Source organism: Polistes canadensis, unplaced genomic scaffold, assembly GCF_001313835.1.
Source record: "Polistes canadensis isolate GaletaPanama2010 unplaced genomic scaffold, ASM131383v1 scaffold_19, whole genome shotgun sequence".
In the NCBI taxonomy this organism is placed as follows: domain Eukaryota; kingdom Metazoa; phylum Arthropoda; class Insecta; order Hymenoptera; family Vespidae; genus Polistes; species Polistes canadensis.
This window is the reverse complement of record NW_014569566.1, coordinates 621,194-688,211: the sequence shown is the minus strand read 5'-3', so window position 1 is coordinate 688,211 and position 67,018 is coordinate 621,194. Positions and strand designations below refer to the sequence as shown.

General features: G+C 29.8%; 11 protein-coding genes across 18 annotated transcripts; 5 read left to right on the top strand and 6 right to left on the bottom strand.

The window, feature by feature from the left end:
• Nucleotides 1-18,329: 18,329 nt before the first annotated feature.
• LOC106793874 (origin recognition complex subunit 2) lies at nucleotides 18,330-22,975 on the bottom strand. Its single transcript, XM_014761150.1, has 11 exons — nucleotides 22,777-22,975; nucleotides 22,576-22,662; nucleotides 22,289-22,501; nucleotides 21,891-22,138; nucleotides 21,586-21,800; nucleotides 21,375-21,507; nucleotides 21,048-21,288; nucleotides 20,739-20,972; nucleotides 19,669-20,657; nucleotides 18,562-18,655; nucleotides 18,330-18,431 (listed from the first exon to the last, which is right to left on the bottom strand). Exons 1-9 carry the CDS (start codon nucleotides 22,859-22,861, stop codon nucleotides 20,458-20,460), a joined length of 1,656 nt encoding a protein of 551 aa, XP_014616636.1. The 5' UTR covers nucleotides 22,862-22,975; the 3' UTR covers nucleotides 18,330-18,431; nucleotides 18,562-18,655; nucleotides 19,669-20,457.
• Nucleotides 22,976-23,069: 94 nt separating this feature from the next.
• LOC106793855 (zinc finger protein 470-like) lies at nucleotides 23,070-25,756 on the top strand. Of its 2 annotated transcripts, XM_014761106.1 has the most exons (6): nucleotides 23,070-23,467; nucleotides 23,572-23,915; nucleotides 23,993-24,133; nucleotides 24,218-24,295; nucleotides 24,376-24,440; nucleotides 24,560-25,756. In XM_014761106.1, the coding sequence occupies exons 2-6, from the start codon at nucleotides 23,577-23,579 to the stop codon at nucleotides 25,566-25,568; spliced, it is 1,632 nt and encodes a 543-aa protein (XP_014616592.1). In that variant the 5' UTR covers nucleotides 23,070-23,467; nucleotides 23,572-23,576; the 3' UTR covers nucleotides 25,569-25,756. The 2 variants fall into 2 exon arrangements, with proteins under 2 accessions (XP_014616592.1, XP_014616593.1); XM_014761107.1 differs by lacking the exon at nucleotides 23,070-23,467 and having other exon boundaries at nucleotides 23,555-23,915.
• Nucleotides 25,757-25,862: 106 nt separating this feature from the next.
• On the bottom strand, nucleotides 25,863-31,162 carry LOC106793857. Of its 3 annotated transcripts, none has more exons than XM_014761115.1 (3): nucleotides 30,908-31,162; nucleotides 30,439-30,830; nucleotides 25,863-25,876 (listed from the first exon to the last, which is right to left on the bottom strand). In XM_014761115.1, the coding sequence occupies exons 1-2, from the start codon at nucleotides 31,073-31,075 to the stop codon at nucleotides 30,453-30,455; spliced, it is 546 nt and encodes a 181-aa protein (XP_014616601.1). In that variant the 5' UTR covers nucleotides 31,076-31,162; the 3' UTR covers nucleotides 25,863-25,876; nucleotides 30,439-30,452. The 3 variants fall into 3 exon arrangements, with proteins under 3 accessions (XP_014616601.1, XP_014616600.1, XP_014616599.1); XM_014761114.1 differs by lacking the exon at nucleotides 25,863-25,876 and adding an exon at nucleotides 30,193-30,267; XM_014761113.1 differs by lacking the exon at nucleotides 25,863-25,876 and having other exon boundaries at nucleotides 30,384-30,830.
• On the top strand, nucleotides 26,238-30,416 carry LOC106793856. Of its 4 annotated transcripts, none has more exons than XM_014761112.1 (8): nucleotides 26,238-26,710; nucleotides 28,139-28,573; nucleotides 28,654-28,790; nucleotides 28,898-29,119; nucleotides 29,206-29,393; nucleotides 29,500-29,686; nucleotides 29,746-29,827; nucleotides 29,905-30,416. In XM_014761112.1, exons 2-8 carry the CDS (start codon nucleotides 28,308-28,310, stop codon nucleotides 30,101-30,103), a joined length of 1,281 nt encoding a protein of 426 aa, XP_014616598.1. In that variant the 5' UTR covers nucleotides 26,238-26,710; nucleotides 28,139-28,307; the 3' UTR covers nucleotides 30,104-30,416. The 4 variants fall into 4 exon arrangements, with proteins under 4 accessions (XP_014616598.1, XP_014616597.1, XP_014616595.1 ...); XM_014761111.1 differs by having other exon boundaries at nucleotides 26,238-27,384; XM_014761109.1 differs by having other exon boundaries at nucleotides 26,238-27,407.
• Nucleotides 31,163-31,411: 249 nt separating the features above from the next.
• Nucleotides 31,412-35,140, top strand: LOC106793869 (centaurin-gamma-1A). Its single transcript, XM_014761143.1, has 13 exons — nucleotides 31,412-31,827; nucleotides 31,914-32,146; nucleotides 32,236-32,377; nucleotides 32,481-32,612; nucleotides 32,709-32,866; nucleotides 33,071-33,210; nucleotides 33,296-33,494; nucleotides 33,577-33,679; nucleotides 33,760-33,987; nucleotides 34,054-34,171; nucleotides 34,323-34,535; nucleotides 34,636-34,780; nucleotides 34,891-35,140. The coding sequence occupies exons 1-13, from the start codon at nucleotides 31,662-31,664 to the stop codon at nucleotides 35,065-35,067; spliced, it is 2,154 nt and encodes a 717-aa protein (XP_014616629.1). The 5' UTR covers nucleotides 31,412-31,661; the 3' UTR covers nucleotides 35,068-35,140.
• Nucleotides 35,141-36,004: 864 nt separating this feature from the next.
• On the bottom strand, nucleotides 36,005-40,500 carry LOC106793861 (probable cytochrome P450 6a14). 2 transcript variants are annotated; one of them, XM_014761123.1, is made up of 7 exons: nucleotides 40,417-40,500; nucleotides 39,273-39,403; nucleotides 38,373-38,768; nucleotides 37,408-37,933; nucleotides 37,053-37,274; nucleotides 36,697-36,948; nucleotides 36,005-36,586 (listed from the first exon to the last, which is right to left on the bottom strand). In XM_014761123.1, exons 3-7 carry the CDS (start codon nucleotides 38,712-38,714, stop codon nucleotides 36,408-36,410), a joined length of 1,521 nt encoding a protein of 506 aa, XP_014616609.1. In that variant the 5' UTR covers nucleotides 38,715-38,768; nucleotides 39,273-39,403; nucleotides 40,417-40,500; the 3' UTR covers nucleotides 36,005-36,407. The 2 variants fall into 2 exon arrangements, with proteins under 2 accessions (XP_014616609.1, XP_014616608.1); XM_014761122.1 differs by having other exon boundaries at nucleotides 36,295-36,586; nucleotides 39,319-39,403.
• On the bottom strand, nucleotides 40,426-43,662 carry LOC106793862. Its single transcript, XM_014761124.1, has 8 exons — nucleotides 43,604-43,662; nucleotides 42,594-42,776; nucleotides 42,234-42,495; nucleotides 41,719-41,841; nucleotides 41,471-41,632; nucleotides 41,224-41,376; nucleotides 40,874-41,055; nucleotides 40,426-40,762 (listed from the first exon to the last, which is right to left on the bottom strand). Exons 1-8 carry the CDS (start codon nucleotides 43,609-43,611, stop codon nucleotides 40,597-40,599), a joined length of 1,239 nt encoding a protein of 412 aa, XP_014616610.1. The 5' UTR covers nucleotides 43,612-43,662; the 3' UTR covers nucleotides 40,426-40,596.
• Nucleotides 43,663-43,985: 323 nt separating this feature from the next.
• LOC106793865 (TM2 domain-containing protein almondex) lies at nucleotides 43,986-45,908 on the top strand. Its single transcript, XM_014761128.1, has 6 exons — nucleotides 43,986-44,276; nucleotides 44,365-44,432; nucleotides 44,539-44,682; nucleotides 44,769-44,890; nucleotides 44,965-45,108; nucleotides 45,426-45,908. The coding sequence occupies exons 1-6, from the start codon at nucleotides 44,180-44,182 to the stop codon at nucleotides 45,559-45,561; spliced, it is 711 nt and encodes a 236-aa protein (XP_014616614.1). The 5' UTR covers nucleotides 43,986-44,179; the 3' UTR covers nucleotides 45,562-45,908.
• LOC106793864 lies at nucleotides 45,664-47,266 on the bottom strand. The gene is made up of 4 exons (XM_014761126.1): nucleotides 46,542-47,266; nucleotides 46,168-46,469; nucleotides 45,961-46,078; nucleotides 45,664-45,879 (listed from the first exon to the last, which is right to left on the bottom strand). Exons 1-4 carry the CDS (start codon nucleotides 46,839-46,841, stop codon nucleotides 45,793-45,795), a joined length of 807 nt encoding a protein of 268 aa, XP_014616612.1. The 5' UTR covers nucleotides 46,842-47,266; the 3' UTR covers nucleotides 45,664-45,792.
• A 541-nt stretch (nucleotides 47,267-47,807) lies between these two features.
• On the top strand, nucleotides 47,808-50,743 carry LOC106793863 (von Willebrand factor A domain-containing protein 9). The gene is made up of 7 exons (XM_014761125.1): nucleotides 47,808-47,986; nucleotides 48,144-48,388; nucleotides 48,478-48,802; nucleotides 48,888-49,099; nucleotides 49,233-49,490; nucleotides 49,560-49,889; nucleotides 49,963-50,743. Exons 2-7 carry the CDS (start codon nucleotides 48,209-48,211, stop codon nucleotides 50,188-50,190), a joined length of 1,533 nt encoding a protein of 510 aa, XP_014616611.1. The 5' UTR covers nucleotides 47,808-47,986; nucleotides 48,144-48,208; the 3' UTR covers nucleotides 50,191-50,743.
• LOC106793866 (pyroglutamyl-peptidase 1) lies at nucleotides 50,210-51,830 on the bottom strand. Its single transcript, XM_014761129.1, has 3 exons — nucleotides 51,626-51,830; nucleotides 50,804-51,237; nucleotides 50,210-50,724 (listed from the first exon to the last, which is right to left on the bottom strand). The coding sequence occupies exons 2-3, from the start codon at nucleotides 51,029-51,031 to the stop codon at nucleotides 50,335-50,337; spliced, it is 618 nt and encodes a 205-aa protein (XP_014616615.1). The 5' UTR covers nucleotides 51,032-51,237; nucleotides 51,626-51,830; the 3' UTR covers nucleotides 50,210-50,334.
• Nucleotides 51,831-67,018: the final 15,188 nt, after the last annotated feature.

Sequence of the window (67,018 nt, the reverse complement as noted above, 5' to 3'; positions counted from 1 at the left end):
TTTTTTTTTTTTCAAACTTCGTATAAACACATAAACACGCACGCTTAAAACGCAATGTATTATAATCCCATAGTCGAAAAATTTATCTTTAAATTACGCATATTCTTTTACCACACATAGTACAAAAATACATATACATATATATATATATATATATTTTTATTTACGAATACTCTTCCTTTTCCGTTTTATCGTTCAGTCTTATCTCTATAATTCTTGAATACGTTAAAAAAACGGAAGCCACTATAAGACCACCGCAAAATAAAATATAACTAAAAATAAATAAATTTAAATACGAAGAAAATAAAATCTGCAAAAATCAACTTTGATTCGATTCACGAATCGAATATACGATTTAACCATAACAATAATAATAATAATAATAATAATAGAAAAAAAACGGGATTATTAAAGAACAACGATGCGCGTATGATGTGTATAATAGAACATCGGCAACTTCAACGTCAACGTCAGCATCAGCAACAGCAACAGCATCAGCAAGAATAGCAACAGCAGCATCAAGTGCATCGCTACCATTCGCTGGGCGTGGAAATTCGAACGAGGATAATGGAAAAGCGCGATAATGAGCACGGCGAAGGAGGACGAGAGAGAGAGAGAGAGAGAGAGAGAGAGAGAGAGGAAAGGAATGTTATGTGCGACGTTACAACGAAAAGAGAGAGAGAGAGAGGTCAGGAGGAAAGAAGAAAAAGAGAGGCAACACTTCTCAAGTGATGCGACCCTGTTTCTAAACAGTGCACTTCTGTGTTTGCACGCCTGACAAATACCTCCAACGTCATCGTTCGTTTTCAGATCGTTTGTAAACTTTATTACACATATATATACACATATAAGTGTATGTGTACATGTAAAATAGAGATATACACAAAACGTCATATGTGAAAATAAGAAAAAAAAGAATAAAAAATAGTCGATGGTTCCTAACACATATATATACACATATAAGTGTATATGTACGTGTAAAATAGAGATATACACAAAACGTCATATGTGAAAATAAGAAAAAATAAATAAATAAATAGTCGATGGTTCCTAACACCTCTCTCTCACTCTCTTACTCTCTCTCCCTAACTCTCTTTCTCTTTCTAACTGTCTTTGTAAAACCCATGAAGATATAAAACGAAATTAGCAAGCAATCTATCTATGTCATCCTCTCTTAAGTCCCCGTCGTGAGTTTAGATTGAAAATAGAAGGGAAAAGGAGAGAAAGAGAGAGAGAAAGAGAGAGGGAAAGGTGCTTTAGAGATGGTAGACGGCGGGGGGGGGGAGGGGAGAGAGAGAGAAGGAAAATGATTACAAGAAGAAACTTATTCACCGTGTATAACCTTAAAGAAAGAAAGAGAGACATATCAACTTCCGGGGGGAGAGGGGGCATGGAAAAAGGGGAAAGTGAAGATCCACGTGCGTCTTCAAAATGGAAAGGGGGAGAAGAGGTTGAGGGGGTGGGAGTGAAAGATATAGAAGAGACAGAAGGGGAGGGGGAAGAAACGAAGGAGAAAATATACTTCAGAGGAGAACTACGAACTTTATATCCGACGACAACGATGATGATAACGATGATGATGACGATGATGATGACGATGACGATGATGATAATGATGAGAGGTTTCTCGTAGTGCACGCGAGAATGGCAGCACGTTGTACGAACTCCGATTTGTCCGGTTTGTGTCGGTCGTGTGTTGGTCGTCAGAGAGGTGAGAGAGGTGCCGAAAGTGGAGAACCTGAAGAAGGTGGTAGTGTACTAGTAGTGGTGGAAGATAAAGAAAGAGGTGGAGATGGTGGTAGGGAAGGGGAAGGTGGTAGTGGGGGAGGAGAATGGAAAAGAGTGTAAGAGAGGGCAAAGAGAGGGCAAAGAGAGGGCAGGTAGGCGCGTGCCACTTAAAACCACCGCGAGAAACGCGGTCGTAGCCTCGGCACGTTGTATTTCTCTCTCTCTCTCTCTCTTTCTTTATTTCTTTGTGTGTGTGTGTGTGTGTGTGTGTGTGTGTGAGACTCGTTCACCGAGCCTCTTCTCAAACGTCATTTAACGAGCAATCGTTTTTCTTTTTTTTTTTGTTACTACTTCGTTTTCTTCGTAAGTTTATATTCGTTCATACGACGATAAGTTAACCCCTTTCGAGAGAAGAATGAAAAAAAAAAATTGATTTGACGTTTGGAGACATTTGTAATAAAACTAGGACAAATTTGCAAAATATATATTCCCTTCTCAAACTTTTTTTCTTTCCTTTCGTTTCCTTCATAACACCGTTATATTGGGAAAAATATGTATGTATATATATATATATATTGAAATTTGTGATGATTTCTTCGATTTAACAGAGATAAAATGAATTTTGTTTGATGGTAATAGGTAAATGTAATCAACGAGTAAATTACCTATCGAAACTTATTCGATTTCGTTTCGATGTCATCCAACAAAACGAGGACAAATTCTCGTTCATGTATATGTATGTATATATATATGTGCAGTATGTACGATAAAGTAACCCCTTTCGAAGCTCCTTCGATTTAGTTTCGATAGATAGTAAACTTGGTGTGTATATATATGTATATATATCAAGCAGGTAGGTGTCTCTCCAACAAAACGAGGACAAATTCAAATTTTTGGATTCAACACAAAATAAAAGTTAAAGTAAAGAAATGAAGAAGAATAAGAAGAAGAAGAAGAAAAAGAAGAAGAGGAAGAAAGAAAAAAAAAAGAATTCCAATTTCTCTACTACTTGATTTCATTTGTGTCCTCGTTTACGAGAAATTCGAACATGGGAAATTTGAAAAAGATATGGCTCAAAAAAAAAAAAAAAAGATCTCAGAACAAATCTTTTCTAACACGTTCTCTCGTGGGAATATTTCGAATGCATAAACACACCACACACATACATCTATATGTATCATACTTTTAGAATAACTCTGATTCGTTCGTTTTCCTATTTGGAAGGAAAAAAAAAACAACGTACGAACGTAGATAGAGAAAAAAAAGAAAAATAAAAGATGACGAGAAAAAAAAAAAAAAAAATTTAAGAAGAAAAAAAAAAAAAAAAAAAAAAAAAAAAAAAAAAAAAAAAAAAAAAAAAAAAAAAGGCAAGTCGGTTATATATTTAATGTTCGAGAACGGGGCGCGCTTGTTTCACGAGCTACCGATGCTTTGCCCCCAAAACCCTCATACCTCGATAAGCCACTAGAAAGATATCTCCTTTTCCGCGGTTTTCTCTAATTGAACTAGTTTCCTTAGACCTACCCGTCGGTAGTTGTCAGAATCAGAATCGTCGTCGTTATTCTCGTTGGTAGAAAAATTTTTCAAGATCTTCCCTCCCGTTTTTCTTACGACCTCCTACGACGATCCACGATTCAAATCATTTCTTCTTCTTCTTCCGTGTTCTTTTAATACAATAATATTATTTTAATCTTTTCAGAAAAATGCATTTCAAATACATTAGTACTATTTTATTTTCATATTTTTAATAATAACATTTAAACGATTTCCTTTTTCCTTTTCTCTCTCTCTCTCTCTTTGGTTTCATTATTTTCTTCTTTTTACTCTTTCGAACTAAAATATATTTGGATTACATTTTTACGTAAGTAATATTTGTAATATTATTATTATTATTTTTTTATTTGTTTAATAAAACAAAATATTACTACTTTATTATTCTACGTTTATCGCGAAGAATTTCATTTAATTCGTATAATTGTTTGTTTAAATAAATATTTAAAATCTAATTGGAAAATAATAAAAATGATACAACAGATATAAATTGTGCGTAACGAGAATAAAACGGGAAAGTAAATAACGTAGACCGTATTCGAATCGCTATCATCTCTGCCAACGGAAAATAGCAAAAGCAACAAAGTAACAAACGGAGCAGTCCAACATGACGAGGAGGAGGAGGAGGAGGTGGAGGGGGAGTTGGACGACGATCACAGTCGGCGAAAGTGTTTTCCGGAGTGAAAGCGTGCTCTCCACGAAAGCTTCCACGAACGACCACAAAGAAGATTAACCGGTGGATGGATGGGCAAAGAATGTGATATATCTTCTCTACCTCCTCAACCTTTCCCCCCCCCTCAACCATCACCACCACCACCACCACAACCACCACCACCTCCAGGTTCTTCACCAAGACGTCTTTGTCGGAACAATCGGATCCAGGGCTGAGATAATTCGTTGCGATTGGAAAGTTTGATCCTTCAGAACGAAAGAGAAATAGAAATAGAAACAAACAAACAAGCGAACGGTAAAATGGCATACGAATTTTTATAGGGGTTGAGAAAAGAGAAGAAGAAGAAGAAGAAGAAAAACTTTCACGAAGATTTCGAAATGAAGATGCACAGTATATTATTTTGTTATTTTTTTAAATGACCTTTTTCAAAGAAACATTCAGAAAGTGCATTAGGAAACATCGGGTAGTAGAGTAAAAAACAAAGATTGAAAAATAGGGCTAAGTAAAAAAAAAAAGAAAAAAAAAACTTATGTGTGTACTTATGTATACTTCTCTAACGTACCAAAACGAACATAACCTCAATAACCTTAAAAATAACTTCAATTAATAATTAATATTCTACATTTGTCGAAAATACGATAATATGATAAAATAAAATGAAGATATTAAATACCATTGATAATTGTTTTAATTAATACATACAATCTAATTGATTTATTTACGAAATTACTTCGTGCCGTAAATTTGAAATCGTTTTGCGCGCGCATCGTAAATATCGACGACAACTTCGTGGTGTTGATTTTTCGGTCGCATCTAAATTCACTTATCCAAAAACGCGCCAAAAGAAGTATAACTTCGCAAAAAAAAAAACAAGAAAAATGGAGAAAATATAAGACTTTAAAGTATCTAAGAAAAAGATCGAATCAATTGAATTACCGATGAAACGTAATCGGACCTTTGGTGTTTGCGTTCATTCGTTCGATAAATCTTTTTCGAAGACGAGAGAAAAAAAAGAGAACAGAACAGAACAGAAGAAAAGAAAAGAAAAGAGAAGAGAGCCCCGCCAAAGTTGTCCTACATTCGGAGTAACATCGAGATACCCCTGCCCCCTTCACCACCCTCCTGTCCCCTTTGCTCAGAAAACGGTTTGCCCCCTCTTCTTCTTTTTCTTCTTCTTCTTCTTCTTCTTCTTTTACCACGGTTCCTTCTGGCCCTGGTTATATTTAGTCGATATTTCATCCGTTTCACACCGAACCCGGTCGAATGAAACTGATCATTAAAAGCCAGGTCGAAAAAAAGATGATGATGATGATGATGATGAAGAAAAAGAAGCAGACCTTGAAAAACTATGCGCGAATAAGCGCCATTTTTACCACCACCCACCCCCTCCCTATTTTGACCTTTTGTTCTTTTTTTTTTTTTTCGAAACATTTTCTTTACCAATATCTATTCGAAACTCCCCCCTCTCTCGCTCACGTCTAACAAATATTTTTCTAACAACGTTTACATCAACGCTGACAACGAAATGAAAAATTCTAAAACGAGAACGTGTAAATCGTAAATTTGGAAAGTTGAAAATATAAGTCAATTAATTAATGATATTTGTTTTATGGATTATATTAATCATTTTGATTTGAATTATAATAGTCGTTAAATTTGTGAATAATTTTTGATTATTTTTAGAGTTAATCTATTTCCAAAATTATTGATATATATGGTTAAATATATATATATATGAAGTTAAAAGAAATGTGAGGATGATTTGAAAGGTTTTTTTGATACCAAAGTATTTGTTATTTTTTTCTTTTTCTATAAGTTCACGTACGGTATATCTTATGATTAATTATTTTGTACGAATTATGCAATTTTTCGTATACTCGAACATATTGTTTCTAATTATAAAATATTGTTAGAACTTATACATTCTTGTGTGTGTGTGTGCGCGCGCATGTTTTTGCGTGATATTCATTAGCGGTAATCTATTAAGTTTTAATAAGCCGATTGAAATGATGAATGAGTTAGACGTAAGATGGATTAAAGTTAAACATATGCTATAATATAAAAAAGAAATATAAAAAGAAAAAGAAAATAATATAAAATGACTGTGTGTGTATGCAGATATTATTATAAATATAATCAATAAATTAGGATAGAATCAATCGCATTGAAATATAATAATAATAATAATTTATTAGATAAATATGTTCATCAATAATAATAATTTATTAGATATCAATAAAGCCGATTTAGATGATTAATGTGTTAAATGCAAAGTGGATTAGAATAGTAACTAAACGCAATATTTGATATTATATACAAAAATTCAAAATAAATGATTAATATCAACGTGTGATAATCAATCTGATTGTTTCATATATGTTATTTAAAAATATTACGAGTATTATTTGGAATAATCAAATTGAGGTAAAATAAATCGTTGAAATATCATATGTATGCATGTATGTATGCATGTATGTATATGTATATATTGTGTTCGTTAATAATAATTTAATAAATTAGTAATAAACCAATTGAGAGATGATCAAAGCATTATATGAACAAGCGAAGATACGCTCAAGGTAAATTAAAGTAGGTAAACAGCCTATCGGTGACCCGTCACCTGTGTGTTCTCGTTCTATCGAGAGCAACTCGCCTATTTTCGAATAGAAGGAAAATAAAAGAGAACATAGATAACGTCTCTTTAACGTCAGTATCCGATCGTAAACTTTGTATTCTTATCGAGAGAAATCCAAGAAGGTATCCTCATTCTCCTTAAACACACACATCGACAAAAATCTATAATAATATTTTATCATAAGATGAGAACAAAAAAAATCAGATTATAAATGATAAAAAAAAATTGGTAGGCATCAAACACAAGATATACATATATATAACAATTAAATAAGCTGACTTAAAAAGAAAAGAAAAGAAAAAAATTGTTTCATATAATTTAATTCCACGATTGTGATTTATTATTTGATATATATATATATCTGTTTATTTATTTAAAATATTACTTAACAGCGTTGAACTTTTTTACAGAATTTTTTTAACAAGCCAATTAACTAATCAATCAAGTCTTTTATATATATATATATATATATAATATTATATATATATATCGTATATATATATATATATATATACGAGCAATAAAATTAATGAATATACTTATAAATTGATATATAAACCCAATAAAACGTATTGCTAATTATATTTGTTGACATTACCAAAGTGTAACAACACCATCGAAGAAGAAAGTATATATATAAAACGATCGATCGATCGATTAGAAATCGGAGCGTTTCTAATGATAATGATCGCGAATCGATTAAATAAAATGCATGCACCTTTTTCGAAAGTAAGCTAATTGTAAGTAAAGTAAAGTTGGTCTGTTCAAAGGAAAAATGGGGTGGTGGTGGTAGTGGTAGTGGGATGTTCGTGTGAGGTGGGGGTGGGGATAAATGAATAGAAGATAAAATACAACAACGATATCGATAGAAAGAAAAGGAAAAAAAAAAAGAAAATAATCGATAGGAAGAAGAGTGGTAACAAGTAAGCAACAAAACGTGGGCGCAGCACGTTCACTCAATGTAATGAGGAAGTGTTTCTTCTTGCGAAGAGTTACAAGTGGAGTAGGTTAGGTAGATAGTGTAGTAAGTCGTTACACATGCACCACCTCTCTATGTAATTCGCAATTGAATGCAACTGGGCATGTGTATCGTTTCTTCGACCGACATAAGCGCAGGTGTAAACATCAGAATATCTTTCAACTGATGAGATTACAAGAAAAAAAAAGAAAAAAAAAAGGTAATTACAAAAAATCAATATCAACAAAAAAGAAGAAGAAGAAGAGAAAGAGAAAGAAACAAATTGCATCCATTACTGCAGTTTGTAGCAAGGAGACCACCGCCGACCGGGTTGAATAATTCGTTCCGATTGTTTTTTTTTTTCTTTTTCTTTTTACAGTATCGTACGAAAAAAAAATCAAAAAGAAGAGAAAGACACGATAGGTGGTTGTGTGCTTATTTTCGCAATCTAATTTGAGAGAAGAGACTTTTTTTTGTAATATTTAAATATATAAAAGTATCTATCAATGTATTTTGTATTGAAAGAAAATTAATTGTTATTACAGAAAAATGAGATTTATAATATATTTTTTTTTCTTTCGACACATAAGAAAAAAAATACTCTTCCGAGTATTTTATAATAAGAAAATGCAATCACGTGGTGTGGATGATTCTTATATTATCGGGCAAGCCAATATAAAATCTAAAGTCCAAGCGAGATAAATTCAATGTCATATACGTGACGGTAATTATAAAAAAAAGTGAGCTAAGCAAAAGAAAAAAAAAAAAATCAGGTTATCATCAAATAAAAGAAAAATCATTAAAAATAATTCACATTTGTATTATTACCTTCGTATAATCGATTTCGAATAAAAATATTTGAAAATAAATACGCTTACATTAATGATAATTATATTGTATCCGGATTAAATCGAAGATTTTCGATGTGAAATCATTTTTTATATACAGAGATATTATTATTATTATTGTATATAGTACATACGTATATGTGTATATGTGTATGTGTACATTTCGAACGAAATCAAGGAGATACACAACGGATCTTCGAAAGAAGAAGCATAAGTCGCACAAGGCACATTTCGTAAGGCCCCGATTCGACCTCCTTTCCTCGATAACCAACCGCGAGTTCGTTTTTGTAATTCGGTTAGAAAAGCAATCGCGTGTTGCACAACTAATTTTAGAAATTATATTAGGAACAACCACGAAATACTATAAAAAGAAAATAGTATCATCGAGAATACGACACGATCGTGATATCACACATTCATATTTTCCTTCATTATATCATATGAACTATGTTAAGGATTAATAACACATCGCGTAACACGAGAATTATGTGAATAATTAATGCTATATTAATAAATCAATTATAAACGCAATTGATTAATATTTATCTGAATTATATAAAAAAAAAACTATTGAATAAATTATAAGAATATTATATTGATTAAACGATGCCCTCCTACCCCCTCTCGAAATAATATAGTTATCAATTAATTTATTAACAATTAAATACGCTGACTTAAAAAGAAAAAAATTGTTTCATATAATTTAATTCCACGATTGTGATTTATTATTTGATATTATTCAAAATGAAGAGAGAGAAAAAAAAAACATGATAATACAAAAACATTGTTACTACTCTTTCGTTGTTACTTTTAATTGACGATAATATTGATAAAAGTATAATAATAATAATAATAAGAAGAAGAAATACAGTTCGATGTTGAATAGAGTAGTAGTTGGTTGTTATTTTTATTTACGATGAGCTTTTTTTTCTTCCGAAAGTCGAGTGAAAGTGGACGCGAGAAAACGAAACATCGTTGTTGTGTCGTCGTCAACGACATATGTACATACGTACTACCATACTTACTTACACGTACGAGGCCTTCTACGTTATTTCTCGACCTCGTTACTGTTCAATTCATTTTTATGGACTTATCCACTGACACAGTTACGAATATCTCTGTATATCACGGACCATTGGGATATACATAAACGCGATTTATACGAACCCATGTGCAAGCAACAACGACAACGATGCTCCGAATAGATACTTCGATCATCACACATGTTCACATATGTTTACATATATATATATATGTATGTGTATGTATATGCATTTACGTCCATTCTATCATATGCTTATAGAAAATATTTGAGAAATAACCGAGAGATAAAGGTATACCAAATATATTAATAGATTGTTCGAAAATTAATTTCGTATATTAGACAAATGACATTTATATTCTATAAAACCATTAAATCATCTAAACATTTGAGCACAACGACATTTCAAAGAAGTAATTTAAAAAAGAACCCTTTTTTTCTCCATGTTTCGATTCGTAAAGTATAAAACAAATTGTTTATTATGTATAGAATATTTCAAATTAAGGGCTGTTATTTTATGATTGAATAAAGGAAAATAAATATAAGACATATATGTGGTATTCATTAATTTTGTTCAAATATATATATATCTCAATATTACGATTAAATCTAAAAGAGCATTAATTTTTTTATTTTATTGACAAATATCCTTGTGTATCATTGAATTTACATAAATATTTGAAACTTAAACTCGATGGTTTATATATCCTTGCTATTACTATACCTCACGTACATACAATAAATATTTATATACGAGAAACGATATAGCTGTATAGAGTTGTTACAGTATCGAAAAGTTTCGAGGTCGTGTTATTCGAGCCAAACAATATTAAACTTAACGTACATATAATTTTAATGGAATAGTAACATTAATCATAGTCATTAGAATAATATCATTCAATGGGAGGAGGAGGAGGAAAAGGAGGAGGAGGAGGAGGATCATATTGCGGCACTCCTTAGAAAGGAACAAAGTCTTTTCTTGGGATTCGAAAGCATGCTGATGCTTCCTCGAATACAAAGGAAAGTGAGAGAAGAAAGTTATTCAAACGTAGGTGGACACACAATGGATATATGGAAACGGTTCGGGAATATAAAAAAAAAGAAAAAGAAAAGAAATAAAATGTGTCGAAAGGATAAAGAAAGAAAGAAAATTGACAAATGTTAAAAAAACATTTCGGAAGATTTCGAAAGAATTTAATGAAGCTTCAACGATACCGATGCGATATCAAAAGGTAACCTCGAAATTGGAGACGCGTTAGTAAGATTCGTCGTGCCTGATGCTGATGCTGCTGCTGCTGCTTCGTAAGTAAAAGAGAGAGAGAGAGAGAGAGAGAGAAAGGGGGGGGGGATGGGAAGGGAAGGGACGTTACACATATTTGAGGTCAGGAGATATAAATAAATGCTAATATCAACAGGCGGTGGCCAGTTTGATATCCAAAGCCCCGTTTCGTAAAATGCATACGCTCGTACATAAATAAATACATACATGCATACATACATATATACATATATACATACATAGATAGATACGATAGATATCATAGAGAAGTATGGTAGTAGTAGTAGTAGTAATAATAATAGTAGTAGTAGTAGTGTGGTGGTGGTGGGATACATGTGAGAAAGAAATTTTCTGCACACCTTTAACTTGCTAACTCTTTTCTAGCTTGAACAAAAAAAAAAAGAAAAATACGAAGCCTCCTCAGGCAAGTTACTCGGGTCACCGTACGATGCTTCCAAGATAAGAAATACTCTGATATCCAAAAGAGCTTTCTAGATCGTATAGGACCTATCCTCTTTTCGAATATTCGACCGACGTCTGGTTGGCCTCCTCCTCCTCCTCCTCCTCCTCTACGAGATCTTATCAACTTTCAAATTTCCTCTAACGTTCATACTTTAGCGATATATAAATATTTGATAAGAAAATAGGAAAAAAAAAAAAAAAAAAAAAAAAAAAAAAAAATTTTTTCTTATCTCGCGTGTCAATGGGAAAAATAATAATAATAATAAAAGAAGTGCGAGACAAAAGTTAATTCGAAATGCTTCTTAAACGTTTTCGTATTCGAATTAATATGGAAAAAAAAAAAAAACAAAGAAAAAACAAAACAAAAAAGAATAAGTTCGATATTATATTTCCCATTTAAAAGAAAATGATAAAATAATGCGATAAGTTAATCGATATGCGTATGTGCATATATATGAGAGTATATGTGATTCGTTAACATAAAAATTATATTATTATCACGTAGAGTTCAACATACAAGCAAACGATCATTCCCTAACAGTTCGTTCGTTCGTTCGTACGTTCGTTCTCTTTCGGTACACCGTCGTTGAGTATTGAGCGGGGTGAATGCTCTTGCGCAATGCACGTACAGCAACCCCAACCCAAACCTCCCCAATCCCGAACCCAAAGCTCAACTTCCAACCCAAAGCAGCCCCTCGTCGATCTCAAGGCTCCCACGTCCGGGTTTGGCCCGTTATCTCTCGTCTTCATCGATCACTCGGAACAACGATTAAATTCATCGGATTTATCGGGCTCGTTGTCGCTTCGATAAATACACAAAAAGAAAAGGAAAAAATACAAGATATATATATACATATATATATGTTACCGTCTAAGCCGGAAATCAGTCATTGCTAGTAATTTCTCGGCATTCTCATCAATGTAAAGAGCATTTCGATGAAGTCGGAAACAGAAGAATTCATACAGAGTTTTTCCTAAACATTGAACATAATACTTTGATATTCTATGGAATATCAAATTACTATTTAAACAACATTGAAAAGAATACATTCTCGGGCACAGACACACACAGCCATACGCAACCATTTCAAAGAAATATCAGAGAACTGCAATGCTATAAATCGTACAACTTTGCTATTTCTTTGAAATTTTTGATGATAAAGTTTCATAGGGAACTTGGACATGAAAAGAAGTAGGACTTAATTTAATTAAGTTGGACGTTTCGTCCCTTTAATGGGACTTCTTCAGCAACTTAATCGTTAAAGCTCAGCGTCTTTTTTTATTTTTTTCGACATACATTACTTTTTATAATATTCCAAAAACAATACATCTAAACTTCGTTAGTTTGATCGTTATTATTTAAAAGCCTCAACAAAACTTTGAAATGTTTTGGTAAATAATTTTTATACTAAAAGAGTGTATAGATTTTAATGAAACTTATATTAAATTAAAGTACACTCTTTTGTCTACGCGTAGAATACCATATCGAGTTATAAATCAATCTGAAAACGTTCATAAAATAGCAAAGAATGCAATGCTGCAAATTTTTCCTACTTTGCCATTTCTTTGAAGTAAAAATTTCTTGCCATTCTTAAAGTATTATGTTCGATGCCTAGGAAAAACACTGTAAAAAATCTTATTTCCGACTTCGTCGGTAGGCGCTTTGCATTGATGACAATGCCGAGGAATTACTAGCAATGACTGATTTCCGGCTTAGACGGTAACATATATATATATATATATATGTATATATAAATAAAGAAATAATCTGGACGCGGAATCGATGCATTTAAATAACTTTGTTTGAATTGGATCGATTATCGGTGAAACGATTAAAATAAAATTTAATCAAAAAAAGAAAAAAGAAAAAAAAGAAACAATAAAGCAAATATAAACGAAAAAAAATAAGATAATTACAAATTGACTCGTTAATACTCTTATCGATAAACTCGTACGTACGTACGTACGTAAACACATACATACATTCTCTCGCTCGCGATCGATACAGAGATGAGAGATTTTATTTATTTATTTTTTTTTATTTTTTTTTTCGATTCCGTTTGTTCCCTTTCTTTTTCTTTTTTTTTTTGCTCGCGTTCCTAGAGTGAATTTATTCTGATAGAAAACAGACGATACAAATAAACGTGAAAATATTTACGATCCTAGCGGAATAGTCGAATAAAACGATTTGTAATCTATGGTTGTGTGTGTGTGTGTATGATTGTGAATGCGTGTGTGTATATGTGTCTACTATATAAATTGCATATGTTACTTTATCCAAACACACGTAGAGAAGAGATAGGGATAAAAAAAGATAGAAAAAGACAGAAAAAGAAAGAGAGAGAGAGAGATATATATATATACATACACACACATATTAACACACAGTTGGTATATTGACGTGACCGATTACGCCCCAACGAACATTCGCTGTGCATTAATGACTCATCGGCAAAGAGTTAACGTTCCATTTACCGTTTCCCCTTTCGCGTACTTAAGCGATAAACGTTATGCTTCTTGTCCTGAATTTACTCACAAATTTACATTAAACTTTTGAAAGTATTAATCTGGAAAATCGTCCTTAATATATGTATATATGTATATATGTATATAGATATGTGAAAAAGTATTTCAATTAAAAGTTATCATACGCAACCCTGAACGGAATCTTCATGGAATTTTATATACGATGAAACGTGATGTTACTTCGTCCTGAATTTCTTACTAAATTTATACTAAACTTTGATAGTATAAAATTCCAAAATTGTTCTTATATAATAATAATAATAATAATAATAATAAAAGTATGTATCTCTAAATCAAAAGGAATATAAAATAAATTATGATTGTACTATTCGAACATACACAATCCTTTTATATATAATATATAAATATATGTATGTATATATATATATATATGGGAAAAGTTTTCTTTGGACGATTGAAATACGATGCAATATCGATAGTAACACGTGTTACAGTAGTAACACGTACAAAGAAAGACATCCCTGAAACTTTTCTTCTTAATGTTTTCTCTTTGTATTGTATAGATTTTCTATATTGTTTTTTTGCATTAGATATAAAACAGATATTTATTTATAACGTTCAATTTAGATAGTAGATAAGAATCGTTAATGTTGAAAATATATTTATAAACTTGATAGTATAGATAAGATCAAAAAAAGGCAAATGATGCTTTCATTATCTTTTCTATTCTATATTTGAATACGCGCATACATTTTTTGCTCTTTCCTGTTTTTAATTGTTAATTTTTTATTAATGAAATAATTATTTTGTATATATCAAAAAAAAAAAAAAAAAAATAATGTGTGAATATACTTTTAATGCCAATAGAATTTTTCACGTTAATCCTCTTTCTTTCTTTCTTTCTTTCTTTCTTTCTTTTCTCGTTGTCTTCTCTTCTGCCTACGTATGACCTCGATAATAACAGTTATGAAACTTGGCCGCGATAGTGAAAGTAGCGTGTACAGGACGTTTCACAATGACGTTACCAAAGAGTTTGGGCCCGAAGTCGACAGCATCCTCAAGCGGAGGAAAACTTATCAAATTTATCGATTTATATATGTTTACCGACTATCGGTTATATCAAATTAATATAAAATATATCGATTATTATAATAAACGCGTGTGATACAAAAACAAAGACAAAGACATTTTGAAAGATATAAGAATATTATGTATTTATCAAATAAAATATATATTTAAATCGTCAAATAATTTATAATATGGATACATCCAAATACATTTTTATTATATTTTTACTAAAAATTGACAAATAAATCAATAAAATAAAATAAAATCAATTTCAATCGTATTTTAGAATTAATATCATATAAAAATCAATACTATTATAATGATGAACAAATAAATAAAATCAAATGATATATACACATATCTTAATACGATAAAATCAATAATAATAATAACAATAATGAGATAATCAAACAAAAAATACATCGTAACCCAACGATATATCTTAAAACAGATTAAATCATTATTAATAGACGCGAACCGTTACTAAAAATAATATATTACTCTAATCAAAGAGATAATATATATACAAAAAAATAATTATATATTTGTAGTAAGTTATCTCTTGTAAAACTAAATAAACGACTAGATGTTAGCTACGCTGCTGATAACGATTATTCGTGGATTACTCTGGAAGGATTCCGAAAGGAGACTACAAAAGGGGAATTTCAAATTCGTGATTCATGCCGGTTAGAGGAGACCGATTCTCGAAATAACAGGCGAGCAAGAGGATACTCCGAGCAAAGTTAAAGAGAGAGAGAGAAAGAGAGAGAGAGAGAGAAAGAGAAAGAGAGTCTCTTTGAAGGGAGAGCAAGCAACGTTAAGGGCTGTGCCTGCCTGGTCGTTCTCTTTTCAAGGGTGAAGCCCGCACGGGTGACGGCAGCCAGGGTAAAACCGAGCAGTCTGGCAAAGTTGCGCATTCACCACCCTCCCCCACAGTCGTCTCCTCCTCTTCTGTCGCAGATATTTAATATGCCCGAGGTGGGATTATATTCCATCTCTCTCTTTCTCTTTTTCTTTTTCCCCCACCCACCCCAACCCCTCTCCTCCTCGTCCACCTCTTTATATACGTATATTCATCTATCTCTCTCTTACTCGCGTATTTTGTCTTTTTTTTTCTTTTTAGTTTCTTCCACACCATACATACATACGCGTATACATCGCATACGCGGCTTAAGTAACATCCGACCATGCTAAGGGGGTCGCGGGGAAGGGGTCGTTTTATTTTAACACGTGGCCCGTAAAATGCGATAAGCTTCTCAAGTCTCTTCTTCTTCTTCTTTTACTTCTACTTCTTTTTAAAACAGAGGAAAAAGATCAAATCTGCGACTAAAGTGTCTTACTTTTATTATTTCATCTTGTACGTAAAAGTGTCGAGACCCTAAACACCGATTATTATCTCGCGAATTGTCGAATTGACAAAATGTATTACGAAAATTTCTTTCGACAAATCAAATTATTGATTCTTTCTTTTTTTTTTCTTTCTTTTCCCTTAATGTTGTATGAAATTTATCACAATTTTATGAAATTACAAGCGTGACAATAAAACAGACAAGGAGGAGAAAATGTGAATATGAAATGCGAATCGATGAAGAAATTTGACGTTGACGGTAGTTACGATGATCGATTAAACGAGTATACTTACTTAAGATAATTAGTCGATCGTTATAAGATTAATTGAATGCTTTACTTTAATTTGTTCTTTCTCTCTCTTTTTTTTTTCTTTTTTTCTTCTTTTTATTCGAACCAAGAACGTCATTCGATAGGGAAAAAAAAACTGGCAATTCGTGCGCGAGTTCATGCGCACATGCATGCATGCATGCGTGGTACTTATATACATGTAAGTAAGTACTGTCCTGTCTGTCACATGCTACGATTATGTACCTTACGATGAGACGTAAAATACGGTAATTAGTACGCAAGCCTTCGCACTTACTTCGTCTTTACTTTGCACGCTTGTAAATTACCTGTCTGAAGTACTTATGAGTTACTATAATTATTCTCAAAAAACGCGAATTTTATATTGAAAACGTAATATAAATTTTATATTCTACCCACACCTACCTATATTTCTTTCTTGTTCCCCTCCCCCCCCCCTCTCCATCATTTTTTATTTATCGTCAGATCTTTTTTTATCGAACTAATTAATTTCCATTTTCACAAATAGTAAAATTATAAAACCTAAGTCAATCAAAATAATTGAATACTTGTCTAAAAATTCTTAATCCAAAGGATAAAATAAAATCTGTCCGATCTTCGCTCATTTCTATTCTTCTTTATCTACCGAAATTTATCAACAAAACTATTCACGCGAATTTTTCCAACAAAAAAAAAGGTTATAATTCAAGATTAATTTTGTAGAAAAAATAAGATTAATATTTATATACGTGAATGTGGTAGAGTGTCGATCAATAATATTGATCGATTATGTTTGATAATTGATATGAGGAGTCACATATATTACGAGTACTCATTTAAAAAGGACATAAAGAAAATAAATTAATCAATTAAATAATTCATTTAGATATAACATTTTTCGAGCATCGCCATTATTTTATCGTGTAATAAAACAAAAAGAATATAATTTTTATGAGTCAGTTACAACGACTCGTTGATCGTGACTGATCCTCGACGCTTAACGGCTCCACGACCTCGATTTAGGTAAAATAAGCGGAAATTGGTTAGGCACGTGCATGCCTTAATACATACTACACGTCCACACACAGATATATATATATATAGTACATATATACTCCCACAAATCTGACGTAAACGTAGCAAACTTGAATGAGACTCGTTCATACGATATTGTTCAAGCTCTAATCTCGTTATCACGCTTATATACTTTTAAACACAACAAAATACTTATGTATTTAAACACTATTGCACAGATATGTGTATCAAATACATCTCTGCTGGTATATAAAAGAACAATTTAAAAAAAAAAAGAAAAAATATAAAATGAAGAGGGGAACTATCGAGAGTGGAACGAAAACACGAACTCATTGTTCACACTCTATTTATTATCGCGGCCTTTCGAATGACAAAGAACATGATTGTTATCTAAAAATTCGTTTCATTTTATTCGATTTAATTGAAAACGTGATTTTGTTAACTATCTTGTATTTCTTACTATTTTATATATATAAAAAGAAAAAAAAAAGAAGAAGAAGATTGTATACTCGTTTATTTTATCAACGATCGATAATGAAGGGAAACATTTTACCGAACGATGTTAAAGCACGTATTTTTTCATATATATATACAAATTAAATTTTGAAATAATATATTCTGTTAACTATATTTGTGTATAAACGTATGTGTGTAAAATTAATTAATTATTGTAAAGAACATTATTAATTTTGTATGAAATACTTTTGAAGAAATTCGAAATGTATATATCTAGGTGTATATAGAAAATTTTTTAAATTTTGATGCGATTCGACAAAAGAAATATTTCTTAATTATTATTAAATTCAAGAAGACGATGCTCGTTCTTGTAATATTCTTAAAAACAATGAGTACTATATAATAATATATTTATAAATAAATTAATAACGTTGCTTGTGAGAATACGACCATTATTCTCAGTCTCGTATTCTTTTGCATTGAAATAATATTAAACGTGGTCAAGTTTTCTGTCACTCACCGAACATGCACTGCAAATTATATTGTACAGAATACAGAAAACATCGGTGCCAACCTGTGTCAGAAAAATGTATACTATTAGTAAAATAGACTATGTATGCTTATGTCTGTTCGACATATCTTTGAATTATTTGACAAAAGATACAAAAATATTAATATGCATATAAAGAAAATAATAATCTTACCTATACATTTATCCGTAAAGTAGAACAAGACTGGTTGACTATAGAGAATAATTATGTGACTACTAAGAATTCCGAAAGCTTTCAACAGCATTACCTACAAATGAAAATACATGTTAACGGTAATCAATTACAATAATAACAATAAATTCAAATAAATTATCAAACAAATTACAAATAATATATTGCTATAATAAATCTTAGAATATTCGTATTTTTAATTGAATAAACATTTGAAAATATCATTATTTGTTATTGCCAAAATGAGTGCATTCTAATTAAAGAATCTTCATGATTCATAAAAATCATCGCTTATTCGGCTTATATAAAAATACAAGAATAAATCAAGCGTATAAAATTACATTTACATCTTGTTGTTGTTGTTGTTGTTTCTTACCAACATAATTAAAAAGAAACAAAATTAATTCTTACAAAACAAACGCGTAATTAAAAGGCGTGAATAAAAATAACAGTAAAAAAAAAAAAAATGTGTCAGGTTTAGAAACTAATCGTATCCATTACGTACTGGCAACTGTAACAGATTGAATTCGTTTATACATAGATAGATAGATAGATAGAGAGAGAGATATGTACATATATCTCAAAAATATCTATGAACTATTTGATCATACACAACATATTTATTCATAAGCCGCTAGCCTAGCAACCGTTTATTTAGTTATTGCTGTTAACAGCGTGTTCATATTGTACACGAAAGTCAAGGTCGTTTGACTTATCTTTAGAAGGTCAACTTGTTTTGTTTATAATATTTAATGCGTAATTGACAGCGCTACGAAATTTCTAATACAACCGGTTTCTCTTTCTTTATGATTATAAATTAGCTAAAAAATAAATCTAACAAATGATCTAAGATAATCTAAGAATATAAAAATATATTACTATACAAGGAAGTTAAATAATAAATCCATGTTATCTAAGTATTCGACTATTAATAGAAAAGAATTTCTACGACAAATTGTTCTCCTCAACTAATGCAACACACACATACGTGTAACATACACACACACATGTATTATCTTCGAATAACATAATTCGCGTAAAAATGTAAATAATTTAAATAGTAATGTGAGAGATGATATTAAAACGTACCAAAATCACTAAAAGTTAGAATTGGTCTCCTTGCGCTTAACCTCTCACCAATCCATGTATCCACCCACCCCCGACACAGGTCTGACATTTCATCCAGTCTGCAGATAATATGCGTTCCCGGTCATGCTCCCGCTATGCTCACTCTTATATGTAAGAATGATCTGAGCAAGCGATAATACAACTGGCGCCGCCATTCACTACCGTCAATTCTTACCGAAAAAAACGTCTTCGAATTTTCTTCTCTAATTATCATCCTTACGACACAGAGAAAATATTAATTAGAGTTAACGACAATCATCCTTTTATTACAAACTTATTCTTCGCGTACTATCTTCTACTAACACCCGACCACTATTTTCATTTCTTACCACAGATTAAATACTCTATAGATTTAACGAGTATTCACATTTTTGTTTACTATGCAGTTGGAAGGGGGCTGTCATTATCATTTTTCTATCGCGTTCTACATTACCGACCATTTCTTTTTATTCTTCTTAAAAAAATAATACAAAAATATTAATTGACAATATATTCAAAATATGTAACAGTAAAGGATTCATCGTTACGTTATATTTTGAATATATTATATTATTAACAATATCACACACGTATTTAATTTTATCACCTGATCTGATGCACACGCACACATACACATCGTTCAAAATCGTGTTTCATATTGTACAATATCATGTTTTTTTTTTGTTAATTTCTAATTTTTCTTATCCTAATTTATTTTATATGCTTTTTTTATTTATCTTACTATATAAAAATAAATATATACAGTAAAAATTAAGTTTTATGTTGCTCAAGGAATTGTTTCAATAAATTATTACTTAATGGAATTGTCAAACATTCCGTACCATCCTTGTTACGTTTAGTTCGTACTAATTTGTGATCTATGAATTCTGTTAGTTGTGCTCTCAGAGCTAAATCAGTACTCACAAGAAAATTTTCTCGTGCTGTTCGATATAAATCCTTAAATGCCATTCCTAAATAAACAATACAAACACGTAAATAGAACATTTGTTTCAACGATATTTTAAATGCAATATATATATCCAAACAATTACCTGAAAAATCACTATTATTACTATTATCCAACTGATGTTGTATTAAAAGATTATACATTGCTCGAGCATTTGATGTTAAAGACAGGTACACATTGATGAGGGATGATAAAGCAAGCGTTCCGCTGTGTTGTATTAATAAAGAACTTTCATACGAAGTTTCAGCTTCATATGGCAAAAGCGTTGTAGTATCCCACCAATAAAAATTGTATTTTGAATGCTTTGTATGATCCCACACTGAGTCAAGCAAATATATAATTAAATATCTATTCTCAAAAGAAATTAATTATTAATGTAATTCATATTACTTACAAAGAGGTGCATTTATATGATCGATAGATGCCATAATACAAAAATTAGGTATTCTGGCAAGAGTTGAAAGTGCATCCTGGGCTTTATTAGAGCGCAGCATTATACCGTCTATATTATGAATTAATAAATATAATCGGTCTTTCGGATTCTTCTTTAATACATTGGTAATAAGTTCGATGCATTCAGTTATAGCAGTTGGTGGACTCAATTCTAAAATATCTATTATTATGCTATCGAAAATCTGAAAAGAAATTACATTATTTTATTAAATAATACAAATTTATATGATATAATATTATTGTAATAATAAAAATAAATGTATCTTACATCTTTGATCGTTAAACTAGGAAAAAAGCCATCAACTACTAAAGTTGGATGATTGGAAATAAATTGATTATGAAAATCGTTGATTAAATTCCTTTTCGATCCCAAACCATACAGCAAAAGAGTATATCCTTCTCTAAAATTAAAAAATCATCTTTATAAATACTAATCAAGGACCTTAGAATATTTCTTTTTATTCATTTATAAAACTTACTCCATAATAAAATACCACATAGGAAAAAAATCATGATAATCTTTTGAGAGTGAATAAATAAGTTTCTTATGCGTTTTAGTAATATGATCCTGATTAGCCAATAATTCTTGCAATTTATCTCTAGTAAAACAAGAATTGCGAAGACGAGCGAGCGTGTGATTGGACGTAAAAGCTTTCTGTGATTGATTCTCAAAATATTCATCGGTTCTCATATGCTAAAACAAATAAAAAATTCTTAAATAGAAATCATATTAAATAAAATATAATGTTTATATATATATATACTACATTTCTATAAAACTTACGTAATCTTTGCAAGGAGTTTTATATTTAGTTTGCGATCTTTTCGGAGTACTAATTACTTTAGATTGTAGTTTGATCTTATGCTGCATAATTTTTAAATTAGATTTTTTTATACTATCTTCATCATTACTCGTGTTAGAATGATCACTAACTTCTTCGTACTCCGACTCTATTTCCATTTCATCTTCTGAAGGTACATAAATGCTTTCTTCTGATACACTTTCATCATCACTGGATATTGACTCTATATCTGAACAAGATAGTCTCTTTAATTATTACATTAGGTAATTGGTTAATTAACAATTTGGGTAGCGAACATTGTTTTTGAATGGATTATATTTGTTAACCAATCACCCACTATACTGCAACACAAAAAAGAAAAAGAAAGTATATGTCGTACCTAGTTTAGAATGACTTTTTCTATTGTTGATTAATTTATTATTACTATCGCGTTTTGCACTAGCATTTTTGCTAGTTTTAATTTTGGCTACCTGAGACTTTTGTTCTGTGGATGACATACGAGACAAATATGCTTTTTGTACCATACTGTTTTTCTTAGGTATTTGAAACTGATACATATTCTTACCGCTAACATCATTTTCACTAAATAATTCTAAAACAATATATATATAAATTAATAAAATTACATATAATAAAATAATGTAAAATAATTAGGAACTATCATACCAGTTGGTTTTTGTATATTTTCACTAATATCTTCTAAAAGGTTTTCTTTTTCTATTGACGAATCAATTAATCTATCTTGTTGTATTTCTATAATAATTCAAAACGATAAATAAGATTATGTATTTACTCAAGTATAGTAATTTTAATACTTATAATTAATATTGGTGCAATTAAGAACATTTTTTTGTAAAAAATACATACGTTCAGTTTTATGGATGTTTTCATGCTCACTATTGTATGCCTTTATTCTTAACGAACGTCGTAAATTTCCACTACTTTTCTGCATTTTCTCGTTTTCTTTTAATAATCATATAAAATAAATTAAAAACAATGTGTGCAATTATTTTTAATACATTATTAAACCGTTGTTTTTATTATCACAATTAAGACTCAACCACATCTAGAAAGTAAATTTAAAGTTTAGTTTTAGTTGGTACAGGTTAACCAACTGCGAAAATCAAAAAGTTCCTGGCTAAAAATCTAACTAGATATCTAGAATTAAAAAACTACAAAATAAATATTTAAGAATATTATAATAATTTTATTTTTATGTGTAATATTTAATATTTCTCGAACTAAATATAAATAAATGATTGCAAAATTGACTTCTGATAAATGTCTGATCACAGATTATTTTTCATTTTTTTTAAATTACATGTGATATTAGTATTTTAGCAATTTTATATAAATGAATTAGTGTGCGGGTGGCGCAGTATCATTAACGCATCCCTTAGATTTTTTGTATAAATTTTTACAAATCCCTGTGCTAATAATTAAATTTCTTAAAAATATTTATACAAAATGATTTTGTATTTGTGATATAATTATTGACATATTTCATTGTTTGTGATATATAATATTAATATAAACAAACAATAGGATTTATAAACATGTAAGTATATTGCATTGTTGTTTAATAATTATTTTGTAATTGCATATTAAAAAATTTTTTTTCTCTTATTTTTCTTAGTATTATTATTATTTAATTTAAAACAGATTCAATGGAGACAGAGAATTCAGTTATATTGGATACTTGCGAAAGTGACTCGGTTTTACTTCAGACTGTTAAAAATATTGTTAATCAAGATCAACATAATGAAATAGAACCTGGAGAAGAAGAATTCTTTTTAGTAACCGATGTTGAAAATGAACATCAAAGAAATATGAATATTAGTAACGAAGAGTCTATATGTAATCTAAACGAATCTTTAGAAAGAATGTCATTGTCAAGATTATGTAGAACTTGCGCTAAAGTATATGACCACTTTGTTCCAATATTTGAAGGAGAAGGCATGGAATATTCAATATGTGATAAAATACACAGATATTTACCTATACATGTAAGTATATTTATAATTATATTTTCAATATTATCTCATAATATTTATATTTAGAGTTTTAATATTATATATTACAGATTTCTGAGAATGACACACTACCTTTGAATTTATGTTATCATTGTGCAGCCATGTTATTAACATGGCACGGATTCATAGAAAGATGTATGAATGCAGAACGCAAATTACTTGAAATACAAAACTCATTTGAAAACAAGCAAGTAAGTTTTTATTAAGTATATCATATGGATAATTTTTGTTCGAATAAATGATTACTTAAATGATTATTTTAAAATCTTATCTAGTACTTTCAACCACAGTCAACTTATGAATCAGAAATTCTACCAGAAATGAATTTACCTAATGTCACAGACAAAAATTTTGTAAGCATAGTTTCATACTTTTATTTATTTTTATCTATTTGTACAATGTTTTATGATATATATATTTAATATTATAACAGCCCAGTCAAGAAAATGAAGTTAAAAATGAGGCACATAAAGAAGAAGCTGCTAATTATTTAAGCAGGTAATCATTTTGTTTATAAATCTATTTTACATTACTGATTTTCTATGCCTTTTCACGTAAAGATCTGCATTCATCGAACGCATCTACAAATTTAATCACAATCCTTGATTATTTTCCAGATCCAGTGGCAATCGGACAACATTTAAAATGTTTCTGGAAATGCACAATATATTTTGGAAGCCGTATAAAAAGAGATGCCAGCTACAGCAAAAGAAATCAAATGCGGGAGGAGATTGTAATTCTGTTTGGATAGCTGTAATGGATACAACGCTTGACCATCATTCTTCGATATCCGATCTACAACAGAATAATGATGTAGAAGTAAAAAAAGAAATATCAGAAGAGTACAAACAAAATAATGCCACAATTATGGATCGTGAAGAAAATACGTGTATGGTAACATTTCTTCCGAATGTAAATAGTGAATCACAGAAAACCAAGATGTGTAAAACTTCTTTAAACGATACTAAAGATTCTAACGAACAGATAAAAAAACAAAAAACTTATTCCGATATACAGGAATCATATCAATGTATCGAGTGTGGAAAATTTTTTAAATTAAAAGATTCTTATTTAAGACATATGAGGATACACAAGGATGAAAGGCCTTTTACTTGCCATGTATGTGGAAAACAGTTTCGTGATTCCGGTGGGCTTTCAAGACACTTAAAAGATGTACACGCAAAGCTTAAAAATTTTACGTGCGATATTTGTGGCAATTCGTTTGCATCTAAAGCTACGAGAGATGATCATCGTCGTACGCACACAGGAGAAAGACCTTACATTTGTGACTCCTGTGGTAAAACATTTAAATCTAAAGCTTCACTTTATATTCATAGTAAACTGCATACTGATGAGTTCCCACATCCATGTAGTTATTGCAATAAAAAGTTTCGTAGACGTCAAGAAATGTTAGCGCACGTAACAACGCATACAGGAGAAAAGAATTATGGATGCGATATATGTTCGAAAAGATTCAGAGTCAAATCTGAACTGGTAAGACATAAGCTCGTCCACTCTGAAACTAAACCATTTGTTTGTGTCAAATGTGGATTGGCTTTTCGTCAAAAGCGTTATTTAAATTATCACATTAAAAGCAGGCACGTCGATTTATTACAAATGGAATAATGCATTACATAATTTGTTGTAAATTATATGTATAAACGTAATGGATGAAAAAAAATGTTTTCTTTTTTTAATAAGAAATCTTCAATTTCCGGAACTTGTGCATTGTTACCTGAAATATAAATAATTATAGATACGTATATATTTAATAATGATACGATATATATATTTGATAGAGTAAACATTTTGTAATATATAATTATAATAATACCTCGTATTATAATTTTGACGTTCTTTTATAGACAATATTTACTAAATTTACATATTTCATTTACATTATAAATTTGCGATATGTTTCTAGGTTTCATTTTCTGTAACAAGTCAATTATTTTATGCAATTAATTCTATGTTAATATTATAAGTTTTAGTATACGGTTTCCAACTTGCCCTTTTAACTATCAGAATGACTATCTTTATTGATTGTGTAAATGGCATTGGATTGATCGAAGAATTGCTGTGAACGATTTTGTACAAAATTAGGAATCTTTAAAACTTAATTATACCTTGTAATTAAAACAATGAAAATGTATATTTTTATAATGATTAACTCATACGTAAAAATAATAAATAATTAGTTCAGTTTGTATAGAAAACTTTTATCTTTCGAATGAACCTTTCATTACATATATCAAAAAATCGAATAAAAATTGCGATCGTGACGCATAGAAAGAAAAAGTCCTTAAAAAAATATATACATTAGTATTTAAAAACACTTGCATTAGCAATTAATATATAAATAAACAAACAAATAAATACGTCGCGAGATATAAGTGAACTTTGTCTTTAGTTATAAAATAGAGACGAAAGAAGAACGAGAAGGAGAAGTAAGAGGAGGAGGAGGAGGAAGAAGAGGAGGAGGAGGAGGAAGAAGAGGAGGAGGAGGAGGAGGAGGAGCGCAACGTATCATTAGATGAAAAATTGTCGTGTGTATTTTGAGATCTCTCATATGAGATTGTGGAAGTAGTTGTCTCTATAGTTAAAACAACCTTGCGTGGGTGCACGTAATACATCGAAAACTCTATTTATAAGTAGGAGAACAGAAAACGGTGTTTTATTATTATCCGAAATAAAATTGGTTTTAAGAACGGCGGGAAGGAACGACGACGACGACGACGACGACAAGTTCGGGCGAAGAAAACGCGACGGTTTCTTGTATTTTATAAATATCGTCTTTACACACGAACGAATATATACATACAAACACAGGATCGCATTTATACTTTTAAAGACCCTCTTAGACGCACGATATTGTTGTATTCTCAAAAGAACAAGTTTAATAATATTAATCAAATTCTTACGCAAATTTTGTATACGTTTTTTTTATTCTACCTTCTGTTTTATTAGCTCAATTTAATTAGTATGTTTTATGTATTATTATTTTTGATAAGTAGAGTCTTAAGATTGAAAAAGAAAAAAAAGAAAAAAATAAAACAAAAAATACGTAGTCCCATAAAGAGCGAAGTTCCAACGTGCATTTAATTAAATACGGCCCTGGCAAGTAACATTTAGATAGGAATTTTCTATTTAAAAAAGAGAAGATGAGGAAGGATCGTAAAGTTGTTTCGACGAAAGTAAATGGAAAGGGGAATAAGAATGATAAAGAGAGAAAAAAAAAAAGAAAAAGAAAAAAAACTGAGATTAAGTAAATTTCGGTTGGAAAAGATTAAGTGAAGAAGGAGGAGGAAATGGAGGAAGTAGAGGGTGAGAGAAGAGGGTCAGAAAGAAACGGGAGGAGGAAATATATCGATTTCTTCTAGTTTAGCGAGTAAACGGACATGCGTCGGGATTCGGATCGCTGCTGGAAGTTGACGGAAAGGAGGTGTGACCATAATCGCGAACAACGTAATGTTCATTCCGAATTCCGTTAGAAAGAAGATACTCGTTAAAGTATATTTCCTTAATTACTTTGTTTTGGGTTGTTGCTTATGTACGCGCCACGTAATTTAATTTTAAATCGATATCTCGAATGGCATCTTTTTACCCGCCTCTTCCTCCCTCACACCGATCCTCGAGATATCTCGAACATCCTCGAAAAGGATAATTATTTTAATTCGTCGAGATTCAAGTGCGCGCGAAACCAACCGACAATTCAATTTCATTACGTTCGCTCGAATTTAATATTAAAACGTGATTAAGTTTTTTTTTGTTCATTAAATATACGTAATTATATAAAATTTAATTATTATATTTTGGATTTTTTTTTATCATAGAATTAGAGTTATATTGATAATTAATCAATGTCTATATTTATCGGATCAGATTTTTTTTTTCTATATGTTAATTCGGAATAAATAAAATATTGTTATACATGAAATGGAATGGTAACAGCGAGTTTCTAATTTTATTTTTATTATATTCATTAATTATAGTGTTAAAAAGAAAGAAAATCTTTTAATATATATGCACTTATCATTGAAAAAAAAAAAAAAAAAAAAAATCTTTATAATTAGTAAGTATAGCTCGACGGTTCAACTTTAAAAATAGTAGTCATACTTTAAAAATAAAAATACACTCGCGTAATTTTGTTTTAAACGAATATATAATGTCATTGATAAGAATACTTTTGTTTGCAGTTAATCAAGAATTTAAGAAAGAAGAAGCAGCAGATTTCGGCAAAGAAAATATGCCGATTATAACAAAATTGTAATTTGATAACTCCCGAGAAAAGAGATTGCTTTTTTTTGGTCATTCTTGTTTCGCCTTTTTGCTTCTTTTCTTCAACAAAATAATCAAGAAGACAACATGCAGCGTGTTCTTAGTTTTCAAATGGCTCGGGGATTTGGCGAATCGAGCGAATTCGTAACGAAACGCATGTGTTTTTCCTTCCTTTTCTCAGTTGGATTTATTTGTCTACTTTGTGGTTTCTTACTTGGCCGATTTGCTTCTGAAAAATCGATAGAATTTCGCGCTCAAAGGAAACGACTCGAATTTGATGGTAATGGATTAAAACATAACGAACATCTTCAACAATTTTTACTACAAAAATTAGGAGAAACATCCTACCAAACGTACCGTTTTTTTTTAATATTATATTTTATAATTTGTTGTATTATCAAATAGTTAATCAAATTAATTGTTTATCAAACAGGAGTTGGACAAATTCCGTCAGTAAAAAAAACGAAACTTCAAAAATTGGTGAAGTATTATCCGATTTACCGATTTTTCATCAAATTGTTACAAATGATTCTTTTGTTCTTGCTACTTCTCGCGGTTCTCGAGAACGTGGTGAGTTTATATTATTTATAATATTTTATATATATATATATTAACAATTTTTCATAAATTCGTGTTACTATAAAATTTGAAAAATATTAATATTTGTAAACATTTAGACAGATTCGTGATTTTATCCGCAAGTGGAAATGGGATTGATATCGCGTTAGAGTTGGCAAAAGTATTAAATCAAATACGGGTGGAATATAATTGGAAATCACGTCGCACGCTCATATTTTGTTTATTCTTTGGTTCTTTAGATATTTGCCCAACTATGATGTCTAATTTTATACGTCATAAAATTGTTGCTTATATCGCTTTATATGACGACAATTTACAAGGTTAATCCATATTTGTATAATTAATATTTCAATTATAATAAATTAAGCGATTTGAAAATGTTACTAATTATTTTTGTGTGTTACAGGTAATGGTAATTTTATCTCTGCCGGATCAGATGTGATACAATCTATCATTCTCCAAGAAGTTGGTATCATCAGAAATTTAAACTCTTTTCTAAACCATAACGTATTCGATCTGAATAATCAAGCATATCAGAAAGTTTTATTTCCACGGCTCGCATTAGATATTCCGCATGCCGTCATTTCCTTTATGGTAAGTGATTTTTTAATGCGTACATGAATGCATATATTATTTATTTTATTTAATAAATATAAATTTACAAAAATTTATATTTCATTTGTCTTATTTCTCTATTTAGAAAAACAACAATACTGTTAACAATGAAAGTTTCAAATTGCATCGTATTCCTTTAATGCAATTAATAGGCGACACCATTTGGAGATTATCCGAAAGTTTAGTCTTTCATTGGAATGTTAAATACTTTAACGACACCATTAACAACGTATTGGAAACCATAAATGTATCCAAGTTTTTGGATATAAAAGGTACTTTATGATTATTTTGTATAAGATATTAAATAATTATTATAAATATTTTACTTTAGATGAAATTAAAGAGAACGTTGAGACATTAATGTCTGGAGTATTAGAACTTAACCAAAGGATTGATACGACTGATGTTAGCAAGTAAATACGTTTGAAATCTTGTGCTTTGTTTATACAATATTAACATTATCATTGACTATTGTATTTTTGTTTTTTAGGTCCTTGAATACAAGAATACTGAATGACATATTATTGGACTTGGACAGATCGCTTTTATGTCCAGACAAATATTTTCGCTCAAAGACTGACTTAGCGTCATTTCACACGTTGTCAGAACAATCACCATTCATGTTGAGTTATTTAAGCGATTTACAAAAATGTTACGATGCAGCTGTTCAATTGCTACAAGAATGGTAATCAAAAAGAAAAAGAGAAATCTAAAAAATCTAACAAAAAATAGTAGAAGAAAGTTAAATATTTATATAGAAAAAAATATGTATATTTACATTTCAATAGACTGTGGTAATGGGAAAATATTACCACTGAATGCAGACTGCTATCACAAAACGATGTACTGTAAACTTTTATAAAAAATAATTTCAAATGTAAACATTTCTATACAAGTTTTTAATTTCCATTTTTAACGATATACCAATATGAAAGATTTGTATACTATTTGAATATATGTAAAGAAAGAAAAGAAGGTAGAAAATATAACATTTATCTGAGATTGATAAGAATAATAAATGTACCTCGTATCTTTGTATCAATGCATGCTGGATGCACCGTATCTAATTTCCCTTTCAAATTGGGAAGCATCGAGGGTTCCTTCAATAGCTTCGCAATTTGGATTAAAAACAGAATAAGCACTGAGTTCACCTTTTTTTCTAGGTCTCGACCTCGTATTTAAACAAATTAATATTAACGCAGATATCACAAAATAAACAGCTCCAAATTCAATCTGTACTGCAATAATATACAAAACAATCCATAGGGAAAAATATAAAAAATATATTAACTTAGATAATAAATGACACTGAGCATTATCTTCCGTTTCATCTTCCAAACTATCTAAATCATCTGCACTCTCTAAATCCCCTATTTTTTCTTTAGATATTATTTTTTGGTTTGTGGTTTCAACAGGCTGAAAAAAGGATTAAATATTAAAATCTTTTAAATAATATTTATTTAAATAAAGATAAAAACATTTCAGCAAAATACCTGGCATAACTTTTCCGTTTCTTCGTTCGGTAGGTCGTTAGACAGTCTTAAATTTACATTAGAATTTTCATTCCACGATAAAATACCTTTTATCGAACTTTTAACCGATTCTATCATTTCTTCTCTATGTTTTTTACGCCTGTAAGCTTCGAGTCTTGTCTTTATCATTTTCTTTTAAACTTCTTTAAGTTACACGTTGAAATCATTTATTTGCGTATACGCCATTTTGGCGAACGTAAAAGCGGGTACGTATTAATAATTAATTGTCACTGAAAAGTGTTTATTTCCTCTTGTCTCTGTTCATTAAATAGAATGATTATTAAATGTACTATTTTTTAATAATGAACATATAACAAATAGAAATAAGTTGGTAACGTCAAATATTAAATCAAATATAATTTAAAAATGGCGCATTTTATAGAGCATCCGTTCTCTATGTTAATTGGTCGAAAAAATCGAGGAATGAAAATATTCCTTAAATTTAAAGATTCGCCTATACGGAGTTATCTCAAATGTTCATGAAAAGGTGGAGTTTAATTCATGTAACCTAATTTATTCGTTGCAATCTAATAATGTTTATAAATACTTAAAATCTGACATATGTTGCGTGATAATCGAGCGGCCATTAATATAATTGAATTATGTAGAGGTTATTTAATTTTTTAAGTATATACCACAATGCTGATTGATGTTACGTTGTGACTATAATATGAAACAATAGTTCATTTAAATAAAATAACATAATTTGAGGAAAATGACAACTGGCCAAAGCGGGCACGATCACTCGCTAGCAATTCGACAGGAAATTCAACGTTTTGAAAGTGTTCATCCATCGATATATGCCATTTATGATTTGATTGATTTAATATCAGATACGCATATTGCTAAACAAATACGTGAACACGTCGTTGCTATTGAAGGTACATCATTAAATTTTGTAAATTCATTTTCAATTGAATTTTACAAATTATATTTATAATATAATACTTTAATTATATGATTTTAGATTCATTTGTGAATAGTCATGAATGGACGTTGGCTAGAAATGTTCCAGAGTTACATTTAGGAATTATTGGTTCATCTGATTCAGGAAAATCTGCATTAGTTCATAGATATTTAACTGGTTCGTTTATGCACGAAGAATCTCCCGAAGGGGGACGTTTTAAAAAAGAAATATTTATCAACGATCAAAGTTATTTGCTTTTAATAAGGGATGAGGGAGGTGTACCGGAAACACAGGTACTTTTTTAAATATTTAATATTACTGAATGTCAATAATTTAAGATTTGTATATCTATACATATTTATCTTATTTCTTTATCTTTTAGTTTTCTGCTTGGATAGATGCACTATTGCTAGTATTTAGTTTGGAAAGTGAAGAAAGTTTTTCCATACTATGTCACTTTTACAATAGAATGTGCTCTTTTCGTAATATGTCTGAAATACCAAAAATACTTGTTGGCGTGCAAGGTTTGTATGTAAACTGTACTTTTCTTTTTTTTCTTTTTTTACATTAAAACAAAGATTAGTATTTAATATCTCTCATACTTTATTAAATAGATATTTCTTTTAGATTCAATTAACGATAGTAATCCACGTGTGATAAAAGACGTAAGGCCACGAAAATTAGCATGCGATTTGACATGTCCGTATTATGAAACATGCGCTATTTATGGCTTGAATGTTGAAAGAGTTTTTCAAGATGGTAAATATTTCATCCGTTAATTATTTTCTTTATAAAATATGCAAATATTAATGATTACAAAAATATATTTATTTGATATTATATTTAATATTGCAGTTTGTCAAAAAATTATTCAAAGTATATCAACGAAAAACTTTAGATGCAACGGACAATATTCTATCGAAAATGAAATAAAATATCCTGTACCGATGACTCCAAAAAATGTACAATTGGTTTCAAAAGAAATGGAGATGACAAATTCATTAAAAGTTGATGTAAGAGGATGTTTAACTGTTTGAGTCCCATGACCACATCGTTTAGATTTCTTGTTAAAAAGTGTCATGTTATTTAAACATAATATGCAATCGTCGACACGATTTAGTTAATATTAGTTAATACATAATAACAGTTAATATTGCTAAAAAATGAATACGCTTGTGTGCGTATATATGGACTTATTAAAAATATTGTATATTTAGGGATCAGAAAAAGATGAAGACTCTAGATCTATTCATAATAGTAATACACAAACTGAATCAGGTATGAATGATGGTTTTCATAATACGCAGAATCAACATGGAGAATTAAGATCTTCTATTTTAACTCCAACTACTATTAGGTTTGGGAGTGATTAATTTATTAATGAATTATATCCATTAGAAAATGAATTTCTATAAATGTGTCATATAATACTTTTTGCATAGAAAATTTAGAAGAAAGTCTAATATATTTACCCCATCGAAGAAAGAAAAATATAACATGGGTGAAATGGGCGTTGGCAGAGAAATACCAGTTAAACAAGGTTATTTATTTAAAAGAAGTAGTAAATCTTTAAAGGAATGGAAAAAGAAATACGTTACGTTGTTAGAAGATGGACGTTTAACTTATCATTCAAGTTTACACGTAATTATGAATAAAAATAATATTATTAATAATTCATTTGTTATATTTTGTTCAATGTATATATAAAAAATATCTATTTTAGGATTATATGAATGATAGCAATGGTAAAGAAATATTGTTACAGTACGTAACTGTGAAAGTGCCTGGAAAAACTCCAAAAGGTTCAAAATTATCAAATACTCAAGGTAAATATTTAGAACGTCTCTGATATAAGAATATTATTTAAACAAAATAATAAATTACTCTACGTATTAATCATTTTCAGAAGATAGTTTTGAATTTTCAATCATCTCGTTAGAAAATAAAACATGGCATTTTGAAGCTAATAATGCCGAAGACAGAGAGAGCTGGATTTCCGCTATAGAACAGCAAATACTATCTAGCTTGCAAAACAGTGACGGCGAAAAAAAAAATGAGACGGATGCTTTTAAAATGCATTGTATAAAAAATAAGGTCTCTGGAAATGACGCGTGTGTTGATTGTGGTGCGCCTAGTAAGTAATTGCAAACGAGTAATAGTTATAATTATTAATAACTTGTAATAATGAATATAATTTTAGACCCCGATTGGGCCAGTTTAAATTTAGGTGTACTGATGTGCATTGAATGTTCTGGTATACATAGAAATTTAGGATCGCATATTTCGAAAGTCAGATCATTAGACTTGGATGATTGGTCGTAAGTATAATGAATATTTACATCTATACGCACCTTATGTATATATCGGATATTATTCAATTTTCATATACGTTCACTTTTTGATCATAACAAAAATTAAGGTATAAGATTTAATTGTTAATGATGTAAAATAATAATGCGTTAAATGTAGCGCAGGTCAATTAAGCGTAATGTTAGCTCTTGGTAATGACATAGCAAATAGTATTTGGGAATATTGTTTGAATGGAAAACAAAAACCAAATCCGGAATCAACAAGAGAAGAAAAGGAACAATGGATTAGATGGAAATACGAAGAGAAATCTTTTTTAACACCGATTAATCCAAATATTTCGTTAGGAAAAATCCTTATTGATTCCGTTTGTCGGTGAGCTCGAGATATACTATTTTTTTTCGATTATAATTAAGTAATAATTATCTAAAATTTATGAGTTAACATATATTTGTTGGATTTTAAAAATATATAGGGGCGATATGAGAGCATTCACATTATGTTTAGCTAGATGTAGTTACGAAGATATTAATATCTCTGTCAGCACCGAAGATTTACGAACGCCCCTTCATTTAGCTTGTGCAACAGGAAATTTAGCTATGGCTCAACTTCTTATTTGGGTTTGTAGCTATTTCCACGAATAATTATAAAAATATTTAGATAAGATAAAAAAATAATTTTGAAAAAATCTATTTGGGGTCTAATAATCGTTGTATATTGAATATTACAGCATAAGGCAAATCCGCAAAATTTAGATCACGAAGGTCGAACATGCATGTCTTATGTACGAGCACTTGAACGAACGCTAGACAGTTCCTCGGATTCGATGGAAATGCAGAAACTTCTCGAGGTATTGGAACAAGCTAGTATTTCCGGTGTAGAGGATGTAGAAACATCACAGTATTAACATTTTAATAATACTTTTAATAAAAATAAATCATGTGTACTTATTGTATAAAAATCAACATTTGTTTGATTGATTTTTATACAATAAAAATCATTTTGATAATCCACAATATTGTTATTTGAATTCTAATTAAAATATAATATTTAGAAACTTGGATATACTTGAAATGTTAAATTGTGGATTGCACCAATGATTTTTTGATTATTATAATACGATTTTTAATTGTATTATATACGAAACAGCATAGTGTATACCATAGATGACTTTTTCCATATTTATTGTACTTTTTTATCTAATGAATTATATATTTCTCATTATAGAGATAAATTTGTACATTACAAAATAGTTTGTAACAGAAATTCGTCATTCAAAATATAGATTACAGAAAAGTTTGTATTGATGAAAGTGGATATTGATAATAATATTAATACTATGTATATATATATATATATATACATAGTATTGCATAAACGTACGTTATATATATATATATATATTATTTATAATATATTATTAATGACTGAGAGTACAAAGCACTCATAAATCTAGTTATATTTATATGTTCGAAGCGTTAAATGTATTTCGAACACGCTTCTGCAACTTTTATTTTAATAATTCTATAGTAAATATAATTATTGCACTAAATTCGTTTACGTTATTTGCAAAAAAACCTTAAATTAAATTAAAAAATAATATTCGATGCTATTAATATTAATTACTGTGTGTCACATACCAGTTTTATACGATTTTCTTACGGTAAATTCTTGTACATACTTATTTAAAACGTTTTCGAGATAATAATATACACTCGATTAGTATTGAAGAGTCGATGATGTTTATCCCTCGAAAGTTCCGTGTATACTGAGTTTTTGCGACCTTTGAAATAACTCAGATAACCGACAGTATATTATACTTACTTGTGTGTTATTATTGTTTCTTTTTTTTTTATCTATGCTTCTCTATAACTTTCAAAGCCAATTTACGATAGCTGCCACTACTTTCAAATCAATTTATATGTAGGATGAGCGATTAATTAAATTCTTAATAATAAATGAAAAGTACAATCTATATATTCTTAATATTTAAAAAATAATAATTACATCAGTCTTGATCTTTTAAAAAAATGAATAGAATATATATAGATAATATCGGTAACTGAATATAAGTGTATTTTTTATCTTAACATACATTCATTCTGTCGGTTAATATAAAAACGAATAAAAGTTCAAATTTAAAATATGTTCGTATTAGCTTTTAAGAAAAACGTTTTTTTTTTTATATATACAAAAGTTCTTAATTTAATTTTTTTATTTTTTTCTTTTAATCTAAAAATGCAAAATTTAAATATGATCCTGATCGATTTTTCTAAATTTGAGATATATTTGCTCAGTTGGCGACAAAATAAACGTATTGGGATTGTTTTTGTAAGGAATAGGCGTCTTATCGCAAATTTCGACTTTGAACTTTCTCAGAGTTTTTATCAATCCTATTTTAGTTTGATAAACGGCAAATCTGGATCCTGAAAAACAAACATAAATAAATAATAATACAAATATATACAATTTTTCAAATTTGAATCATTTCAAACACAATTCAATAATGAAGTTATTTTTTATTTATCTTAATTACCAATGCAATTTCGTGGACCATCTCCAAAAGGCAAATAAGTCATCGCGTGTCTCGTTTTATTCATTTCATCGCTAAATCTCTCAGGTTTAAAGACATCCGGTGATGAAAAAATTGCTGGATCTCGTTGAATCGCATAAATTGGTATCCAAATTTTTATATCTTTTGGTATTGTAACTTTTGTATGTTCAAACGTATAATCCGTCATTGTTTTTCTCATAAGAAATGTTACAGGTGGATATTTCCTCAAAGTTTCTACATAAATAATAATATTATTATTATTATTATTATTTCATATTTTCTAACAATTTGAAGAGAAGAAAAAGAGAAGAAATGTTATTTAAAACCTAAGCACGTACCACGGAATATTTGATCCAAATAAACCATTTCTTTTACATCTTCATATTGCAATTTCTCTCCATTGTGTTCATACAACTCGTTAATTTCTTGTCTCAACTTATCTTGCATCGTAGGATTTAAAGCCAATTCGTAAAGAGCATGAGTTATTGTTGTTGATGAAGTTTCAAAGCCCGCGAGGAAAAATACGAAAGCTTGAGCGGCGAGAAGATCGTCCGTTAACTCTAAATTACAATTAAAAAAAATCATTTGTTAATTATTTCAAATTTCAGATAAAAATAAAAAAGGTAAACAATTTGTTCAAAAAACAAAATCCATTTGAAAATAAAATAAAACATGTATGCAACATATACATACCAATGCCGTTTAATTTTTCTGGATTTTTTTTCAGTTCCATTAAAAGATTAACAAAGTCGTTTCTATAGATATTATTATCTTCTCTATATTTAATAGTATTTACTATTGATCCTTTAAAAAATGCGGTAACCTTGTCTCGTCGGATAAAATAAATTAAGATATTGAGAAGCCAAGGAGCCATATTTCTAATTCGATTTCTTAATATATTAAGAAAAGATACTTCAAAGACCGATCTTCCCATTTTACGAAACTCGCTATCTTCATCTCCTATTGCGTTCATTTCTAATCCAAAAGCACAGCTACCGATAACGTCGGTAGTAAATTTAGCTGTTAATTCACGGCATTCTATCGGTTCACCTCTGCTAACGATTTTTTCAAGATAATTTTCGTAATGATCAGCACATTCTATTATTAGACCAAACATCTCCTTTAATTTACCCGAAGTAAAAATTGGTGAAAGTCGGGTTCTTAACGGTCGCCACTTTTTCGGTTCCAAAGAAAAAAGATGTTGTGACAATGGTTCGACCTAGGCAAATAAAACAAATTATTCATCTTTTATATTATTAATAATAATCATAATTATTAATTAATATAATTATTTATATATGGAAAAAGATTGGCGTATTTGAAATACGTTGTATATTTTTTCTTGTCGCTTGAAATTAAATAGATAGCTCAAGGTGAATCACATGTTCATATTTCTTTTGATATAACTCGCGAATTAATTAGGCTAATCATCGTAAAGAAGCAAGTTTTGTAATAATGCAAATAGAATCATAATAATATACGTGATATTATTACGGAAGAGATAAAAAAAAATGTGATCAATGTTGATTAATTTATGTTTTTCCTCATTTTTTGTTTAGCTTCAATGAAGAAAAATAAGAATATACAATAATAGCTTACAATATATTAACGTATCACGTTGTTTATCGTTAAATAGATAAATATATGTTTATTTGTACCTTCGGAGATGTTACTACTCCACGATCACAAATCTTAGAAAAATCTTTGATAAGAACATTCTTGATCATATCCAGATCTTTCAGAATTAAAACAGGCGATTTTTTTATAAATATTCCGATCATCGGTTCGTTCTTGTATTCGGGATTATCATAAAGTTCTTTCAAATAATCTCCTGTAGAAACCTTTCCTAGCAAAGCCCTTCCAAGATTTCCTATAATCGGATATGGTTTTGGTCCAGCCACGCCGCGTTCTTTCCAAAAATTGAAAGTTGATGTGTAGTAGTAGTACAATGCTACGATAATTGCAATTAATCCGAACAGTAATTCTAATGTCGTAGGCATTTTGAGATTTTTCTTGATTTTTTCCTATCAATTCAAAATCTGCTACAAGGATTTCTAAAAAAAAGAACGAAAGAAAAAATATATATAAACACACGTAAATATATTCGAAAATTATTTTTAACGTATTTATCTTACTTAATTATATAGAACCATTTAAAACACATAAATACATCTTATCAATTATCTTTAAAGCCATTAAGATATTAGAGAAATTTCCAAACAATTCGTGTGATAAAGTTTCCACTACACACAAACAACTAACAATAAGAAACAAAAATTAAAAAAAAATATATTTATAAACGCACACACATAAATAAATTCAAAAATTATTTTAAACGAAAAATTTAATTTTGAGTAAAATATTATATTATTTTTCGTCGGGAATAAATTTACGCGTCTATCTTGAAATAATATTTATATATATATAATTACGCTCTAATAATATAATATAAATATTTTAAACAAACAAATATATGTTTTGTGAATTCTTTTCGAAATCATTAGAAAATTAAAAAAGTTTTAAGACAATTCGAGTAATAAAATAAATATATATCTTACAGAATTATGGTATCCGAATGGTATTAAGTGAATCAACAATAATTACTCGAAGTCACGTTGAATGATGCGATCTCTCGCGTATCAAACGTTATTGTGACGCTCTTTTCGTAGGCGCGTTGAATTATATGATGCTGTAATGAGAGATAGATGATCATTAAAAAATTCTGAGTCACGATGATATGCAGTTATTAACAGAATGATAAGTCAATTTCATTGTACTAATCGTTCGTGGAAGAAATAATACCTGTAGGGGTATAGGAATATAACAATATTTGATTATCTTGATAAGGATTGTAATGGAAACTAAAATTCATTCTATTTACTTGATATGATAAAACAACTTTTATGTTTATTTTTCTAGATTTCGATGATAAAAGTCGATAAAATATCTACAAAATAATTCTATTTTTATCTGACTTCTTTCTAATTAACATATTCTTTTTTTTTTTATAAACCCCTTGTTAATATTTTCAAAGTATATTATTTACAGAAAAATATGATATAATTGTATATTATCAAAATTTATTCGTATATTAACCATTGTTATTGTGACACATATTTTATTGTTACATAAAAATCAGAAAATTTATGAATACTTTACATTACGGCATTATATCTACGGTGTTTAAATGAGATCGAAAAATTTTCATATTTTCTTATTATTATCACATTAATTCTAATCTTTCTTTAGTCTCTGGATAAATCGATATCTTATCAAAGAAGCATTGAATACTTCATATTATCATTTTTTTATACCATTGATCAAGATTTGTAAATAGATAATATTATTCTATAATTCATCGTAATTTGTTCTATATTATTAACATAATTATTTTCTTTTCTTCTTTATTTCCTTATTTTTTTTGTTAAAGATCTATTATAATAAGGGATTATGTGCAGTTTAATCTAAATATGTTATATATACATAATAAATCTAAAAAAATAGAAGAAAAAAAGAACAAATATATATATATATATATATACGTATCACCTTTCTCGTATAAATTTGATAATAATAAGGATGCAACATGTGATATTGTCTACTTAAAAATTATTATATCAACTTATGTCATATAGGACTTAATTTAAATCGTTTCTTATTTTTATGATGATTATAATAGGTATAATAATAAGATATATTTACATATAATTAGGATATTATTCTTCCATTCCATAAATATATATAATTAGTCTTTCTTCAAGTTGTGATTGTTTTATTTTTTTTTATAAACTGGAAAACGAAATGCCCTCTGAAGGTATGACAATTATACAAAACATCGAACGTTCGTGCACGATAAAGACTTTCAAACATGTTAAAAAGTAACTACGTATCATCAAACGAAGAAATAATTTTAACGTTCGGTCTTTTTGATTTGAATGTTTGAACGCCTTGTTTGGTAACCGATGTACCAGTTACATCCAAAGTTTCTAAACTTAATATGTGATTTGATAAATAAATAAGACTAGAATTAGTGATCCGTGAATAATTCCTAAAAAAAAAAAAAAGACAGATTCGTCATATTCAGCATGTATGGTATGCTTGTACAATAATTGAAAAATTATTTTTTGATATATAAACTCCGCTGTCAATAATTACTTACCTAACAACTAATGTTTTAAGAGGTGGATTGTTAAATATACGATTTTCTTCTTCTAAAATTAAAATCCCATGTGGAGAAGTGTGAATAACTTTTTTTGCAGTAGTTCCTATGGCACGAATCGCTCTATCTGAGATAAAGCGTCCTTGATGTCCTTCATTGTCCCAATGATTTTCAGGTATATACTGAATAAGATATGAAGCGTTAATAATTGCTATAATATTTAATTTATAATCTTTATTGCTCTCCCTTTTATGGGTTTGAGAGGTCGGTTCTCTTTAATTTTTAATTTCTCAAAAATTTAAACAAATGTTTAATATTTTTAACCAATAAAAAACAAAGAAATTACTCACTTCAAAAAAATTTCCATCTTCGAAAGGTGGATTTAAGTCTGTGTAGTTTATAATATTAGTTGGATGTTCCAAATATAAATGTTTCAATGTTTTAGTACCACTAAAACAACTAACTTCGCTATCTCCGAGTGCAGTATCTCGTAAATCTAAAGTCTTTATTAATTAACAAAAATTAATTATTTATTAAAAAAACTTATTATATAATAAACAATAATATTGTATGAAAAAAGATTCTTTTTTTAAATACCTCTAATTTTTTAAATCCAAATCTGGTAGCCAAACTTGAATAAGCCACGCATTCACCCAAACGACGACAAGAATTCATTCTAAGTTCTTTAAGTTTGGCTATTTTACTAATTACTAATAAAGAATGCGGCAAGAGCCATTGACAATGACTTAAAATTAAGCACTGCAAATAAAACAAACGCACACACATGTTAAGATGTTTATGTTTCAAAACTATCAAATGTTTAAAACATTATAATGAATAATTACTGTTAAATTAGTCATGTGGAGATCAATTTTGAAAAAATATGACTTATTAGTTTGCAAATGATCCATTTGACATCCTGCGAATGAAAGCTTTTCAAGCGTTTCTGGAAAATCTGTTATTTCAATCTGTAAATTACAAATTAATAATGGATATATATAGAGTGTTTAAAAATATGCAAACATAACTTCAAGACTGGTTTCAGTATGCTAAACTAAGAACAAAATTCATTTAATCATGCTCGATATGACATTTTGTTTCCGAATATCATAGTTGTTTTTATATTATACTTGTTATTAAATAATTTTCATAGATACTGTTCGAAGTCCTTCGAACCAATGCAGGCACCTTCGACTTCAATGCAGGCTTTCAAAAATATTATAAATCTTCTCACTTGTTCAAAAATATCAATTATTGTTTGAATTGCCGAGAACCACCCCTGAAGTTGTGCCCACATATTTTGAAACATTTTGTATATAAAATCTATACATTATGTAAAAAATTTGTCATTAATATTTACCTTATTACCATCTATATAATATTTTTCTATAATTAATTCCTTAAGCTGAGTGCAATGATCGGTTAAGGTACGAAAAAATGTTTGTGTCAATTTCATACCCTCTTTGGCTCCCAAATCACCACGCATCGATAGACTAGTTGTTGTTGGTTGAAAGAATTTAATATATTTTTCTATATCTTTCAGAGGTATTTGATGTTTGCGAAAATCAATTTTTTTCCATAATGTTCTATCTTCGGTTAATTGCGACATACGTTGACTACATCTAAGATATCGGATTAAAAATTAAATAATTAAGCTTTGTTTTATAAAAAGAGATAGTGGAAAAAGATAAATTATATATTGTAATTAGATTCAACTTACAAGCTCAATGCCAAAAGATCTGGCGGACTTAAATACTTTAATATATTCAGTAAAATGTCATCGCAAAAATCTTGCAAATTCAAGGACGAATCTAATTCGAGTTTGGGTTTTTTTGGTTCACTACTACCAGAAGGTTCTGGTGTTAATGATTTGCTTCGTTTAATCTTCATTTTCTTTTTATTCCTGTAAAATACAAACATTTAATTAACAAATAATAAAATGTTAATAATAATCATGCATGTTATTTCTTTGTCAGATGAAAATAAATATGAATGTGTAAAAGTGACTAATAGATAATTAATTCTAAAAATGAATGAAGTGCAACATGAATAATTTGTAATAGTGAATATTATGGAAAAATGCAAAAGCTTACCGTTTTATTAATTAAAGTAACTTTTTCGATATCCTTTTCTATGCGTTAGTTCAAATATTACTGATGTAAACAAGAGTAGTAGAAATGCGCACAAATGTTTTCTTAAATGAGTACAATCATATAACAATTGTATAGATATTTGACTTTTATTTAGATTATAGATTATAGATTTTGACTTTTTCATACGTAAATATATATTCAAACAAAAATATCAATAAATAAAACAATATTATTCTTGTAAGATTATAACGTTATGGTTCTCGAATGTATTAAAAAAATTGTGATTCGTAATAATCGTACGATCTGTAAGACTTCAAATATGGCAACTCTTGTTTCATACATCAATCGAAAAGATAAACTTTTGTCTCCATCTTGTAACACTGTTTTAAACGAATTTTTATATCTGTATTTTGACAGTAATTTGATCTACTGGTAAAAACTCAAGAAATAAATGAATAGGACTTAAAACTATGTGATAACATAACCTTCGTTATTTGTACTGTATTCATTAACATTTCTCGTATTATACATTATTTTCTAGTATACCAACATATGGATATTAAAAAGTACATCTATCAGTAACAATACATTACATGCACATCTAATATATATATATATACATGCTCCTGTTACGTACCTAATCATAAAATTCTATTGAAATGAATTTGCAGCGTGTTAATATACGCGAATCCCGTAGTCACTAAATAAAGCAACTGCATAGAACTAGCAAGTAATATTTCATGCCATAATAATCACTAGTAACTAGATAGACGTAATTGGGTACATTGAAGGTTGGAATAATATTCTCTCAACGACGATTAGTTCCTTTCTCTTACTTTGTAAAGTTTCAACCAATCAGCATACGTTTATTAAAAAGCTACTTTTGGCCTATATTCGAATTATATACACTTTTTATTTTATCTTAAATATAAATAAGAAATAATAAATTATAATAATATAATAATTATTTAAGTTAGTATTAACATACACAATGAGATATAATTATTTTATATAATTAATGAAAATATATTTCATAGGTTATATTTTTCTTCTTCTCTTCTTCGTTTGACTTATTTGTTTATGAATGCTAAGAACGATAGGTCGATCCAAATCCAAGAATGTTATGGCATGTGTATGAATAAATTCAGTATTTGCAAATTAGTTGCTAAATAATATTTTTAAAAAACAAAATATCATTGCTCTTGTTGCGAGAATGAACGTAATTCATGTTAATTCAAAAAACGTTATTTTTATCTTCTTCGCGCTTTTATCACATATTGCTAAAGAAGTGCATATGTGCTACGGTAATGGTAAATTTCTTTCATATGTATTTATTATTATAATAATCATCTAATCAAATAGTAAAATAATTTCTTTGTATATTATTTGATATTACAGATCGTGTAATGAATTATGCTTTAAGAGATTCTAATGCAAATTCTACGCTTGTTTATAGCAATAAAAAAGTAAGTTTTGTTTCTTTACACACATATTACATTACATGCATATTTAACTATACATAATTATCTAAAAACGTAAAGATTTAATTTAAAATTGTATGTACTACCGTAGGAAGAAATTTTAGGTTTGTGTCCAGCTGGAGTACAGTGTAACGAGTTAGGAGCAGAATGTTTAAAATGTAATTTAAATTTCAGTTGTATATACGGAGATGTTTATATTGCAAATTGTACTATAGCGGAATATGTTAATTGTGTAGTACGTATTAAATAACCTAACGCTTCATAAATCTATTTGATTGTTTTCTTATTTCTCATTTTGTTTGTTTTTTTGTTTATAATTAGGGTAAACAGAGTTTTCAAAAAGAATACATATGCCGTTATTGTTATCAAACCGAACATTGGGAACATCAGTGTCATCTAAAAAATTCTTGTAGTTCTGTAGCGTCACCTCAACAATATTACAAGTATGTTAAATTAAAATAACATTATAAAATGATTATTTAAAGTATTCACTCTTTATGCGTACTTTTTTGTTTAGAACAAATTGTACAGTTAATAGTAACATATTATGTTTGGGTAAAAGAAAGTTTATGAAGAATTTACGATGCAATTGGACGGTAGGATACAAGTGGTCAACTGCATTGATATTGAGCGTTACTTTAGGAGGTTTTGGTGCAGATAGGTAATTTAAACTTCTAATATTATTGAAATTAAACTTCTAATAAGACTCTATACTCATTTAATGTTTAACGGTAAATAGAATTAGAGTCAGTGAGTAATAAAAAATGATGTGCATGTGCATCCTATTTCTGTTAGTATACATTGCATTAAATAGGTGTAAGAAGTTTCACTTCTTCCATGTGTGTTTATTGATAAGTATAGCATACACTTTTAGTTTTTTATCTTATTAATGATCTCTTATTTTTATTTTGCTGATATAATAAAATATTAGAGACATAAGTAATTTTTCAATAATTGCGATATTCAATAACTAAACAGGTTCTATTTGGGACATTGGCAAGAGGGTATTGGAAAATTATTTAGTTTTGGAGGACTCGGTGTATGGACTTTAATTGATGTAATATTAATTTCGATGAGATATTTAGGACCAGCGGATGGATCTCTTTATATTTAAATATTATATTAATCTCGTTAAAACTTATGTAAGATTATTTAACACTTTTCAAATTTGATGTAAAAAACTTTAAGTAATATATACCGTGCGTTGTTTCATTAGATTTAATTAAGAAATTTTTTATCATATGAAATTAATATTTGCTGACTTTTTAATTGTGAACTGAAACGATATGTGATATATATATATATATAAATACATGTAATTTTTTTTCTTATTAATATCAATTATTTATTGCTTAGTGTGTAGTATTTGATCCAAGTGTTTTTCGATATTTTTAAAGGCAACAATTGTATCTTCGATATCGTTTTCGTCGATCTGCAAAATAAAAAATAGAATATAAAAATGTATATCGTATTAATATTATATTTTATATACTAGATATAATTAGATATTTACTAGTATAGACTGATAACCGAGCTGTTTAATCAACCTAAGTTTTAAGTTCAATAAACCATGTGGAGTTTTAGAATATCGTAAACACGTAGTGTTGCTTAACAGATCAATATGAAAGGACCTGCGATAGTCAGAAATACATATGATAACATGTGTAATTATAAATATTATAATATAAATATATAATTATTTATTTATTTAGATTAATACCCTAAAGTTAGATGATCGAAACTAACACCCGGAATATAAATTCCTTTAGCAGGTGAATTGATAAGAACGTTTTGAATTTTCATTTCTTTGGAAAGTCCATTTACAATCGTGCATAAAATTTTAACAGATTTTCGTATATTCAATGCTACATACACATCAGTAATTAAATCATTTGGCAATTTAATATCCGGAGATTCAATTTGAATGGTATGTAGCAACAAACATAGACTCGCTCTTATTTTCCAGAATTTATTATTGTGCGCTTGAAGAAAAATACTTCTTTTAATGCATTCCTGTATCATCTAAAAAATATTTTTCTATATAAGATATTCATATAAAACATAAATATTGTAAATGATAAACGTATAACGTACAAATTCAGCTTTATATCCAAGAATCCATAAGGATAACAATATACGTAACAATTCCTTAGGTTCATCGTAGATAAAAGATTGTATGTTATCGATAAAATTGGTAATTTCCAACAATTGTACATCCGTTAATTTGTAATTTAATATACAAATGCTCCATAAAAAGCCATCTATGTATTTAGATTTATAGATTTGTTTCTTGTAGATATTAGATTTAACTTGAAATGTTTTGTTTATCAATGATAGACTTTCTACGATATCTTCAACTAGGCGTTTTAATACTTTGGGTTCCGAAAAGTACATATTGGAATATAATTTTAAAATATGAACTGCTGCTATTATTTCATATTTCTTACTATAGTTAACTATTTCTTTGTTTAAATTACTCGGACAAAAATCCTTGGAATTTCCAGCAAGTCGTAAAACTTTACACAAAGGTACCAAAAGATTCAAATTATTAACCAGAAATTTGGCTTCGTTTTCTATCAAATTTTCTAAATTTTTAATTTGTCTCGGTAATAATTTAATTCCACATTTAAAAAACGTCTCAGATACAATGCATTTTTCAAATAAGGACAAATCATCGAATTTGAGATATTTACAAAAGGCTCTAACATCCTTTCTTGCATTCTTATCTTTTCTCAAACCGAAGAAATAAAGACAAAATATAATTTCATCTTTATTAAAAATTTTATTAGTTATTTCTGTTTTTAAAGATTCGATGGCTTTATTATAAAAATTTAATTTTATTATTTTAGAATGTATTATATTATTGAAAAATATCAATGATCTAAAAATATCATAATGCGACATAGCCTCCAAAAGATTACAAAACTCAGTATCAATATCATTTATTTCATTAATCAATAAATGTATAGGCTGTTGATACATGGATTTTATTAACGCATTTAAAGTTTCTTTCTTTTCATTTTTGTTCAAATCTGTCAAAGATGAATTATATTGTTTAATATCTGTGGTAGCCTTTATTAAATTTTGTTGACATGTATTAGATAAAGTTTGTTTAACGTGCATGTTATTGTTCCAAGTTTCTTCTAAAAATTGTTGAATCATTAGATTGAACGATCTATAACATTTTGCATGAATTACATTATTTTTATTTCCTTCGTAAATTCGAAATGCGTTTGCAACTAATTTTAGAGTCCTATGTACATTTCTGTTCAACATGGTGAATAGAAATAAATGATTATTATTATTAAACGATTCACATTTATATTGATAAATAATAATATTAAATTTTTTTAATTAATTTTTATTCTATGACTTTTTATGAAAGTATATAAACCATTATTTCATATTTAATTTAGCGAATATTATTGAAATGTTATTGTCACTAACACGTGAGATATAACACGGCAAATACACTTGGTTCGAACGTAGGAATTGTTTCATTCTTTTAGTCATTTTTTCTTCTTAATCAAACGATATACGTAAGTTTATTTAATATACTACGAAAAAAATTAATTGTTCATTTAAAAAATTGTATATGAGATAAGTGTTATTAAATTTGATGCATTTGTATTTATAGATACTTTGTACACTTAACCTATAAAAACAAAATAATAATTATGTTCTTCAATTCAACAGGTTAAAAGGATAATATAAAAATATTAAATATATTTTAATTGAAGTATTTAAATGAATCTAGTAAAATGCCAACAGTCATAGCATTAGACGTATCTCTTTCGATGAGACGTCCTGCAACGGTTGGATCTGTGGGAAATGATAGTTCTCAAAGTGAACAATTAACAAGACATCATTTAGCAATTCATGGAATAAATGCATTGCTACATTACTTACAAACTAATTCCAAATTGGAATTTGTTTCCCTGGTAAAAATTAATAAATATATTCTTTTATTTGTTTACATGTTTTAAATTTAAAAGATTATTGAATTTTTTATAGCAGAATTTTATTTCAGGTATTATTTTCATCGCTTTATGAAGTATTATGTCCATTTACTCGTGACTATGATAGCATACGTGCAAAATTACAAAATATAGAAGAATGCGACAAGACTTGCATCGAAACAGCTTTACATGGCGTCAATAATGCAATTATGGCAGAATGGGGCAATACTACGGCTTGTCAAGTTGTTTTAATTACAGATGGTAATCCTGGAATTGGACCAATGTCTTTGGGAGATTCATTAAATTCTTTAAATGTGACGAGAGATATGAATCCGTTTCCATTACCTTTTCCATACCCAGGAAAATTAAGCGTCGTTTGTATTGCACCGACTCAAGGTAATATTTATTTACGATATATTTTATATTAGAGATTTATATTATATATATATATTTTTCTTATTTATATATTTATATAATTTAGATCCAAGCTTATCTGTAGGCTTACCTCTTTATCAGCGCCTAATTGATCTAGCTGGATGCGACAGTATAATTTTAGTCCCAGACTCTCCTCTCACAAAGCATTCTGTCGCAATATGTTTTCAGAAATTAGCGGAGACAAATTATGTGTCTTTCCAAGGCTATTTAAAGTGTGGCTATTTGGGTTCGCGTATTCTTCTATCTCCACCTCCCATGGTAATTTTTTTGTTAATAATTTTTATGTAAATGAAACTATTTTGTTTTTTGTATATTATTATCTTTAACTAAAACTTTTCATTACATACAGTTTATATCTATATATATATCTATATATATATATTTTTTTTAGCCATATACAAAAAAAAAAGATTTTGAATTGATATCTGGTTTAATGGTATCGAAAAATATTGAAATTTGTGGATTTATATCAGTGGCAGATGTTGGTAGTCCAAACGCTATTTCCAGACATTTAGTTTTGCCATTGCCCACTGAAAAAAATGCAAATATGCAAGGGGTGACATTGGAAGAGGAATCTGATGATACGGATGAGAACAGCGACGATGGAAAATCGCCATCTTTTTGTGTATTACTTCATGGAGCTCTGAAGGTTCTTTATTATCACTACTTATTATATTAGTTTTATAGAAAAGTATTTAATTAAGATAATTATTTGTAGGTAGAAACTATGGCAGCTCTATGTTTATTGAATAATGAATGGTTCGGCTTTATTTATTCCTGGGCAGATACAAAAAAGAAATCTAATTTAATGTTAACAGTTCTAGAACCAGGAGTTGATATCATACCATGGTTAGGTAATTTCAATAATTTAGGTCCAGTTGACACAGCTCAAGGAGCGCAAGTTTCTTTTCCTGTTAGACCTACAGAGAAAAGAAGTTATACACAAAATGCACCTTCGTGGATTCGACAACTAGGGTTACAATCGGATATTCAAAAAATTTTAAGACACGCTAGAAAATTGCCAGAGAAGACGCAAAATTTTTACAAGGTATGTTTAAGGTATCTGTCTATTGAATTTTTTGTTAATGTTTAAACAATTTTGATTCCTTTTTTCTTAATAGGAAGTAAATAGGTTACGCAGAGCAGCAGCTTCTATGGGTTTTGTAGAATTATTAGAAGGCTTAGCGTGTATACTGGAAAGAGAGTGTACATTGTTACCATCTAATTTAAATCCAGATTGCACGATACAGTTAGGACATGTTGCTACAATGTTACGTAAACCTGAATTTCTTGAACTCAGATATAATATTCCACCTACACGAACGAAATTTCATCAGGATGGTTCATAATAAAGTGATTAAACCATACATTTGCAATTTATGTATTTATATTAAATGTTAAGGTTAAAAATGACAGATATTAAGTATCAATGTGGTTTTTTTATAAGATAATAGTAAAATTTTATATTTTTTACTATAACGTTAATTATCTTTTTAATCATCGTTTAAAGTTTTAATAAGAAAATATATGATATCGTATAAACCCTTGGCAGTTTGCAGGCTAGAATATACATTAAGATCAGGAACATGAACGAATAACGTTTTGTGCGTTTTAATATTCAATGATTGATAAAATATGTATTCGCACAAATATCTTCCAGCATTATGGGAAACGCAAGCAGTGCATCCGCTTTCCTTTGAATTCTCATTAATACTGTCACAAAGTTTGTTAACATTTATGTTAGTTTCTAAAACACGACAAACGACCTGTAGTTCATGGGGCCATTTACCATCTATGTCCGGTTTTACGTAGCCTGCATTGTGAGCAATATGTTCTATAGTTAAGCAACATGCTTTGTAAGAAACACCAACGTGTATAACAATCTAAACAAAACAGTACCAATTAATCATCATGTTTACTAATTTAATTATTATTTAATTCATGAATTAAACAGCTACGTACTATAGGATCATACTCTTCCCATAATTTGGATATTTCTGTAGACACGTATTGGTAAGATACAGGTATCTGTTTTGTTATTAGTTGAATGTTACATAATTTTGATTGCGGCCACAATTTAGACAATTCTTTCACAGCTTCCCAACTTGCGTTAACAATATGTTTACCAAATGGCCCAAATCCAGTTATCAATATCGTTTTTCCATTTATACTTGTTTGATTTTCACGCATTTTTATGACTATTAAATTTCATAGATTTTCACTCAATGACTTTTTCAAATTTGAATACTCATTTATTATTAGTATATACATATACTTTACATAACAGTATTGTCAAATGTTTACAAAACGATAACTCATGTCATATTTAAATACCACGTTGATAGGTCCAAAGAGTATCTTCTTTTATGTCAACCAATCAAAGTGAAATTGCATTTCTACAAAGATATCAATTTTTACAATTTTTAATAAACAATATAAACAAAATAAAAAATAATAGAAAATATGGTATAAAAAATATGCTATATTAGGTAGCCATATCTTGGTCTTATCTAAATTATATTAAGCGTGTTTATTTTATCTATTGTTTTTAGAAAGATAGGAATGGTTAGATGCAAACTCATTATTTGAATTTAAATATAAAAGCTATTATTATTAATAAGAATAAAAAAAATGTATATTTTGTTTTAAGAAAAACTATGAAATATTACATATGGTGTAATATGTCTTTAAAGACTAAAGTATAAGACGTGTTTTATATTAATTTGTTTATTTAATCTTAAGTATTTTTTTGTGTTCTTACTTATCTGCTATTATTTTACTTACATTCTATAATCGTAACTACTCCATTTTTTACTTTCTATCTAATTTCTTTTCTTTTTCAATTATTATACAGCTTTTTCATATCTTTGACAATATTCGTATAGAATTAACCTAACTCATTTTAAAATTTTATTAAAATATAACTATACTATATATACTGTCAAAGAATATATATTATACTATCACATATACTATCAAAGAATACAGTATTCTTATTATTACTATCATCGCTTGAAGTACTCACTATCGCCCACTGGTCGTCAGGTTAGTAACTAAAAGGAATCTGGGTAGATAAAAAAGGGGACTTTTGAGCTTTTATGTACTTCTGTATTTTTTGGAAGTGATTACAATTTGAGAATATTTCTTTAACTGATCGACAGGTGGTAATGTATTGCTAGATATGTCGATAAAATAGGTCGATAATTTCGATTTAATATTTATCTAGAGGAAAGAAAATTTATTTTCTTTTGTAATCATTTCGACAAATGTTTATGACACTGTAATATAGTATATATCAATCGGCAATAATAATTCAGGGTTTTTTTTTTACTAGCTGAAACACGTCGGTAATAAAAGATTCTTCTTTTATCGATTGGTAAAAAGTTTGAATAATTTTGTTTCTTTTAAACAAACTGTTGCCCCTTTAAATTATATTTTTTCTGTACAAGTGTACATATAAATATAATTAAAAAAATATTTATTTTAAAAAGAGAACACAAAATATGGCTTATAGTTTAAAAATTATCTGATAAGCACAATGTCAGACGTCTTTATAAAGAATTCGCTTTTGATAGAAAGTATTATGGTTCAACTGTATATGATTAATAATGTAATCGGTAAGAAAATGCATTATTAAGCATAATAATGAGTATATATAAAAAAAAAAGAAGTCTAATGAATATAATTTATTTAATAACGAATGTGTGCTCTGTTGGAATCTTACGTACACACTTGTATTGTTATTCTAATCATTTAGGAATAGATGACGTGTAGGATTTAAGTGTGGCGACATCAAAAGAATGATTTACTTGTACTATCTTAAAGACGATGACAAGCCAACGATCAGAATAGGCTTGTCGTTCATGTCCGGTTTGTTTCGACTTTTTCTTTCTTTCTTTATTTCTTTCTCTCTCTCTCTCTCTCTCTCTCTCTCTTCCATCTTTCTCTTTTTCTCAGGCCCGTTAACATGCGACATTAATTTGCGTAAGGTGTGTTTTGGGGTGCTACTTGAAAAGGCAACGGATGTGGGTGCGCAATAGAAAGGAGTTGTGTCGAACAGAGGACAAGACGAGACGAGACGGTGAGGAAAAGAAAAGGAGAGCGCACTGACAAGAACGTCTCATGGCTCCTCTCATTTGCCTTTCAATGCAAAGCCTGTGTTGCCTGCTTCTCTTATTCTCCTCTTCTATCTCTTCTTCGTCATTGTGCACGACACGACCATTGTCGTACCTCGCGTATATCGCATTCATTCATTTCTTTCTACCTGTTCGTATTCCTATCGCGTGGGTGGCCACACATCGTACCGTGTCATTTTCGAAAAAAAAAAAAAAAAAAGAAATAAAAAGAAACTTTCCCCTAAATTTTGTCACCCCCCCCCCACCCTTCTTCCACCTTTTCCCTCTTCTTTTTTTTCTTCTTCTTCTTCTTCTTCTTCATCTTCTTTTTCTCTCGAAACAACAACGATAACAACCAAGCTCGATTTCGTTGAATACCATTATAAATATATACCATAATATGTTTTATCTCCTTATTCCTCGATTTCTAGACAGCTGCGTGTTTTATTCGACGATTATTCACGGTATTCTACAAAAAAAAAAAAATAGAAAATATATATATATAATTCGAGTAGCGTATATATATACATTTATTTGTTCAAAGATTTCTATCTCTTTTTTCCTACTGTCTTTCTATTGATAGAGATCTTTACACGAAGAAAGGTATTCTACACAGATAAACGCATAGACACGCACGCACACATACTAGAAGAAGATAGTTCGAGACGTTAACGAGCACGTTTCACGCTCGTCGCGTTACTTACTTACATCTTCAAGCTTTTGTCCTCACCTTAGCGCCATGTTTCCGGAATACCAGTCTATTACTTACTACTTATTTATTTCTATACTTCATACTTATCACACGTTTTTCTTTCTTAAGTATCTTGGCCATGTTTTGGGATACTAATTTACGACACGTTTTTTCCTTCTAACTCACGTAAATCCACGAAATTAGGATTTGCTTTTATGAGTTACGATTTATATCTATTTTAAAATTTTAGAACGAGTTAATCGTTATCGAATAACATCGTTATTTTGTATATTAATTAAAAGTCAGTTTCTTTGGGTGGGGTGGAGGAGGGGAGGGGATCTTTCTCGACGTTACTACCCATCGTCCCAGTTGGCAGTTTTCCACTTGAGAAGTAACGTAATAGTCCATATAATGGCCGTTAAACGGGCCGGTGGTAGACGAACCGAGGAAAGAATGAACAGAAATATGAAGAGGATGAGAAAAAGAAAGAAGGTGATGGTGGTGTTGGTGGTGGTGGTGGTGGTGGACAGCCTTAGGCAAACGGTGGTATGCTGCCAGCCGTACAAGTTTTCGAGGTGAGAGACCACAGACTGTTTGTATCGCTTAAGCTAATGAGGATACAGATGGCGATATTGTTGTCGAGCACACCAACACATCAAAATGTGTTCCTTCATCGTCCCCGGGGCGAATATGTAAGGGCAGAAAGAATAAGAATAAGGGAATCGTCGCAAGGTGCCTGCGAAAAGGCTAAAGCAGCAAAATAAAAAGATAGAAAGAAAGGAAGAAAGAAAGAAATAAAGAAAGGGAGTACTGATCAAAAGGGGTTGCCTCCGTTTGGTTTGATTCTTATCTCTGCCAGCCGGTCGTGGCTGCTACCGAGTTGTGATCGTATATTCTGATACCAAAGTCGGTGCACCCTCCTTTTAACTTAACTCTTTTCGCCAGAGCGAGAACCTGCGATGCTTAATGCACATTACATATATACACATATGCATATAGATATACATACACATAGAATTTCGCGGCGTTCGACTTTTCGGGGCCGCGCAGATGTGCACAACTCTGCACTGCTTACACGGCTGCGCATACCTGCGCATCTGGGCCGTCGCCTTGGGCACACGAGATCTCAGTCAGTCCTACTCTACTACCGTCATGATAAATTTCCTAGTAACCGATACGTCGTTATAATATATCTCGATTACTTTTTTCTTTTTCTTTTTTTTTTTTTTTTTAGAGATTTTCTATATTAGATTATATTTTTTTTTTTTTTTTTTTTTTTTTTTTTTTTTTAGAGATTTTCTATATTAGATTATATTTTAATTTAGTTTTCTTTTTCTTTTTCTTTTTAATTTAATTTAAATACAAGATAATGCTTTTTTTTTTAGGGAGTAACTTTGATTTGTTTCAAGTGTACTTTTAAACGATCGTTTTTGAAATAATATTTGTAAAATATTGGATTGGCAACCGAGTGTTTGCGGATTTTAAATGAGAAGGAAAATTGCAAAATTTTTCTTGAAAAATATAACTTTATTCAATGATAGGGGTATTGTCCGTTTTTGGTCGATGAGCTTTTGCCATCGTTCGGCCGGTATCATAATTTCACGCTCATACAATTTCTGATCATCGATATCAAAAAATTGAATTAAATGTGATTTGTCTATAGATAATATGCGCAATCATTTAGTTACCAACCCAAAATATAAATATTAGGAATACACGTATTTTGCAATCAGATTTGTACGTTTCGCAATCATACGTGGGGATTTTTCGCATGTACGATCAAGTACTTTAACGATTTTTAAAAATATAAGACAGACGGCACACGCGGAGTCTCATACAAAATCGTGCTCGATTCGTCGTTATCTTTATATAATTATCATGACTAATTATCGCGAATACATAATATAATAATCATACAAACACATATTAATGATTCTTATTTTTTGTTAGATTTTATCTCTCTTTTTCTCTTTTTTACCCTTTTACGAAACGAATCGGCGACGGTGGCCGAAGAGAAATTGTTAGCATCTGCTCGCGGTGGTCCAAATGGAAATAAATGTCTTCTGTTATACGAAGCTTCGAAGTATAAGGAAAAGTTGGACGACGAGAGGTACGCGTGCTCGTAAAATACAAGCGGAAAGAATTAAAACGAGTCAGGTATGTGAAAGAAAATAAAATGGGGGGGGGAAAAAAAAAAAGACAAGAAAAAAAAGAATGGTTAAAAGATGCTTCGAAATCTGTACAAAGATATTTCTACGCACACGTATGTATGTACGTACGTACGTGTGTGTACGTATATAGGTAGGTAGGTACGTTCGTAAAAAGAAAGGACGACTAAAGAAAAGATCGAAGAAGTGCGCGGAGAGCAGTTGTTTAAAAGAACAGACGCGATTTCACATCGCGCCCGTGATCCGCGATTTCACGGCAGCTGCTCTCGACAGGAAGTGAGACATCATACGCGTGTATGCCGGTTAACTTTCTTGCATAATGTGAAATCGGGAACGAAGGTATACCTCGTAGTAATAGTCTCTTGTCCTTTTAACCCTTTCACCAATCTATATTACTCGAATTTATATTACAAACGTTCCGGTAATTATCATCGGTAAATTTAATATTCTTTTATTAATGGAAAAATTTGACGATATTCTTTTTGGGAGGGGAATAATTTCATTTAAAAATTATTAATCCGTTAGTTAAAATTTTTTTTTTTTTAAAGTATGGATTTAAGATGCAGTTACTTAGAATATCTTGGCAAAATTAAATTTTCGAATTTTTGTTCAATTCGCTCTAGGACACACAAAATATATTATAAAATAAATATTTTAAAATAGCGTATAAGCTTTTCATTATTTCAATTCGATAAAATGTAATAACAAATAGCGAACAATATTTGTACACCGTTTGTTTTCCCATTGTCATAATTACCGGGCACGTTTAATCTGTGAAAAAGGTAGAACGATCTTTACGCGATCATTTCTTTTTGTTTTTTTTTTTTTTTTTTTAGAAAAGTATCTCACGTACGCGAAAGAGGGCGAAAACGTGCGAAAGTTCACGAGGAGGAGAATCTTAAGAGATCCTAGAGAAAGGTTAAAGAAGAAAAGGGGGTTGAACCGTGAATCGTGTTTGCAAATGTGTTGTTCGGAATAATGAACAATGAATTGTATCGGTCGGTCACGGTGCAATCGAACGAACAGAAACGTTTCTCGCTTGACGTGTAATTTCGAATACGATTAACGAAACGATAGTGGCACCTTACGCAGCAAAGCCAACGTTAAAACTCCTTTCCAGAGTTCGACCGACGAGAACTTCCGTTCCGTGGGCGGGACTCGCTAACGCATCTATAATTGCCTTATTAAACGGATAATAGAAGAAACTACCGGCTTTTGCTCTATTTCCGCGCACTTAGAATCTACATATTATTATTCTATTCCCCTAGCTTTTGATCTATTCTTTTCTTTTTTTTTTCTTTTTTTTTTCTTTACTTTTTATATTCTCTGCTTGCTAATTTTTATTATTTTCATTTCTTTTTCTTTTTTTCGATGCTGAATTATAGAAACGATGGGGAATTTGTACGCGTGTGTGTGTGTATTGAATTAGAATCAAATTAAACATGTTTCTTTGTTTATTTTATTAAAGTCTTTTGGGTCAAATATTTGACAAAGCAAAACGCGATACATAGTTAAAATTAAGAAGAATCATTTTATTTCAAATTAAATATATGAAATTTTGTGAAAAAATTGGTTTTAGGTTAGTTTTTGTTATAAAGTTAAAATATAATGAGATAGAGTACATAAGAGATGTTAAATATTTTGTATTGGAAGTCCTCCAAACCCGAATTTATACGGAGTATAAATAAATAAAAAAAAAAAAAAAATATGAAATTTTTGATTGCTATTTTGAGATGATCATTTCTATGAGGATAATCAAATATATTTTTATAACAAATAACAGAATATTTTACTAATCTAGTAGATAATTATTAATGATTAGTCTCTCATTATATTGTTTTGAAATTCTATTCTATTTTATTTTATCTTTAGCTACTACAAACTTAAATTTTTTAATGTTTTTTTTTTCTTTTCTTTTTTTTTGAGAGAGAAAGGGATTGTTCGTCGAGTAATAAAAAGTTTCAGCTATTTTCACATAACATAGTAGTTGGAAAATATCAACAATGATGGTTGTCGACGTTCTCTTAAATCCCTGTATTTCATTCTGGTAAGAGCTTTTTTCTCTGTTAACAGTAGTAAAGTAAGAGAAGTAAAGTAAACGACGTCTAGCGCATAAACTTGCTGGTTTACACTTATCTAAACATCTACGCTTCTAGTACTTACTTATTTAAGTACTTACTTTAAATTGCAACTGGACGAAGGTTCGTTTTATTCTTGTTATAATCCTTTGAACCTTAGTTACCTCGTTAACATGTTTACCAACGTTTAAATTATTACCATTAAAAAAAAAAGACACAAAACAAACAAACAGAATTGCAATAAATAATTTCGTCGATTGTTTTACACACAAAAAAACAATTCAAAATTTTATATATCAATTAATTTTTACGAACGATTATAAGAACTTAAAATACATCTTAATCGCATTTGTTGGGTGCGATGTTAATGTTATTTAAAAAAAAAGAAATGAATGTGTCTTTAAATCGGAAACATTATTATTAAAACATGAAGAAGAGGAAGAAGAAGAAGATGTTAGAAATAATTTCGAATTAGTATAGTGCGCATATACGGAAGTCAATTGAATGTTTGGAACTATTTCTTACGTCAATCGATACTTTACCATCTTTCTATAAACACTAAAGCCAACGTAGTTCGTCGACACTTATAATATGCTAACTATCATACACGTCGCGACAATCTTTGTAAGTACATACATACCTATGATATATATCAGTAGAACGTGTTTATTTTAGAACAACTGTCTATAACTTTACGTCTTTTTATTCCATTTAGAATCATAGTAGCGATAATAATATATTCATACACGCGCGTTAACTGTATCTAATAAATTAATAAATAAATTCAAAAAAGATATATATATATATATATATAGAAAAACGCGATAATCCGATTGATTATAAATATTAAACGTATCGTTTAACGTAAGAAAAAAAATCTAATATATTATATAACATTCCATACAATTGAATAATTAAAAATATTCTTAAACAATTTGAAAATGAGATTTCTCGATCGTTCGTAAAATGTTACTTTAACAAATATAATAGTTCGCGTTCTCACGAGAGTTGTTTCTACAAAAAATTGATCAAAGTTGAATCGCATCGGTAGTGAGTTATTTAAACGCATCTTCAATATTTTCTTGCTTGTAAAAACGAATACCCCCGCGAGCAAAAATGGGCGTGCTCGGAAGGATAAATTCTTGGTAGTGTCACGAAAAGGAAGGAAATGGATCTGCATTGATCCTCTCTTTCTCTCTCTCTCTTTCTTTTTCTCACGGTTATTACTTCTCACTTTAATTCATAACTTTGAGAAAGATTCCAAAAGAGAACAAGAAGAAGAAAGATGAGAAAGGTGAAAAGGAGGATGAGGAGGAGGAGGAGGAGGAAGTTGAGATGATCGCTCAAGGCGGGGGAGGAAAGAGTAAGAAAGACAGAGTAGTGAGGTGGGTACAAGATAAATAAGGATAGAAGAAGGAAGAAGAAGAAGAAGAAGAAGAGGAATGAGAAGAAGATAAAAAGAATCGAAAGAAGTTATGAAAATAAGGAGAAGCCGGAAGGGGGCGTACGATATATGCGCATGCGACGATCGACACGCAACCGAACGAGCACTCTAATTTTAGATCTTGTCACTCTGACGCCAGCTGGTGTGCCCCTCCCCACCCATTACCTGCGTTTACGCACACTCGAGTGCCGGCACGCTATGTACAATATATATATATATATATGTATGTATATATATAGGGATGTGCTATTCTTTCTTTATCCCTTTTATGTCATTTTATTCGTAGGAGTAAACGATTAATCGGTTGTTTTTTTTTTTTAGTTTATCATAATTTGTTTCCCTTAATTGTAACTTGTCTTAACAACGAGAAATGAATTTATTTGATAAATATAATCAATATGAAAGGTAATACAATGACGTTTGAGAAACGTGTAGTATAGTTTGTTAAAAAGTATAAAATATATATAGTTTGAGAAAAAGTATAAACGAGTAAATCCTTTTTTGGATTCTTTTTTGTGTATCAATGACAAATTATTGAATTTTATGAATTAATCGATGAATTTTTAATATATTTCTGAATAGGAGATAGGTAATCTTTTTGTTTGCAGCAGGCTTGTTTGTTTCATTATAGTATATTTTGTAGGAAGAGTATCAAGAGAGTATAGAAAGGGAGGAGGGGGGTTATGAAAAAGGAGAGGAGGAGGTTAAATTAGAATAGTAAATATCTTGTTTGGTATAGTAGTTAGGTCGAGCCAATCGGGATAATTAGCGAAGTATCCTGTCGTAGATATATCTCCTCTTGTGGAAAGCTAACGGGTAGGTTTATAACGAAGAAGACACATTAGATTGTGATTCTGTTGATGATACACGTATGTATGTTTGCGTGTACGTGTTAATATGCAACGTGGAAAGAGGAAATGGTACATTTATGGAAGAGTGCAGAACCAACTACTACTCTCTATTCGTATCCGTTTATATGTTATTAAAAATTCATCTGATAAAATAATATAATAGCAATGTGTTCCTGTGATTTAAACAAACGTTCTTTTCTTTTTTTTATTATCAATTTAATTTCACAATTATTTTCTAATTAATATCGTTTCTCTCGATGCATTTATATTATGAAATATTGATTTGATATAAGTTAACGTTTCTCTACGTTAATTAGAAAATAATATTGATTAACTTTCTCATATATTGATATTTTATAATAATTTGTTCTTTCTTTTTCTATATTAAAAAAACAACAACAACAGAAAAAAGAAGAAGAAAGTAACAAATGAATTTTCTATAATCATCGATATATCTGCGTATCTTGTTTCTTACAAATTAGATGAAGACGTTGGAATGTCTTCTTACGTACTTAACAGTGAATGAAGAGACTAAAGAAAAAAAAAGGGTAAAGGGTCATGTAGAGGAACGAATGTAAAGAAAAGAAAGGAGAAACAAAAAAACCTAAGGTAGAAAAGTGTAGGAAAGAGGTAGTAATTTAGGTTGAAGAAACCGATGCATAGCCTAGGTCAGCTCGATCGAGATAATGGCGATGCATCGCACGGTAGATATATTATCTCTTCTCTCTCTTTCTCTCTCTCTCTCTCTCTTTCCCTTTCTTTCTTTTTTTTTCTCTTCATCGATGGATATATCTAACTAACGGTGGTGAAGTCCCGACAATCGGGAATGGAAAGGAGGTGCACTCGTTGGACCTTCACTTCCTCTCATTGTTAGTAGCTCGATCGTGTCTCCTCTCCTCTCCTCTCCTCTCCTCTCTTCTCCTCTTCTCTTCTCTTTACTCTTCTACTCTTACTATTCTGTTCTGTTAAGTTCTGTTCTCTTCTCTGTTCTTACTCGTCGTTTTCTATCTTCTTCCTTTCACGAAGACTTTCTCAGCTCTTCTCCTCTTATTTTTCTTCTTCTTCTTTTTGTTTTTTTTTTTTTTTCAGAACAAGAGAGGGTGGCATTTAATTCGAATTTCCTTCATCGTATATATCGGTGTATCCTACTCATAGTCAATGTACGCATGGAAATACCTGGAGGAAGAGGCACTGCGGTGTAACACATCCGATTAGCTCATTATACGAAGATTCAACTTCGATAAATTCGGCTGCATACTATCTCTTTCTCTCTCTTTCTCTTTCTATTTACCTTCTTCTTATTATTCTTGTTCGGAAATAATACCATAAAGATCGATATCGGTTTATATTATCATTAGATAGGATACCACCTACGTTCACATACTCGAATATATATATGCAAGAATTGATTGAAAAATTTGTAAAATTATTCTTCTTTAATAATAGTAAAAGAAATTATTAAAGAAAGAGAATTTAGAAAAATTTAGAAAAAAGATAAAAATAAAAGAGAGTTTGATCGAAATTAAACATTGTTCCGATCGATGAACGATGATACTCGTATATTTCATTTTGTTGATATATTTATTATTTAGAAATAATCTTCTTTTTATTTTGATTTATCTCTATCTAAATTATTTACGTATATTTGTACAAAGAGTTTGTTACATTTGATAAACGTGAATGAAAAATTAATTTTTTATAATTACTTATTATTTTTTTTAACGTATATACGATTTACTTTATTCCTTATAAATGTGCATGATTTTAAATGATATATATATATATACATATATATCTTTTTAATAAGTTATTAAACCAAAATACATAAGTACTTAAATAGTATTGAATTTTTCATTATCGTTGTTTATCATCGACACGTTCAAAAGATTCAAATGAGACCCAAGTAACACCTGAGCATTTTCTCCCTCTCTCTCTTTCTCTCTCTTTCTTCGTAATTTATTTTGCATTGATCGATATCAAATAAATGACATCATCCGGGAACGCATTACTTCCAAGATCGTACATTTCAAACAAAAACCATTTTAAATCCGACCGTCCAATCGACCTTGCACATTCGACGAAATAATCCCCCCCCCCCCACACACACACACAGAAAGATGACTTATATAAATCACTTTTATTCTCTCTCTCTATTTAAATTTATAAAAAATTATTGACCAAAAGCATACGAATAGACGTCGATCGCTACTTTCGTACGCAGCTGTTAGGTTCGCTCGAAAAAAAAAAAAAAAAAACAAGAAAAGAAAAGAAAGAAAGAAATAAAAAAGAAAAAGAAAACGACGTAAGGGTCTCTCGTAAACGTTACTTACATGCGTTGTATGTACATACCTACTCCTGTACGCGCTTCTTTCTTTTATTTCTTTATTTTTGTTATTTGTATTTTTCTTATTGGTTCGCGGGGCAAGTCGTAACGTAACATCTGGCCGCGGAACGCGCGGTTTCGTCGCTTAGCGATGTGGAACCGCAGGTATTTCGTGCGTGCGCGCCTTCACCAGGTATTCGGCAGGGCAGGTGATGACCTACCTGCTTGCTTGCTTGCCTGCCTGCTTGCTTGCTTGCTTGCTTACGGCCCGGAAGCGAAGGTGGAAAGAATAAGAGAAAAAGAAAACAAGAAGAAGATCAAGAATAAGAAGAATAAGAAGAAGAAGAAGAGTAAAAAGAGAGAACAATTTTGTAGAGCTCGTTGCCACGTTACGCTTGTTCCAAACCCTTCGATACACACCCCCTCCCTCCACACTGACTTTTTCACCTCGTTCTACCCTTTATCCCCCTCCTCCCCCGTAGTCCCACCTTTCCACCGCCACCACTTTCTTTATCGTGATCTTAACAAGTTAAAGGATAAGACAACGGCATACGATTTTTATCGATCATCGGGCAGCAGAAGGGTTACTCCTCCCAGCTGGAAAGATCTTTATCTCGCGTTAAGCCCTTTTATCGTCCCCTCCCCCCAACTCCTCTTATTCTTCTTCCCCCCTTTACCTTTACCTTATATCTCTCCTTGTTGTTTTTTTTCGTTCTCTTTTAATTTTTCTTTTTCTTTTCGGCTTCCCCCTTTCGCTATTTATCGTGTTCGAGATTACATGGATATCTCTTTAGAAAGGATATAATCTTTCTCTTTTCTTTTTTTCTTTTTAAACATCGTGCGCTCGCCAATTTTACGATACCATTCGATATACCACGAGAATCCGTCATTCGGTTAGTTTATTATCCAATTCTATGAAAAATGAGTTGCTTCCTTGTTTGTTTTTTTTCGAGTCCTGGGATTATCCCACAGGTTTTCGTTCGGTGAATGATACGTATAAGATAGATAGACAACACATACGCTTGGCAATTAGCGATCTATTCCTTCTTTTTATCTTTTCCTATAATCTCGACAAATCCCTGTTTGTGAATTTTTTCCGATATTGTGAATATAGTAGAGTCACTGCTCTTTTGTTCTTCTCATGGTTGAACTGAGATACGGGATCTATAATTACGTACGAATCGGAAGATCGTTTATCTATATCGGATCTATCTACGTAGAATTAATTTCGTAGTAAATTTTATCTTACGATTGGTATCATCTTTAACAAAAGTTCGATCCTTATTTCTGTATTACTTTTTTTGGAAAAAAGATATCTTTATTAGTATATAATATTGTATACATTTTTTTAATTTGTATATAAATTGTATAGAAAAAAATTCAAAAAAAGAAAAGAAAGAAAGTAATAAATTATTCGTATAGAATATAATATATAAAACAAGGTTGAGAATATGAAATGAAACTTTTTTTTTTCAAAGGATCAAAGTTGGTTTTAACGTTTTCACATAGAAAAACATTCTATGGCAAAAGGTAGATATTAATTTTTTCTTTTATTCTTTTCCAACTGACGATTAATTATTACGAATGGAATCGCGTTTCTCTATTTCCTAGCTGGTATTATTTTTTTTTATTCTGAATTCTCATCGTGCGTTACGTAAAATAGAAAAACATGAAACGTTGGTTGGTTGGTTGATTGGTTGGTTGGTTGGATTGAAATTATTTCCAAAATGGTACGCAATTGTAATTAAAAAATCACGATGCGTAAGTAATGTTAGTTAATGTTTATGCGTTAGTTGTGTGCAATTAGTTTGGTAATAACGCGTGCCTTAGTAGTTGAAAAGCAATGTGTTTCTGTTTCGTTCGATAATCGCAAACGTTTTTTTCATTCGTTTGCTCACGCAATCCGCAAACTCCGAACAGTCGACATAAATAAACGTCATTTATCCTCGATTTTACGTGCACGATTTTCAACGAGGGAATAAAATTTCACATTTACTTTTTAATCTCTTTCTCTTTCTCTCTCTCGTTGTAGTTTCAATCTTTACCATATCTAACCTCGATCCTTCATCATTCCTTTTCTTTCTCTTTTTTTTTTTTTATTCTTATTCATCCATGAACTTTCAGAAGTCTTTCTTGTGTGAACAAAAGTCGGTCACGTCGAGCCATAATCGAACTATGAAATTCGATGCACCTTTCGTTGTAAAACTTGAGAACCCATCTGATCGTGAAATTTAAAGATCATTATCTTATTTTCTATCAATTTTCAAAGCACGAGTTTCGTTCATTTTTGCATTCCTTTTTTTTTTTCCTGTCTTTTCTTTCATTTTCTTTTTTTTTTCGTATCGATAAAATATTTATCTTAATTATGATTATTATTATTAATGCGTTATGATTATTATTATTTTGAAAATTAATAAATTAATTTGATTATGAATTGTGTTAATTGGGACGATCGATAGAGTTCTAGAAATTTGTTGAAAAATTCTATTTTTTTGTGTATATACAAAGTATATTTGTCTTATCGTTGATATGGAATTGTACGTAACACGAGAGTGCAGAGATTTGCATTCTCGAGGACGCACACGCAAATGCATACGCAAGCGTACGTAAGTTAATAAAGTAGGCACTTAGCTATGTGCGCATTTAAAAATTATTATTGTGTATTATTAATGAATAATACGATGACGCGTATGAAACGTGATGCATTGAAAAATAAACCGGAACGATCTATTAATTGCGTCACACAATTCTTGATTCTTGACATTAATAAGAGATCTTCATTGAAGTTGAAACAAAAAAAAAAAAGATAGTTCTTCTAACAATCGTCATTACTATCATTACGAGTTCGTCGTTTATACAAAAAAAAAAAATCATATTAAAAACATTTTATACAATCGGATTCATTGATCGTAGGGCGTTCTTATGTATAATTAATTATTAATTAATTTAATTATTAATCACGACATATAATTTGTGTTCTTCGAAAGAAAACTGAAAAATAAAGAAAAAGAATTAAAAAAACAATCATAAAATGTAACAAATAAATATTATTANATTATTATAATAATAATATTAATTATAATTATTATAATTATTATTAATATTATGTTAGAATAAAATGAAACTATAATATTCCTATGAATCATTTAACACACAAATTAAAGATCGAACAAAATCGTTTGTTCATTAACAAACATATGTTAATAATCATAATTGTTCAATAATTTCTATGAGTGTATATTCGTGCTGTAGTCGTCGTCGTTGTCGTTATGACCGGATACGATATACGCGGGGCCCGAGGCGCCGTGACTAGGGCCCAAGAAGTAAAAAAAAGAGTTAGAAAGAGATAGAGATAGAGAGAGGGGAAAGAAGAGTGTAGTTGGGACAACGAAGAATCTCTGAGTCGGCCCACCTGTTTTGTCCACCCGTTCGCTGTTGTCCATCCGTCTGTGCCTGCCTTGGTCGTGCCCCAGTTGGCACAGGTGTTCGTTTAACTCGACATCTCTTCTCCGTTCTCCTCGTGTATGCCCTCTCTTTATGGTTATATGTGTATTTATACGTACGTGGTATCTCTCACAGTCTTATTCCCACCTTCTACTACTACTACTACTACTTCTTATTTTTATTTTTATTTTTCTTTTTTCTTTTGCCACTCGTATATCCTTCGTTCGTTATGGGGCCCAGAGCGCCACCGGGACCGAGAGTGACCATCGTGGAAAATGAGATCAACAGCTGATAACAGTCGTTACAAGTATATTGATATTATCTAATACTTGTATATTTTATTACATGAATATTTATGTATACTCGTATAAAATATGTTGCTGCGAGTGTGTGTGTATTATTTGTGCTTTTTATTTATTTATTTATTATTTAATTATCAACTGGTTTGCATGTGCATCCTTTTTGGTATATCTCAAAATTTATTTCATAACTAAATAATATTTTTTTTAATACTCGATATCACAATTTGAATAATTTCTTAATATTTAACTTAACCAATCACTCTCGAATAGAACTTGGTTTATAATATTTTTCTTTTTTTTTTTTTGTAATAACAATTTGAAGTCACTTTATTAATTCAATTTTTTTCCCCCTTCACATTCACTCGCGCACACTGTATTATTATTTTTTATAAATAAACATATAATATATTTGTAATAATTACATTCTTCAACGATATATTCCCATTCATGATGTTTAAGTACTTACGTGTATTCATAAAACAAAATCTAAAGAAAGAAAGAGAAAGATACATAATGATTAGCTACCTAAAGAAGAAGCATCTGTCTTTAACAGTGAAAAAGAAACGAATATACTGAAACATAAACTAATTGTAAGACTAATGACTAAGAAGAGACCGATGACTATAGAAAAAAAAACTACTACAGAAAGAAGGAAGTTAAGATTCAGTACGTATTGTTTTCGTAGCAGCAAATGTCTTTTCTTCTTCTTCTTCCTCCTCCGGAAGAGTGACACAAAAAGGGAAGACGATGCGTGCACGAGG

Coding starts and splice junctions, on each gene's coding strand:
- LOC106793874 (XM_014761150.1), bottom strand. CDS start 22,861: ATGCAGAAAAGTAGTGGAAATTTACGACGTTCGTTAAGAATAAAGGCA. Junction 22,502..22,575: donor AAATATACAAAAACCAACTG/GTATGATAGTTC, acceptor ATATTGTTTTAG/AATTATTTAGTGAAAATGAT. Junction 21,801..21,890: donor AAACTCCTTGCAAAGATTAC/GTAAGTTTTATA, acceptor TATTTGTTTTAG/CATATGAGAACCGATGAATA.
- LOC106793855 (XM_014761106.1), top strand. CDS start 23,577: ATGGAGACAGAGAATTCAGTTATATTGGATACTTGCGAAAGTGACTCG. Junction 23,916..23,992: donor ACAGATATTTACCTATACAT/GTAAGTATATTT, acceptor TATATATTACAG/ATTTCTGAGAATGACACACT. Junction 24,296..24,375: donor ATGTCACAGACAAAAATTTT/GTAAGCATAGTT, acceptor ATATTATAACAG/CCCAGTCAAGAAAATGAAGT.
- LOC106793856 (XM_014761112.1), top strand. CDS start 28,308: ATGCAGCGTGTTCTTAGTTTTCAAATGGCTCGGGGATTTGGCGAATCG. Junction 29,394..29,499: donor ATGCCGTCATTTCCTTTATG/GTAAGTGATTTT, acceptor TTCTCTATTTAG/AAAAACAACAATACTGTTAA. Junction 29,687..29,745: donor CAAGTTTTTGGATATAAAAG/GTACTTTATGAT, acceptor ATTTTACTTTAG/ATGAAATTAAAGAGAACGTT.
- LOC106793857 (XM_014761115.1), bottom strand. CDS start 31,075: ATGATAAAGACAAGACTCGAAGCTTACAGGCGTAAAAAACATAGAGAA. Junction 30,831..30,907: donor AAACGGAAAAGTTATGCCAG/GTATTTTGCTGA, acceptor TCCTTTTTTCAG/CCTGTTGAAACCACAAACCA.
- LOC106793869 (XM_014761143.1), top strand. CDS start 31,662: ATGACAACTGGCCAAAGCGGGCACGATCACTCGCTAGCAATTCGACAG. Junction 32,378..32,480: donor AATACTTGTTGGCGTGCAAG/GTTTGTATGTAA, acceptor TATTTCTTTTAG/ATTCAATTAACGATAGTAAT. Junction 33,680..33,759: donor AAAATTATCAAATACTCAAG/GTAAATATTTAG, acceptor AATCATTTTCAG/AAGATAGTTTTGAATTTTCA.
- LOC106793861 (XM_014761123.1), bottom strand. CDS start 38,714: ATGCCTACGACATTAGAATTACTGTTCGGATTAATTGCAATTATCGTA. Junction 37,934..38,372: donor GAGTAGTAACATCTCCGAAG/GTACAAATAAAC, acceptor TTATTTGCCTAG/GTCGAACCATTGTCACAACA. Junction 36,949..37,052: donor TTTGGATCAAATATTCCGTG/GTACGTGCTTAG, acceptor TTATTTATGTAG/AAACTTTGAGGAAATATCCA.
- LOC106793862 (XM_014761124.1), bottom strand. Junction 42,496..42,593: donor GATCTTTTGGCATTGAGCTT/GTAAGTTGAATC, acceptor CCGATATCTTAG/ATGTAGTCAACGTATGTCGC. Junction 41,633..41,718: donor TCCACATGACTAATTTAACA/GTAATTATTCAT, acceptor TTTTATTTGCAG/TGCTTAATTTTAAGTCATTG.
- LOC106793865 (XM_014761128.1), top strand. CDS start 44,180: ATGAACGTAATTCATGTTAATTCAAAAAACGTTATTTTTATCTTCTTC. Junction 44,277..44,364: donor GCATATGTGCTACGGTAATG/GTAAATTTCTTT, acceptor TTGATATTACAG/ATCGTGTAATGAATTATGCT. Junction 44,433..44,538: donor TTGTTTATAGCAATAAAAAA/GTAAGTTTTGTT, acceptor GTACTACCGTAG/GAAGAAATTTTAGGTTTGTG.
- LOC106793864 (XM_014761126.1), bottom strand. CDS start 46,841: ATGTACTTTTCGGAACCCAAAGTATTAAAACGCCTAGTTGAAGATATC. Junction 46,470..46,541: donor TTGGATATAAAGCTGAATTT/GTACGTTATACG, acceptor AATATTTTTTAG/ATGATACAGGAATGCATTAA. Junction 46,079..46,167: donor TTCGATCATCTAACTTTAGG/GTATTAATCTAA, acceptor TGACTATCGCAG/GTCCTTTCATATTGATCTGT.
- LOC106793863 (XM_014761125.1), top strand. CDS start 48,209: ATGCCAACAGTCATAGCATTAGACGTATCTCTTTCGATGAGACGTCCT. Junction 48,803..48,887: donor TTGTATTGCACCGACTCAAG/GTAATATTTATT, acceptor TATATAATTTAG/ATCCAAGCTTATCTGTAGGC. Junction 49,890..49,962: donor AGACGCAAAATTTTTACAAG/GTATGTTTAAGG, acceptor TTTTCTTAATAG/GAAGTAAATAGGTTACGCAG.
- LOC106793866 (XM_014761129.1), bottom strand. CDS start 51,031: ATGCGTGAAAATCAAACAAGTATAAATGGAAAAACGATATTGATAACT. Junction 50,725..50,803: donor GGGAAGAGTATGATCCTATA/GTACGTAGCTGT, acceptor TGTTTTGTTTAG/ATTGTTATACACGTTGGTGT.